The sequence below is a fragment of the Camellia sinensis genome, chromosome 6 (assembly GCF_055761805.1).
Source record: "Camellia sinensis isolate YWXY chromosome 6, ASM5576180v1, whole genome shotgun sequence".
Taxonomy (NCBI): domain Eukaryota; kingdom Viridiplantae; phylum Streptophyta; class Magnoliopsida; order Ericales; family Theaceae; genus Camellia; species Camellia sinensis.
This window is the reverse complement of record NC_138966.1, coordinates 195,656,146-195,728,234: the sequence shown is the minus strand read 5'-3', so window position 1 is coordinate 195,728,234 and position 72,089 is coordinate 195,656,146. Positions and strand designations below refer to the sequence as shown.

General features: G+C 36.8%; 3 protein-coding genes, 2 long non-coding RNA genes and 1 pseudogene across 7 annotated transcripts in view; 5 read left to right on the top strand and 1 right to left on the bottom strand.

Annotated features, from left to right (window-relative positions):
- LOC114262442 (mitochondrial thiamine diphosphate carrier 2) overlaps nt 1-3,307 on the top strand; it is a 7,092-nt gene extending 3,785 nt beyond the window's left edge. For all 3 annotated transcript variants that reach the window (XM_028202793.2, XM_028202797.2, XM_028202796.2), the window contains exons 7-8: nt 991-1,134; nt 2,799-3,307. In XM_028202793.2, coding sequence (XP_028058594.2) covers nt 991-1,134; nt 2,799-3,017 — 363 coding nt within the window. In that variant the 3' untranslated portion in view covers nt 3,018-3,307. The remainder of the gene's footprint in view (nt 1-990; nt 1,135-2,798) is intronic.
- Nucleotides 3,308-4,250: 943 nt separating this feature from the next.
- Nucleotides 4,251-7,857, bottom strand: LOC114262443 (dynein beta chain, ciliary protein). Its single transcript, XM_028202798.2, has 3 exons — nt 7,484-7,857; nt 6,269-6,393; nt 4,251-4,661 (listed from the first exon to the last, which is right to left on the bottom strand). The coding sequence occupies exons 1-3, from the start codon at nt 7,632-7,634 to the stop codon at nt 4,377-4,379; spliced, it is 561 nt and encodes a 186-aa protein (XP_028058599.2). The 5' UTR covers nt 7,635-7,857; the 3' UTR covers nt 4,251-4,376.
- An 8,319-nt stretch (nt 7,858-16,176) lies between these two features.
- LOC114262454 (acyltransferase GLAUCE-like) lies at nt 16,177-56,371 on the top strand (annotated as a pseudogene).
- On the top strand, nt 18,782-21,872 carry LOC145793150 (uncharacterized). Its single transcript, XR_014333769.1, has 3 exons — nt 18,782-18,848; nt 21,182-21,266; nt 21,402-21,872. It is a non-coding gene; the product is annotated as an uncharacterized LOC145793150 (long non-coding RNA).
- Nucleotides 52,466-53,160, top strand: LOC114256305 (uncharacterized). The gene is made up of 3 exons (XR_014333770.1): nt 52,466-52,538; nt 52,724-52,755; nt 52,887-53,160. It is a non-coding gene; the product is annotated as an uncharacterized LOC114256305 (long non-coding RNA).
- Nucleotides 56,372-60,855: 4,484 nt separating the features above from the next.
- Nucleotides 60,856-61,320, top strand: LOC145788739 (acyltransferase GLAUCE-like). The gene has a single exon (XM_082876885.1). The coding sequence runs from the start codon at nt 60,856-60,858 to the stop codon at nt 61,318-61,320; it is 465 nt and encodes a 154-aa protein (XP_082733011.1).
- Nucleotides 61,321-72,089: the final 10,769 nt, after the last annotated feature.

Below are 72,089 nucleotides of genomic sequence, written 5' to 3'. Positions count from 1 at the left end.
AACTGATAAGGTGACATAGCAGTGTATTCAGAGCGAATGTAGATGTAGAATCTTCAATCTGATAGTGTAATTTAAAATGAAGATAAAACTGGGAAAGTTCATAAAACTTGAAAAATTTACAGTGGCCTGAAATTGCATCTGGCTCTTTGTAATTCGATGAGTTTCTCAAATTTCTTCATTGCATATCCATCTATTTCCATGGCCATGGTGCTGATGTTTTTGTGCTAATCTATTGCAGCCCACAGTCATTTTTTTTTTCCTTTATAAATCATAACAGCCTTGGTGTGTTTCAAGGTTTTAAATACCAGGGCTGATCCCAGCATCCTCCATATTTAGATTTGAATTGGATAAAGTTAGGTAAACGAATCTTGGTAGTAAGTGGAATCTCATGAAATGTATGGGAGGAGAGGTGATTATCTCTCTCTTCTCTCTCTCTCTCTCAATATGGGTAAAACATTAAAACACTTTCACTTATCCAAAAAAACAGTGCTAAAACCCTAAAACTTTGGCAAAGAATTTGAGGACTGTGGGCTAGATTATAGAATTCTGCACTCTTGAAGGCTGCTTTTAACTTCAGCGATTGAGACAAATTTGGTTTTGGACTAAAAAGTGTGTACTATGAATTCATGGTATAACCTTGGTTTGACTCTATCCCATTATAAAACTTCATTAGTGTGAAGGAATTGGAATCAAGTTTTATCTTTTGTAAAAAGTGTGTGTGCATGCACATCTAAGAACTTCCAAGGTTGCATGTACTTAAGCTTGGTGGGGCTTGACACCAACAGCAGCCCCCTTTCTCTTTTCTTTCTCCCAAAACACCCCAACCCACCCTAAACAACCAATCTTGGGTTTACTTAAGGTTGATATATTTTTTTTTTCCTTCCACTTTCACATCCTTTCTTCTAGTGGAAATGTAGATGGACACTTGTTTATGCATCTACTCAAACGATGATAATGGTGGTCTTTGTTATTTTACTGTGTTTCTTGTAGGACTGGAACCGGTGGTTAATACCTAATGTAGGTGTTGCTGATGAATCCCTTTCAAGTTTCCAGCTTTTCATCTGTGGGTTGGCAGCTGGCACATGTGCTAAAGTTGTCTGTCATCCACTTGATGTGGTCAAGAAGAGGTTTCAGGTATGATCCCAACCTTGTGGCAGGCTATTATGTTCCCACCGTCAGTATTTCGTTAAAGATGTTGAGTTTGGCAGGTTTCCATATATCTTTTTGATTTAGTCATTAGAAGGATTAACATTTATGATGTATGTTTGACAGTAGAAATGTTCGGTGAGAATGTAAACTTGGTGCATTCTTTTTTTTTTTTCCTACTTTAGGTGTTCTTGTTAGAAAGGGTCAGGGTTGACACATCCATATTAGGATTTCTGGGCTCAATTTTCGTTGACTGTCTAAGAATCACTTTTTGTGCTGTTCTAGAACTATTATTTGACCTTTAGTTTAGACATGCATTTGATCTTTTTGGTGACACCCAGGTTGACAACTATTTGCTCATTCAACCTAAATTTTAAGCATTTACAAGTGTGCTGACCCCTTGTTTCCCCTACTTTTTTCTCACATTGCGGCTTTCATATTGCTGCTGTCCACCTCACTAAATAATGACTGAAATCATCTATGGCGGCAGGCAGCAAGTGATCTTTGCTGCATGCTAACTTTGCACCTCCCTTTACGGCCATGATTCCCCATATAGTTTATCACCTTCTCAAAAAGGCTTTAGGTCCTGGGGAGGGTGGCATGTACATGATCATAGGCATACATAGAACAGATGGTTTTTTTTAGCACTATTAGCAACTATGTCTGAGGCTCTGTTGCTATAAGAACTTGAAGTCACTAATGGTCTAAATTAAAAAAAAGGAAAAAAAAAAGAAAAAAATGCTCAATAGTACACATTAATGTGTGTTTGGGAGGGAAAGATTGGGTACACACTTAACCTTTGACATACTGTACAAAGTGGTCATTAGCAATTTGTCAAGGTTATTAGGCGAAGGTTTTACCATTGAACCAATGGTCACCCTTGACTGATGGTCTAAACTAGTTACAATAAAAAGAATGGTCAAGACCATTTGTGTTGCCTAAAGCTAAGCCTTAGGAAGCTTGACAAATTGCTAATGGCTTGACGATAACTTCTTCCTTGATTAGTCATAACTATGTTGTTCAAATATATTCTAGCTTTTGTGTAATTACATAAAAAAACTAGCAAGTTCTACAAATGATATTTTTGAGGATGGTTTTAATTTGGTAATCTTATTTATTGTGTTCAAATGCCTTGGTAAACTTCTCCTCAATTGTAGGACTGCCCCATCATTGGGCCTAATTCACCCTATTCAACATTTTTTTGATCAGACAACATTCCCGATGCACTTCTCAATTTCATTTATCTGATTCTAATTTTATGACTCGCATCCTTTTCAATTTCTCCACCTTTATGAATGAAACCCAAAATATCAAAAATGCTCCCTTTAGATATCTCCTACCCATTGTTTTGTACTCCATCTTCGTACCTATTCATAGTTTTGCTAAAATGGAGCTCCATGTATTCCATGTATTCTGTCTTAGTCCTAATGTGTATTAAAACCAAAATTTAATCGATCTTGAGATGCTCATGCATTCTTCTTGTACTTGTTCTTTAAGCATTGTTCAGATTCTGTAATCATTTAATATTACTTTGGTTTATAATCTCACATTTGTATTGTAAATTTGGAGAAGAAAAACAAAGAAGCCATTTTTGTGCCCCTTTTTGGTGGTTTCTTTGTACCCACTTAGACACGTAATTGTTTCTGTTGCAGATTGAAGGACTACAGAGACACCCGAGGTATGGAGCTCGAGTTGAACAACACTGTTACAGGAATATGTATGATGCACTTTGCCGGATTTTACAAATGGAGGGTTGGGCTGGCCTCTACAAGGGTATCGTCCCATCGGTCGTCAAAGCCGCGCCTGCCGGTGCTGTAACTTTTGTTGCTTATGAATTTACATCAGATTGGTTGGAGTCCATCCTCACATGAAAAGCTGATTTGATGAAATCTTTCACTTTTTTTTATTCCCTCATACATTCTTTTTTCTCGTGTAATTTAGAAGGCCCCCCATAGAAGAAGGGAAAGAAAGGGCCATTTAGTTGGTTTAGCCATTAATTATACACCATAGTCTTATCATTGTGGCAATAACAGAGTTGAAGATGAATTCTAGGGTTTTGAGGACAGTGGCTAAATGCCCCACTCTTTTTGATTGTGTGAATGATATTTCCCATTTTCAGAAATATAGGGCTGGCTATGTGAGGCCCTCAATTTTTTGTTTTTGTTTTTATTGTCTCCTAATAGTCTGTTTTGCATGTTGGGATTAGTAATACTCTAGTATTAGTATACATTTGACATGTTTGATTGGGTGGATTAGAGCATGGGATTGAGATTATTCATTCGTGGGTCCAATTATTCCATGTTTGTTTTAACATTTTGATTTAGGATTATTAATCCAATGGATAATTAATCCAACAAATTTGTAGGATTATTAGTAATGGGGTAAGGGTGGGATTATTAATCCAATGGATATTAATTCAATTAGATAATGAATACTACACTAATTTAATAAGATTATTAATATTTCACTATTAATTTTGTAAACATGACCATTTATTCACAACATTCACATAAAAATTTTGTATGAATTTTTTATTTGTATGTTATTACCCATAAATAATACCTAGAGATTATGATTCATGAGATATTGAGTACAAGTAATGCCTAGGAATTATGAATTTCATAATTTGTAATTAGATATGGGTCAATCACGTGTTATGTTTTAAAGATGCCTTTATTTATAAAAATGATATCATCACAAAAAATATCACTTGAATCCAAGGTTGCGAATGAGTTTGAATTGAAAATATTACAAAAACTTTAAAATGAATTCAAATTTGATTTATTTACATAATAAATTTTGAGATTTGGAGGAGCTTAAAATTTTAATATATACATTTTGAATCAAATAGTAAATTGTTTTCATTGAAAAATTTAACCAATTTTAAAATATGTTTAAGTTGAATTTATTTAAACAACGAGCTAAATTCAAATAACGAGCTGATATCAAATGTAAAATTCTGCCTTATAATTGATTCATCATTTATTGTAAAAAGAACTGAAGAACCAAATTTCACTGCCCTCCATAGCAGATACTCTCAATTAGTGATTACAATAAGAATTTGCCAGAGGTTTACTCGTGTATTCAACCACCAAGCCCACAAATCATCCAAAATTTCCTATGATTTTCATAAATGTGAATGTACCGATAATGTTTCCAATCAATAAATTTCAACACCAGAAAATTGTGATAGTAAAGTAAAAACAACAAAGGCTGAGAGCCAGTATCCATCACCGATCATTTCTCTGTTGACTGCTGTCCTCTGGAGGCAGTGAAACCGATTGGAGGATCTTCTGGATCTGCACAACATCAACTCGGAACTTCTCAGCAATCTGATGGATATCCATGGGCCCATCATGATCATCGACCTTGCCTTGATGCAGGAGGATGACGTGGCGTAGCTGTGCCACATTCAGGGTCCCTGGAGGAACGGGTCTTTCCTCATATCTGCTGGAATCCATATTTGTATTTCTCAATTTTGGTAAAGGCCTTCTATAATTCTCTACCACGGATGCCTGCAACAGAACGCTAGAAATTAACAATTGAAAACATATAAAGCATAAACTGTGTAAAATTGAGTAGGCCACTTGAACTGGAAAGCTGTCGGTCCATACAAACATGTGTACTTGTAGCATATCCTTGGCAAAGCAAATATATGAAATTTAGGAATTCTTTGTTCTCCTATGGTTTTTAGTATCTGTTTGCACACATTTCTCTTCTACAGTACCAGAAAGCACAAAGCATATATTGTCAGAACAGTCCAATGAAATCATAATCAACCTTAAAAAGGTAAAAAGAAATTGAAGTTTCATGAAATGAAATGTGCAGTCATCAACTCCGGTGCGAAAATATATATCCAAAATTAAGAGAACAGTTGGCGCAATAATTTATCCTCACAACCACCACAACCCGCATAAATCATTTCAAATTAATTGATGCACATGGCAACCCGTGTTTATGCCACCTAGGTTGCTTAAAGATGGCGAGGAATTTCAGATGATGTAGTACTTAGACACAGAACAATAATTATTTTTTTTTTAAACACTGTCAGGGTTGTGAAACTCACTCATTCAAAACATGATTGACATTCCCATTCAGTATGTTCCATTGACCCAACAAATAGATGAGGCTGCAAGTAGGAGAATGAAAAGAGGATAAGCCTGCAATTAAGATTTTATAAATAGCTCATTTATCGCTTCATCAAGCAGAGGCTGAGTATTACCAGTATGATAAGAAGTGACAAAACACTTGGACAAAGAACAAACTAAGAGTTCAAGATCGTATCTTAAGGTGCCTGTGAAGGAATAATGAGAAAAAAGATGTGTGGTTTGGAAAGGTGATGCCAACTTTTCAACCTGACAGACCTTCATGCCCTTAAAATCAGATATCAGAACCATTCTAGAAAGCATTGAATTGAATGAGTTAATCTCCTATACAGATAGAGACTGCTGCAACATTGAACGCAGTGATCCATAAGTGGTGTCTAAAAGCTAACCATCTCCCATTTACCCTCCCTGTCACATGCACAGCATTGCATATGCACACAATGTATTATTATTATCTATATTCATAATTAAAATAAAGAAAATGAGCACAGTAGAATAATGGGTAAGATACGCAGATGGCAGAACCAGTACAGCAGAATGTGGGTCGTTTAGAAGATGATATATTGTCCATATCCCAAACCTGTTTCTATTGCTTCCATCTTGCCCACAAGCTACATGGGTTTACCATGTAGACAAACCAAACAACTCTGCAATAACATTGATTAAATTATCAACCGAGCTTAGAACTACTGATGGTAGAAAGTAAATGAGATAATGATAATTACTTGTCACAGAAATTTGGACTAAAACAGTAATAGATCCACAAAGCCCATGTATTGATGCTCTACTCAGAGCCTTAATGATACCATGTATAAACAGTTCTAGCACCAACTTTCTACTATACATGCTCATAAATCATAAGCAAGGTAAGGTCATTGTATTCTTCCTAAACATTTTTTCCCCAAACACTTATAATAAGAATAAATCTTGAGTTCTGAGAAATAACATCACAAATTTCAATAGTATCTGTTAAAAGGAATTTAAAGAAGATAGAACAACAGCTTCCACAAACTCACCTCACCCATCTCAAGTTTCCCTCCAGGTTTGGATTTAATTCTACCCACCATTTGATTAAGCATAACATCATACTGTGGATCCCGCTCTTCAAGGATGTTTTCTGCATTAATTCTTGGTTCAACCTCTGCAACGAAGGGAGAAATGAGAACCTACCAATTTATGATAATAACACAGATTTTCTCAATAGTAAGTATAGATAATGTAGAGTAGCATCGTGTGCTTTAACTTACATTCCTCTTCTTATGTAAAGGTCCTGCATAGGAATGTTAATAACAGCGTTTAAGAAGGCCAAAAGTGTTTTCTTCCATCAGTGTGGTGAGGAGTTAGCCTGGATGTGACAAGGTGTAAGCTTTTAGTGTTTTGGAGTTTTATTAACAATACTTTCCCTCTACTGTGTTTTTCATACTTTCAACCAATGAAGTATGTTATCCTCCTCCATAAACAAATTAGCAATTAAACCAAATTTCAGCTTTATAGAGATGAACGGAACATGGAGCTCTATAATTTTGTTTCGTATTCTTTTTTTCATATGACAGATGTGAAATATTAGGTTACAGGGTACACTTGCAGAAACCTGAATCTATATAGTCCTGTAGATCAAACAACATTACCTTGGTTTTTACATAATTTAAAGAATAAAAACTCATGATCTCTAATTTGAATGTTTTTTTTTTGGGATAAATAATCTCTAATTTGTATGTTTAATAGTACTTTCACAATGATTTCAATATGGGTTTTCACTCGCTAAAAATGTTTCCTAATTTAATCTCAATTCAGTGTGTGAGCATTCAAATATGGGTATGCATAATATATATGGCCATAAAATGAATCAATCTACTCGAGCTTGACTCTAATCGTCTAGTTAAAAACTTGTTGGTGATTAACTTTTATGTAAGTAAGCTAAGATTGAACACGTTTTGATGATCATTAATTTTCTAAGCTCAACTCAAACTATGGTTCAATAAATTCATACTCACAATATGACTATATATACAATGTATAAACATGGTTTTCAAGAACAATTCACTAATCAGATACAAAGACAAGCTTGTGTGCGTGCGTGTGTGATTTATGAACAAGTATGATAATTTCTGAATCTGAACTACATTGCTTGAACTATAAGCAATTACAGTAGATTGAATCTCAATCCGAAACAAAAGACTTAGCATTTGTATCAAATCAAATCGCTCGTGTCTCGCCCTAAGGACACTCACCGGAAACTGGACCGAAACTATCTCCGGCGACCTTGTCGGGCGGTGCCACCGGTGGCCGGCTATCAACCGCCTTCTTCGGCGCCGTGGACGACGGTGGTTCGAGATTCGTACTTCGGATTCTTCCAGATGCTCGACGAAATGCCTGCCCCATTTCTACTCTCTCTCTCTCTCTAGAATTTGTTCCTCTCTCTCTCTATATATATATGTTTGTATGTATCTGTTTCTCTCTCTAAACTCACACAGTTTACAGAAACCCTAGAACGATCAACCTGAGTTTGAATACGGAGTGTCCACGTGGCAGTGTCTTGTGTGAACCACGTATGAGGGAAGTATTTCGTACAAGGTCGGTGATTTAGGATAAGGAAAATGAGTGGAACTTTAATTAGGGCTTATTAGTGCGGCAGTGGGTCTCACTTACGTGTTGTGTCTGTTTGTTTTTTAATTTTTTTTTGTTTTTTTATCTTATTAATGGTGGGTTTAGAGTTATTGGATTAGTAATTTTTAACACGATTGTTAGGTCAAGTTTGGCATGACCTAAATAATACAAAAAGTCAAAAAGTCATTATCCTATTTAAGTCATATCATCTTATTTAAATCACATCACCTCTCCAACACATCACATCAAACCCAACCCAAACCCAACCCATATAAGCCAATAAGTCAAAAAGTACACTTTTTTAGAACATCCCAAACCAACCCTTAGAATAATGCTATATGCATTCCCTAACGAAACTAATGTACTAGACTAATAGACTAATGTACTAATTAATGATTTGATATAATTTAAGAGATTGTTGGTATGAGTAATGTTATATATATATATATATATATCAATTTGTGTATTAATTAATCTATCAATTGATGATGTGGTATTGTGGGAATATATTTTTCGAGTACTAACACGTGGCAAGGTGACGCCGACGTGTCAGCCGATGTGCCACGTGTCTTGGTCATGACGCCGAGGTAATCTCGGCAAGGCCAAGGTTATCTCCGAAAATATCAGAATTCGAGATAAGTGGATAAGGGACAAGAGTCCTAAAATGAAAAGGGAACTCAACCTGAATGAGGGACGAAAAGTCCTAGAATGAGAGAAGACTTCAGTTTGCATTAAGATAAGACTCTTAGAGAGTTTATCCTAATCTTACTGGGAGTCCAAGATTAGCAGTAATCTTGAGTCCATAGAAGTTAGGCTTCTATTGGGACTAGGTTTATGTTGGCTATAAAAGATAGGCATCCCATGGGTCTAAGGTATGCTTTTTATGCTTAAGCTTGTGAGTTTAGCACTTGATTATCTTTGAGAGATATACTGACTTGATCGTCGGAGTGCCCCCGGGTGGTTAAACCACCGTCGGAGACTTCTCTTTTTGTTGCAGGTTAGCTAGAGGCCATCTATTCTGCCAGTGCTTTTCCAGCTGATTACTAGGCGGGCAGTGTGGTCAAAAAATCACTCACACAATTTGGCGCCATCTGTGGGAAAGAAAGAAGAATAGATGGCCAATGACGTACAGAAGGATCAGACTAGAGACAACGCTCCTGCTGGGAATGGGAGATCTATCAACCTCGACGTTGAAGGGAACAATAGCAACACAGAAACTCGTGACTAGAGTCACGGAGTGAAAGACGCCGGCCAGGAAGGTGACGCACCGAAGACAACAGATCGAAGCGGATACTACAACGAAAATGACCTCCAGGTATGGAAGGATAGATACTTGCGGAGGAACGAAGACCCTTCCAGAAAGGATGCAAAGACATGGGGCATGAGCGCTCCCAAGGAGATAACATTCAAGTATAGAAGAACTCATCTTGAGTGAACAGATCCCGAATTCCAGATCCTAGATCCCGGATCCGAGAAGACATGATCTCAACCTAGACAAGTAGGCCCAAGAAGACGAGAGCTCGACCTAAGTGAGCAGATCCCGGATCCTAGAAGACATGATCTCGGCCTAGATGAGTAGGTCCGAGAAGAGAAGAGCTCAACCTGAGTAAGCAGATCCAAGATTCTAGCAGACAAGATCTCGGCACTTAAGTCCGAAAAGAGAAGAGCTCAGTGAGCAAATCTCAGATCCCAGAAGATAAAAAAGAAACACACAAGGTTGGACTGCAGTTAGCTAGGTTAAAGACCTTTTATAAGGTTCGCAAAGGAGTATGTGGAAGCCATGCAGGGGGCAGAGAGAAGAAGAATATGTTTAACGCTTGTTGAAATTTGTAGCAATTTACAAGTTGAAGTTAAACCGAAGTAATGTTTGACGCTTGTTGAAATTTGTAGCAATTTACAAGTTGAAGTTAAGCTGAGATTATTGTTTATCTTCACTTATTGAAATTTGTAGCAATTTACAAGTTGAAGCTAAATTGAGATTATTGTTTATCTTCGCTTGTTGAAATTTGTAGCAATTTACAAGTTGGTTAAACTGAGATGATGTTTACCGCTTGTTGAAATTTGTAGCAATTTACAAGTTGGTTAAGTCGAGATAATTGTTTATCTTCACTTGTTGAAATTTGTAGCAATTTACAAGTTGAAATTAAACCGAAGTGATGCTTAACACTTGTTGAAATTTGTAGCAATTTACAAGTTGAAGTTAAGCCGAGATAATTGTTTATCTTCATTTGTTGAAATTTGTAGCAATTTACAAGTTGAAGTTAAGCCGAGATAATTGTTTATCTTCACTTGTTGAAATTTGTAGCAATTTACAAGTTGAAATTAAGCCGAGATAATTGTTTATCTTCACTTGTTAAAATTTGTAGCAATTTACAAGTTGAAGTTAAGCTGAGATAATTATTTATCTTCACTTGTTGAAATTTGTAGCAATTTACAAGCTGAAGTTAAGCCGAGATCATTATTTACATTCACTTGTTGAAATTTGTAGCAATTTACAAGTTGAAGTTAAGCCGATATATATTGTTTAACACTTGTGGGAATTTGTATCAATTTACAAGTAGATCATTGTTTAGCACTTGTTATAACTTAAGAAAAGTTTACAAAGTTAAGATTAAACTAGTATATGTTTATCCTTATTGAAATTTGTAAGCAATTTACAGGACAAAGTACTTGCCGAAGTAAAACGTCCGGTGGCATAACCGAGGTGTGTCACCCCGTGAAGATTGCACAAAGAAGGAAAAGTACATAAGATATGCAAAATATTCTAAGTATAGAATCATGCGAGAGCAGTTAGAAGAAGATCAAGACAAAATTCATGATGATTGACACGCTCTTACCATACAATATCGTCTTGGGAAAGCCATGGTTGCATGCAATGGGGGCAGTTCCCTCAACATTGCATCAACTACTACAGTTCCCAACAGAACATGGGATTGAAGAAGTCAGAGGAGATCAACTGCAGGAGGAGAATTGCTCCATGGCAGCAATGAAATCCACCCGCAGCATTCAAGAACCAGAGAAGGCAGAGATTGAAAACGAGGACATAGAGGTCCTAGATGATGTCGGCAAGGAGCCAGCTGAGAAGAGTGAAGAGGCACTGAAGAAAATCCTCGTCCAGGAGGGGGATGAAGAAACGCTTCTTTCTTCTCAGCTCAGGCTTAGCCGAAGAAGAAGAAAGGGAATTGAAAGCTTTTTTGAGAGAAAACATTGAGGTATTTGCTTGGACACTTTACGAAATGCCTGTCATTGACCTCGAGGTCACTTGCCACCAACTGAACGTCGACAGGTCGGCCAAACCTGTAATCCGACGAGCAAGAGGACCGACGTTGATGCACGTCGAAGCAGTAGAGGAAGAAGTAGACAGACTTTTGGAGCCCAGGGCCATCCAAGAAGTCAATTACCTAATATGGCTATCAAATACAATGAAAGAATGAATGATAATCAAGGAGCAAGGAATGTTAACATCGGCCAACAACAGACATTTTTCAAAAGCAAAAAAGGTTACATATGCAAAAAAAACAAAAGTACAAAGATGAAGACCCTAAGAACTAGGGACTAGGGTAAGAACGTCGGACTAATCTACTTCAACGGTTGACGGTGGTTCAGCATTGGCAGTCAGCTGGGAGAGCTTCTCTACCATTATCTCGGCAACAATTTTAAGAAGGGACGTGGTTCTAAGACTATGCAGAAAACAGAAACGAAGGCAAGAATCAGGAAAAAGACACAGAAAACAGAAACAAGAATGTCGTAATCAAGAATGGTGATGAAGCTATCAGGAAATCAAGACAAAAAGATTGCACAAGTGTGTCAAACCAAGAATAGTGGTAGAAATCAACAGATATGTGAACAGTGTGTATTCAAGAAGATGATTTGGAAACAACGGGTAAAACAGCAATGGTGATTAACAATGAAGCAGAGCTTCTTGGAAAGCAACAAGAAATAAAACTAGGAGGAACAGTGGCTTACCAGAAAGAGGGAAGCTGGAATGAGAATTGTTGAAACCTGACGACAATGACAGAATGACGTAAGCTTCACCGGAGGATAAGAACGAAGACAGTTACAGAAGCTTGAAAGCTTGGAACAATGATGGATTTAAGCAAAAGAGCTAGAAAGAGAAAAAGCCAGAGGATTGAATGAAAAAAGAGAAAAATAGTCAAGAAGACGGCAAAGTTCAAGAATAAAGCCAAGTGCACAGGCACTAAGTAAGTATGTGAAGAACAAGAAAGTAATGAACCAGACATAATATGATAAGAACAGTTCCAGGCATTTTAGCAATAAGAAATCAAAAACTTGAAAACAGACGAGAACAGAAGGCCACGGATAGCAAATAAACAGATTCAAAGTAAATCAGAAGAGTTATGAAAGATTGAGCTTAATAGCAAGTAAAGAGTTTATGAACCTACCAAGTAAAATGAACGCCAATATTGAGTGGAGCAGTTGCAAACCTCTTGGAGTTTACGAATTAATGGAACCAGAACCTCGGCTAGGAGGTGCGATTTCAAGCAGCTTGGAAAGCATGAAACTTGATTCTTGACACCAGTGGACAGTAAAGTCTAGGGAACTTTGAGGTCGGCGAGTTTGATCTTGGACAGAGGGGTACAGATGAACGAACAGTGTAGGTTCCATCATCTCAGAATGCCGAGGTAATAGAACTTAGGAGGCAGTTGTGGGGATATATTTTCTGAGTACCAACACGTGGCAAGGTGACGTCGACGTGTCAGCCGAGGTGCCATGTGTCTTGGTCATGACGCCGAGGTGATCTCGGCAAGGCCGAGGTTATCTCCAAAGATATCGGAATCCGAGATAAGTGTATAAGGGACAAGAGTCCTAGAATGAAAAGGGAACTCAACCTGGATGAGGGACAAGAGTCCTAGAATGAGAGAAGACTTCAGTTTGTATTAAGATAAGACTCTTAGAGAGTTTATCCTAATCTTACTGGGAGTCCAAGATTAGCAGTAATCTTGAGTTCATAGAAGTTATGCTTCTATTGGGACTAGGTTTATGTTGGCTATAAAAGAGAGGCACCCCAATGGGTTTAAGGTATGCTTTTTTTGCTTAAGCTTGTGAGTTTAGCACTTGATTATCTTTGAGAGATATACTGACTTGATCGTCAGAGTGCCCCCGGGTGGTTGAACCACCGCCGGAGACTTCTCTTTCTGTTGCAGGTTAGCTAGAGGCTATCTATTCTGCCAGTTTTTTTCCAGTTGATTACTAGGCGGGCAATGTGGTCAGAAAATCACTCACACAGGTATAATTTAAGATGTTCTTGATATTTGTAATATGATTAATGAGTGAGATTAATAATAATATCATAACTAATAACATAATTTAAGATATTTTTGGTATTTGTAATGGGATTAATGAGTGACCTCAATAATAATGTCATAACTGATGTTGACATACAATTAACACGTATAGCATTACTAGTGATTTTATCATGGTAGTTTGTCAGCCATTTTTCTTAAACAATTCCGATTTAAAGCACTTAATCAGTAGCTCTAAAAGCATTACTAATTAGGGATGCAACTTGGGCGGGCTCAACCCGAGCAACCCGAGCCCAGCCCGAATTTTTTTAGGGCTTGGACAAAATATTTTCAATTTCGGTACGGGCTTGGGCAAAAATTTAGAAGCCCGAATTAAATTTGGACGGGCTTGGGCAAAGATGTCAAACAACCCGAGCAACCCGAAACTCGAATTATACATATATAGATATATAAAAATATTAAATATAAATATAAATTATTAGTCATTACATGATGTTAAAGTAATTTATGTTATTAAATCATATTGAATATATATTATATATACAAATAACATAAAATCTTACTTTTTTTCCTTTTTATTTTCACTCATAAATTATTAGGACTACTATAGTGGCATCTCTCTTATATTATATAAATGATTTGTTTTGATGGTATTAATGATTTTCTATAATAAAAAAATAATAAAAATAAAAAAATTAAAAAAAAACTGAAATTCATTTACAATTCGGGCAATTCGGACAACTCGGGCAATTCGGGTTTAGCTCGGGTCGGGCTTGGACAGACAACCTCGGGTTACAATTCGGGCTTGGGCAAGTCTCAGCACAACTTGGGCTGGGCTTGGACAACCTCCCAACCCGCCCGAACCCGCCCGAGTTGCACCCCTATTACTAATGAACTGACAAGTGCAAAAAAGAAAAAAAGAAAAAAAAAATAAAAATAAAGGCTAAACTATCATATCAATAGTGGGGTCCATATAATGTCATGTTATTAGTAGTGTTGAATTAGTGATATGAAGTATTTTTCTTGAAGGTATAAGTTTTTTTTATGAAATTGCAAAAAAGGAGCTAGAAGTATTGACAAATATCATTGCAGTCCTTATTAAATTTTGTTCTTTCACAATTGGGTTTTAAAAATTGGGCCATCCTTTAGATGGATTGTAATTGGGCCAATCCAAGCCAGTATAGCATTCATGGTCCCGCCCTCTGTTCGCGAGTCCAAATCCTCTAGACCAATAATTGGACTGTCTCAAACTACTTGAATTTTATGGCCCTTCAACAAGGACCATCCACTTGAGGATTCATTCAATGCACTATAATTTTACACAAATATTATATATATACCTAGAAAAATTATTCAATGATAAAAATTTGAATATATGGCATTATTTAAATTTGGAGTAATGTAGAATTTCAATAAATTGTGACAATTTTCCCTCACCCCACATCATCTTTGCCTTGATAAGGAAGCAGGGCATTAGAGACGAGGGGCTTGTTTGGTTTATTTTTGAGAGAGTTGTTTTTGAAAAAAAAATTCAAAATTTTATTTGGTTTGTGATTTTTCTCAAAAAAATTTCAAAATTACTTTCTCTCTCTTATATATCAATCAAACACTTTTTCTTTGTCATTTTTCATTCTTAATCACTTTTTTTTCTCACGCACACAAAAAAAAAAAAAAATTCTAAACTTTCTCCTTGATATATATATATATATATTTTAAAATCACTCTCTCAAAAGCAAACCAAACACACTCAATTTTTTTTCTTTTGTTCCATTTTACACTGCCTTAGCTCTTCTGCTCCCGCTTCCGCTCTCTCTCTAACTACATTTAAACATCAAAACATTATAATTAACTCATTTTTATTTTTTTATTTTGCACTTTATATCTTCTAATTTTTATCACATAGTTGGCACTATTCTTATACATAACATAACTTTTTACTTTTATTAGTACCGTTTACATTAATACTCCCTATAGTTTGAGATTCGTGTGACTTTAATTCATAATTTTTTAATTGTGACACATTTGATCTTGAATTTTGAATTTTTTTTTTTCAAATAAGGACAATCGAAGATACCATTACTTAATTTCAAAGGCAAAGTCACTAATTTGATAAAATATAAATTAATTTAACAAAAATAAATGTCAAAAAGATATTTTTAAATTTTTAAAAATTATTTTTATCCACCAAAGATAAAATTATGTAAAATTGATAAATCTTTTACGCATTTTTTTATTTTATTAAATTAATTTTTATTATGTGGTTGTTAGGCTTTTAATGTGTAATTAATATATTTAATATATGAAATGTTTTTAGTTTTGAATTTTTTGATTTAATGGATTTGTTTAATAATGATACCAAAGTTGTCACCATATTTGAGTTTTGAAAAGAGTAATGCTAGAGACCCCAAATATTCTACCAAAAATTTTACCAAATGTCGGACCCACACAATGTGGGTCCAAAAACAATCATCCATTACATGATCATCATCCAAACACATAATAAAAATTAATTTGGTAAAAAAAAAAAATAAATGTGTAAAAGATTTATTAATATTACATAATTTTATCTTTGATGAGTAGAAATAATTTTTAAAAATTCATAAATATTTTTTTAACATTTATTTTTATCAAATTAGTTTATATTTTATCACATTGATAATTTTGTCCTTAAAATTGAATAATGATATTTTCAATTATCTTTATTTAAAATAAGATTTAAAATTCATAATCAAATATGTTATACTAAAAAGTCAAAAATTAAAATAAAATAAATCCCAAACTATAGGTAGTGATAACGTAATTTATCTTAAAGTTTAATCCATTAATGTTCACCGAGGATGAAAGAAATGCAAATGCTATGCCTCCAATTTAGGATCCATCAATAGTGAGGGTGTACTAGCTTTACCATTAAACAAATCTTCTTTGACCAATCAACATCAACCCACACCACACCATATAAGCCTATATTCATGCTTTCTCCACCACCATCACCAGGGACATCTTAGATATCCATCCATCATAAAATATTCACACACACATACATACATATATATATGTACAATGCTCACACTATAGTAGGCACTCTCTCACCATGGAAACCACATATTTATATAACAAGTCAAGATGTAATAAAGGAAGAACCAACCAAACTCTTCCCCCCAAAGAATCCCACACCATTGGAAACCATTTTCCTATCAAACATTGACCAAGCTGTGATTTTCCCAGTTGAGACTGTCTTCTTCTTTGAAGCTCCTCCAATTAAGAAGTCTTCTTCAACCAACCCTTCATATTTCTGAGGTACACTACAAGAATTTACACAATTGCCGACCACTTTTACCGATCAAAAAAATTTTGGTCACAAAAAAATGACATTTGGCGACCAAATATTAATTAGTCGTGAATGATCATTATTTTCGGCGACCAAATATTATTGGTCGCAGAAAGTGGTATGCTTTTGCCGACCAACTACAAATTTGGTCGCGGAAGGTCACATATTTTTTGGCGACCAAAAATTTGGTTGCCAAAAACTTATTTTCAGCAACCAAAAAAAATTAGTCGCCAAATTAGTACTTTTAGCGACTAATATTTTAGTCGCCGTTGATTGAGATTTGGCAACTAAAAAAAATTGTCGGCGAAGGGTACCTTTTCTGCGACTAATTTGATATTTTGGTCGCCAAAAATTTCTGAGGGAACTTTGAAACGTGGGGCGGGAAATCAGAAACACATTTTCATTTTCTCCTCTCTCATCTGTTTCTCTCAAACAAACAAACAAATATATCAAAATATGCCCACAATGTATCCCTGTTTCTCTTACTCTCTCCATCTGTTTCTGTTTCTCTCTATTATTCACACAAGCACAAACCCTAGACCACCATTCAAAACCACCACCACCAAAAATGTCTCACGCCGTGGTGGCGTCGCCCTATTTCCCCACCGTGAGGTCGGCGGCGAACTCACCAAGGCAGAGAGCAAACACGAAGAAGGTGACTAACACGAAATGAAACAGGAGCAGCGTTGGAGCAGCAGTGGGGTTCGGTGGAGAGATGAAGGAAGTTCGGTAGCAGTGCGTGTAGCCGCCTACACTCTACCATTGCTAATCCTCTCGATTTCAGACCTCTTTCATCAGGTAAACACGCTCTCTCTTTCTCTCTCTCTCTCTCTCTTGCTCTCGTTTCCCCAATTTCAAACCCTAACTATAATTTTTAACTTTTCAGATCTTTACCTCTCAAGAGTTTCCTCACCTTGAATTTGCTAAACCTGTAGTTTTTGTGATATGGGTTTGTTTGAATTTCACTTTTTCTTTTGTGAGTTTAGTTTGGTTTTATCATTGTGATTCTCTGTTCATGTTGTAATTTTGCTGTGTTCACAAATTCATTTGTGGGTTTTTATATATTTAGTTTTGCTTGTTTGATTGTTATCTGAGATTGGTCTGTTGAATTGTTATCAATTTAAAAATTCTAGTTTTTGAGATCGATAGGTTTATCAATGTCCTGTATAGAAAGATGTAATATGAACCCATAATGGGAATTGTAGTTGTTGAGTTACAAAATGAGTTGTTTTATACTCTTGAATTACTGCATTACAGTCTTGACATGTACTTCGCAACATGGGTTAATGGACCAAGCTAAGTGAATTAGGTATCATTTCTGGATATATTTTAATGTGATTGAGGAACTTTTTACCATAATGATAATGAAGTATAAAGTAATGATGAGGTACCCTGGCTTTTTGCCCAATGATTTTTGTGTGATACCTTGCTTGCTGTGCATGTTTTCAGTTTGTTTGCGTTTCCCATTTTTTTTCCATCAATTTTTTTGATTGTGCTTTATTAATTTTTTTACTGAAACAATTTAGGGTTAAGTATACTTTACCCGTATGATTTAGGCCCAAAAACCTATAACTCTCTTCAGGTCTAGAAATCTACACATAGCTCCCATATGTTGCTCAATTGTGGGTGAGATGTGTGGTGGTGACTGCATTAGGATGAATTTTGAGAGACAAATTAATTGTAATGCGCTTCTTTTCCTTTCATCTTCTTCCTCAACTATTCACAATCTCCCTCTCTTAGCCCCTCTTCGATAACAGATCATCTATCATACTACTCATACCCATCTTCATCCTTTTTGTCAGAACTCCAAACTTCTAAAGGATTCCTCAACCCTCCATAAGGCAAGCAATTATAGGACTTAATAGAAAATCTATTTCCCATACTTCTATCTCATCCTATCCATCCTATTTGAAGGTACTGGAATCCCATTAAGGAGTTCAAGGACTAATTTTCTTGTTAAAAAATTGATAGATCAAGCACCTTGTCTCCTTTTCTGAAAATGATCCTACACTAAATTCTAAATGTTCTCCCCATAGATGAGTATGTTTTTCTTTTCGTTTTTCTTTGGTATTTTTTTGGATGTTGGGCGGGGTTGCAGCAAGGTGTTGTCACCGATGCTTCTTTTCTGTTTTTGAGACTGAACTCTTGGAGTGCAGCCACTCTGTGCTGGTCAACTGTCTGCTTCACAGGAATCAGTATTATCTTTTACGAAATAGCTGTAATGTGCTTGATATCTGCTTTTTAGAAGTTTGAAGTTTTGAGATTTGTAATCTTGATCAACACCCTACTTATCTTGGAGCCTAATTATAATTAGTTGTCTGAAACCTCTGCCTAAGGATATGATCTGAATATTTTCAGGGGGGTAAAAGCACATTGGAAAACTGCCAAGTTTTACAGGTTTGGCTTTTATTTCCTTGTATTATTATTGCATTTGTGTGGTATCAGGTTTTGTTGTGTTTCTTCATAGCATGTTTTCTGTTATACAAGGCTGACGCATTTTTTTCCCCTTCCTGGAAGTAATGCTATCAATATATTAATGCAGTTCACTTCACTGAAGTGGTACAGTACCCAAAGTCACTCTCTTGTAACGGTTCAATGCATTGTGCATTTAGAATTTTGGGAAGGTTAGCTATATGACAAGTAATAGAGAAAAAGAAAAAGAAAAAGAAAAGATAATAATTTAAGATTGTCCATGTTTGCTTGAGGCAATTGCAACTGAAATGAAGTTTGCCTTGAATTTCCTGGTGGCTGTAAGGGATCTGTTTGGATGGTACAAGATATAATGTAGAAATTTATTGAATAGATTAAATAAAAAAAACTATGAGAAAACATAAGAAAGAAGTGGGAATTGGTTTTTTATGGCCATACTTGGCTTTTGATGTGATGACAATCCATATGCTAGATGATGACATCACTTAGTGAAACAATGAATTCTAACTTCATTCTTGTCAACTGGGGTTATTTTATTGTCAAAAAGAAGCCAACTATCTCAATGCAACTTTCAAAAAGTACAAAAAGGAATTGAAGAGAATGATTGGTGACTAAGTTAAGCTCTTCATCCACTTGTTGATTGAAGCATGTCAATAGAAGTGTATTATATCCTGCATTTCCATAACATGCTTGTTATTTGTAGATGTATGTTTATCATTTTTTATAAAATTTCAAACTTTAATCAAACCTTACAATTCACAATCCAGAAAATAGAATTTAAAATTACAATTTAAATCTTGATTTGACAACTGCATTCTTGAAAAAAAACTGGCACCTATGAATTAGTGATAGATTTTTTTGAGCTCAGTTATCAGGGAAGGGGCAGATGCTGTCAAATTGGCGTGATGTATCAATCTATCATGATTTTATGACTCCTACAGTCATGACCTTACAGATTACGATCATTCCGTCTACTGGGTTAATCTTCAATGATATTATCATTCCCCTTTAGATCTGTGATGGTTCACTTGGGGCATTGCCTTGCAATCTTTGAGTTATTATTATATATTCTTTTCTTCTTTTGGAGTTAAATGCTTTATGGTGAGTATTTTTTCAAGTTTTGGAGATTTGGAGAGAGGGATTGGTAAGAGTTACGTTGGTTTCAGGAGCAGTGGCCCTTCATTCTGTTAGTCCATTCGGGATGAGGGACTTGGTGAACTTTTGAGCAGATGGCTATCTATAGTGACAGCATGTCATGCTCAGTCCTTTCTCTTTATGGTTTTCAGAAAATGTTTCTTTTGCTTCATAGTCTTTTGAGATTTTTGGGAAGACTGTTAAAAACATTTTCAGAGAATGTAACAAACTCTTCCCTTTAGACACTCCTTATATTACTTGCTTTGGATATTATCAATTTGCTTGTGTTCGACACTCCTCTTTTAAGTAGGGTTGTAACAAACCGATCTGCTAGTGTTCGGTTCGCTAAAAAGTAGTTCGAGACCTGCTTGTTTTGTAAACAGACCAAGTTTGAGTACATCTTAAAGCTGGTAATTTTCTAAACTTGGCTCAAACTAGACTTGATGAGCTTGTATGCAATCTATGGGCCAATTTTGAACCCATTTTGTAACTTGTTAGTCAAACTTGAACAAGTCACTACTCTCTCCGATTTGCCTCGTTTACTTTTACAGAAAGGGAATGAAATTTATGAGCTATGATATTTTAGGCAAGTTTGTGCTTGAAATGCACTTTAATCTACCAACTGCATAAAACATTAGATACTGTATTACCTTGGTAAGTACATTTTCTATGACATACTGAGAGCCTAAACAAAAGAGATCCATCCAAAACTTGATTAGGAGTTCGAAATATATATTTTTATGCCTAATGACACTTTCTTATATCAGGATCTGTTGCAGTTGCATTTTATTTTATTTTATTTTCTTCCAGAGTTGCATTTAGTTTGGAAATGACTTACTTAAAAATATATAAATAAATAAAAACATTAGGAAAAAAAGGACAAGAAGTTGGTCTGAAATAAATATAAGATTTTTTAAGACTTGCTTTATTATTTCTGCTCAAATTATGTGAACACATTGAAATTTATTGTTGAAAGCAACGAAGACCATAATAACATTGTTTTCTGTGCTAATCGCTTTAATCCAACTGTTTATTATCTAATGAGCTTTTTAATTTTTAATTTGGAGGATGGATTTTTTCTTTTTTCTTTTTTTTTTGGGATTGGATGTGCATATTCTCTCTGTAAAAAGGATGGATTGTGTTCCATTGAACTACTCTTGCTGCAGGCGACAGTTAATCGATCAAAGGGAAATCGAACCGAGATATCCAAAGAGGATCTTATCCAGAAAAGTTCATATTGCAGGGTTTCAGGTATTTGCATGTCCTGTAAAGTGTTCTTCCAGCTCTATTATTTGGAAGATATATCACAAATGAGTCGAGCTCAGCTCGGCTTGTTTGTAGCTTTAATCATAATGGCTGTGAATTTGATTTTCGATGTGAGTGCAGGCCGTGACATGGATCTTCTGGAACTGTCAGCATATGGCAATGTCCGATGAGGACAAGACTCTGGAGGATGCAACATTCAGTGATATGCTGCTCTTCATGGCTGGCAATTTAAATGTTGTCAAACTTTAGATGGAGAATTTCAAAAGTTGTACTCAAATCTTTCGGCTAGTTTAAAATAGCTGTCTTTATTGTATTTGCTTCATGACAGGTTTTGACGTAGGTCCTTGAGGGAACAGGTTTTGACGTAGCTGTCTTTAAAATAGCTGTACTCAAATTTAGATTCTGATGCTGCATTCTAACTTCTCTCTTTTGACGTAGGTCCTTGAGGGAACAAGTTTTGATGTTTCAAAATTCCTAAACAAAGATGATGATATTGAGATGATATTTGGACAGCAGAGGGTGCGGCTCTACATAATTGCTGGTGTGAAAGACGATACCGCCTTTGCCCCACTTACCAAAAAAGAGATCAGTGTATGTTGCCCCTCCTCATCTAAAACTGTCCAGATTGTGAAAAAGATCACTTCTGTTGTATGTCTAGGGTCATTGAACTGAGTCCTTATCTTGTTTGTTTCTTGTTTGTAGTTCTACTATTAATAATTTGCTTCTAAAGTAAAAGAATTAAAAAGTCCCCTGTATATTTTCTATACATAGAGAGATCTAAATATATACACATAAACATTTGATATGTGTAACTAACAGTTTGGGTTTCTTTCTCCTTAATGGATGACAATGAAGCAGAAGAATAAGCTGACTGTAATAGCTGAATGGTTGGTTGAATGTTTTGTCCAGTCAAAAGATGATGAATCAGGTTTAAATAGAGAAACTTTATAACAATGTCTTTGTGATGTTGGAAATGTGCCTTCTTGTATGCTGTTTGCAGGAAATTGCGTGGCAGCGGCATGATGAGATTCAACCTGCAAATGAGGATGTGATATCTCGTGGGACCACTGGCCTCAAGCTCTATATGGTTGCTCCTTTCTTGGTGTAAGTGTCGTGGCACTTGCGTCTATAAAGTATCCGCACAGGTTTTTCTTTCTTTCAAGGTCAAGAAAGCTCCAATTACAGATTCAACAATACCTCAAGTAGCTTATGTATTGTCCTTGAAGTAGTTAAAGTCGATAGCAAACAATTAGACGACACTTGTGCTGAACTGAAATTTTGGAGATTTTGCTGTTGGTCCTGAATTTAATATGCCTTTAAAGGTTACTAGTTTGCTATTGAAGTTCTCTCACGTAGAGCTACAACTTAGAAGAGTTTCCTAATGAGATTCTCTCCCTTGCATAGGGTCTCACACACAATAGATCTAATCTAGGTGGCCACGAGAAGTTAGTCGTAACCAGTTCTTGATATTAGAGAGGAGGCAAAGGGGCCAAGGTCGAATTACGTGAAGATCTTATAATAAAAGAAGAGGTTAAGTGAGTAACTAGATTTCTGTTACAAGTGAGAGCATCTCAAACAGACTTCAAATTCAATGAAGAGATGTGTCTTCTACTCCAATTGATTTTGCCAACCTGGAAAATTCAACTTCATAGTTAAGAAGGTTGCATTGTTCTGCTTTTCAATTTCTATTGAAGAAGAAAAAGCAGTTTCAACTCGAGAATTTTCATAGCAAACAATAGATGCACTTTTAAAGCTTGTGGATTTTTATATTTCAACATTTTAAAACTGGAGGTTGAGTTTTGTCCAATTGGGAGGGGAAGGTGCCGCCTATATGAACTCAAGGAAGTGTTACATCAAAGAGGGAACCGACTACAAAGTTTGGCATGCTCTTAGAGTTAAGGGTTCATAGAAATCTTTATAAACCATACAAAGGTTCTAATATAATGGAGAGCATGTTTAAGAGGTTTCATTGAAACTTTCGAAGCTTTCTTGGAACTGTGTAATGCAATTCTAACTCCATGTATGATGCTGATCAAAAAATTCTCTCTATGTATGATGCCTGTACTTGTTTTTTTTTCCCCCTTGTCAACCTTCTGCAATTTTAAAGCCTTTAAAGCTCATAGCTAGGTCTGAGAAGCCCTTATTGCACTCTTAAATCGTATTTACATATGCCAACTCTTCACTCACTGATCAAGTGTAATGCAGAAATAACATCAAGCCAACTCTATTCTTGGTTACTGATCACATCACCCAAACTGCCCCACTACTTTCTTTATGCCTAAAATACTAGCCCTTAAACCTCATAGCCAGTTCTGATTAGCCCTTATTGTACTCTTAAAATCGTGTGTAAATGCTCCAATTCTTCATGCAATTTTTTGACGAGCACTCCAACTCTTCGCTCATTGATCAAGTGTAATACGCAAAAAACACCAAACCAACTCTTTTCTTGTTATTGTTCCCATCACCTTAACTGCCCCACTACTTTTTTTTCCACCTAACTACTAGCAGATCCCTGCCCCTTCTATTTCCCCATTTGGCTGCTAAAACCAACTAGAAACAGCCTAAATAAGGCTCTTAGCTGCTGACCTACATTGTTTTTGGGGTCACTGTTTGTACTTTGTATTTTGTAGAGTTTTCTTCACAATCATCCTATATCAATCAATTACCTGTAATGTACATTATCACAAATCTGTAGCAATGATTCGGCTGTATGACTATAAATGTTTGGTTATCTTATGTAAATTTACTGACTTTGTCAGTGATTGTAACTTTACATTATCATTATCAAACCGCTTTACATCTATTTATGTTGTGTTCTCCCTTCTTTGCACAGTTGGTTTGCTTATATTATTCTTAGTTTTTATTTGGGTTGCGGATGCCTAATTTTGAATTTGATATTTTCCTCTTTTCCCAGCTAGAAACGACCAAGTTCTTGTATGGCTGCGCAGTAAATTCCTACATACTTAATGTTAATTGGCTTATTGATTCAGTAGCAGCTGGTTATGCCTTACCGCGTGACAAGTATGTCCTGCATATATTTAACTTCCATTCATATCACTGGTGCTTTTTAGCCTGCTGATTTGTGTTTAACTTTCTTTCATCTTGTTGCTGGAATTCTTTAATTCTACTGTCATGCTAACGTATAAATTGGTTATTAACTTCATTTTAATTTCTCAATGCAATATGGTCGAAGGAGTCACGCTAAGCTTTATAACAGTGATCTTTGAAGGCTATAAAATTAGCCTAGATAAAAATAAATTAAAATTTGAGCATGAACTATGGTTGAATTGATTTCAGTCTGAATTAAAATTTCAACCTGTAAACATAATCTGTAATAGCCTTACCTCCACACTCTTCAGCAAAAGTCAGGCATTCTTCTACCAGGAAGAATTCTCCTCAAAAGAACAGTCCAAGTATATGCTGAAAAATATTAACAAAAAAATAAATGATCGTGATCAAACCCATTGCACAATACACACTTGTTTTCAGAAACAATCCCCCACTTAAACATTCTATCCATTGTAGCCAGTCCTCACTGAACAGCAACCCATTACACAAAGCTCCACTTAGGAACATTTTGAGGCAACCATGCCAATTTATGTCGAGGGACGATAGGGTATAGTGTTTGAATTGCTTGCCAAGCTATTCACCATTACTAGAGGGTAGCCAAAACACGGAGTCAGGCCTATTAGGATTCAATACAAAGCTAGCAGGGTATTAGCTTCAATCTCAGAATAGCAACCAATTGCACAAAGCTCCACTTAGCAACATTTTGAGGAAACCATGCCAATTTATGTCAAGGGACGATAGGGAATACCATTTGAATTGCTTGCCAAGCTGAAGCCACAGTATATTCACCATTACTAGAGGGTAGCCAAAACACTGAGTCAGGCCTATTAGGAGTCGATACGAAGCTAGCAGGGGTATTAGCTTTAATCTCAGTAATAACCACTCTTCTACCTCTAGGCCACTTCCAATTCCCAAAATTAATGATAAGAGGAAACTCTGCTATTCACAGCCATGCCCATATGAAAAGCAACCCTTTCCCCATATTTCTTATTCAAAGGACCCAAGGGATGCCAATTATCAAATCGCGGAAATGTAACAGTCCCAGCACCAATGATATATTGATCAAAGGCTGCCCCACAGCTCTTAGTTCAAAAAACTTCCTGACAGTCCAAGATGCCTCAGTAGGAAGACACTTACCCTTAATTACACAAGTATGGACCCACTTAACCCACAAAGAATCAGCTTTCTTACTTAAAGCCCACAAAGGTTGTCTTAGCACAGTGGCCTTATTCCACTCTCTCAAATTTCTGAATCCCAAGCCCTCTTCAGCCTTTGGTGCACAAATATGCATCCACTTCACTTTTGCACTGTAGTACCTAAACTCACTCCCTGTCCACAAATATGCATCCACTAGAGAGAAGTTTGTTTTATCTCTATTATTATTTTTAAGGAAAACTCATCAGATGTATTCATTCATATCATATCTGGTAGGTAGGTTAGCATAATGGATGAATATGCTTTCCCTTGATGTCTTGGGAAAGAGAACGGAAAGGAGGCACAAATGTTATGCCACTTTATTTATGTGAACTGCAAATTTATATTTTTTTTTGGTACACGTTAATCTTTTGTGTGTGGTTACTTAGATTAGGGTGTCACGACCCAAACCCGGCCCTATGGGTTTAGCACCGTAACCGGCCAGTAATCCGAGATTACCGAAGGCCTGCTTAACAGTAGTACAGTAAAACAGAGTACAGGGCCTGGCGGAAGCCAATACAGTAAATGAATAATGTCCATTGAGCTGTGACAGTCTGCATGCCAAAAAGATTTTTCATGCATTCACATATACAAGCAGTACAGTCTATACAAAATTTACAGTCACACAGTACAGGGACCTAATCCCTCGATAGTGTAACATGCCCGGGGGGTACCCGCGCGCGTTAAACAGTTCGGACCCCCAAGATCTCTTTGATCTATTCTCACGAGTGCAATGTGAAACATAGATGAGAGTCCAGATTTGGCAACTTTTATTGAAAATCCATTTTATTACAATTTTGTCAAAAATGGACTGCGTCATCAGATCTCAGAGTCGCCACCTAATATTTATTTTGGGAAAATTAGGAAACCCATGACTCGTGCCAAGGCCACTGTTCGTCGTTACCAAGGATGCTTGGCTCGGAACCTTAGGTATGAGAGGGGAAGGTCAATAATGAGCACCCCCGCCCACCCGATCAAAGATCGGCCTTTACTAACCATGATATGAATTTTATTTTATTTATATGTTCATGTTCTGATTAGTTAATAAATCCTAAAATTTACTATGTGAAGCATACAAGTATAGACTATGTCACCCATTTTGGAACAACTTGATTTCATGTAGTTTTGAAAGAGTTTTGAAAATGTATAACTCAAATAAATTGAGTTTACAAACATGAAAATCAATATCATTCCAAATTAAGTGACACAACCTCCATCCACTGGCATTCATACAATTATATCATATAAGCAAATAGCCACATGGTAGGATGCTTAAACATAGTAAGAAAAACATACACAAACGGGATGCTAAAGCATAAAAACTTACATGTTTGACGACCCGCGAACAAGCTACAAAACAAAGTTAGTAAAACATGCATGATCTTATATACAAAATCCTAATGCAATTCACTCATGAGATGCAACTAAAGATTCAGCCTCTAAAATATGATATGTGAATCATCTCAAGAACATGAGGTAGCGCACATAGTCACATAGGAATTGATTAAATCCACAAATGCAAACTTAGCCGAATCAAGATGCATGAAACATGGATGCGAAGCATAACTATGATGAAAAATAAATATGATGTTTATGTACAAATAAAGAAAGCAAGTAAAAGAACGGGATAGAAAGAAGCGGGGCGGGGAATTATTACAACGCTCTGAATAAATTATTACAAACCAGATAAGAGAGAGAGAAAGGAATATTACAACAAAATAAAAAACCTCACAAACTCTCAAAAATAAAATAAAATAAAATAAAGAAACTTTATGTGCGCCGGAAAATATTTTGCTTGACGTAGGAAGACTGCTCCGTTCTGTTCGGGAAAACTTATTTTTGCGGGAGCACTATTCATCCCGAGATACTATTCACTGCCGGAAGTTACTATTCATCACGACAATTACTATTCACCTTTCTTGATCGTTATTCATCTTACCAGGCATTTTTTCATCCGCTGTTACTATTCATCGTCGGAGGTACTATTCATCGCCGGAGGTACTATTCATCGTCGGGGTTACTATTCACCGCCGGAAGTTACTATTTACCGTCGGAGGTTACTATTCACCACCGATCACTATTCATTTGGCGGGGTCACATCTTTTAACAAATTAGGTGGTTCGACCAACCATTTAAAGTGATAAAATTACAACAATTTATAAATAGTAAACTACAACATTTTATGTAAATTACAACAGTTTATATACAACCGTAAATTACAGCAGATAAAGTAATAAAATTAGGTGGTTCAACCGACCATTTAAAGCGATAAAATTACAACAATTTATAAATAGTAAACTACAACATTTTATGTAAATTACAGCAGTTTATATACAACCGTAAATTACAGCAGATAAAGTAGTAAAATTAGGTGGTTCAACCGACCATTTAAAGCGAAAAAAAAATATTATGAAAAACAATAAATAAAGTACTTAAACAAATTATATCACATTTTGAAATTAAATGAAAGTTTGCAAAAACTCACCTTTCGGGGACATGATGAATTTTCTGATTCACAAACTTTCTTTTGATTACCCTCAAGTCTGTGGAATGTGTTCTCAATTCTCAGTTAAAATTTGGAATTACAACTTTAACAGTTCCTTCTTTCTGATTCTTTTTCTCTCAATATTCCCTCGCACCAATCCCCATTTTTTTTATTCTCTCTCCCAATTTTTTTGACTCTCCTGATTTCTCCCCTGCCAAAAAATTCTTTTTTCTTTCTCTGATCTTCCCCCTTTTATAGAAAATAATTGTCAGAAAAGGACAAAAGAAGAAACGGTGGTAGGAGTTGATTTCAAAAGATGCACAGTGATTTTACTGTGAAATGCACAGTAAAATTACTATGCACTTTACAATATAATAATATATAAAAGAGATTATTAGCATAAATACATGTACAAATACCCAGAAAAATATATAAAAACACACAAATACGTAAAATTAAAATACGTGGACTAATAAAATATATTTTAGTAGGCCAAATATGCAACATAATTTGACCAAAGCGGGTCTAAAGGCACAGAAAACAAAAAGACGCACGATGGGAGTGTAGTGAATTTTTTTTTTTCAAAGAAGGAATAATACCCTTATATAATATAATATTATATATATACAAAAGTATGGTGCGTGGGTGAAACCAGGGTACTGAATAAATTTAATAAAATATTATATAATAATATAACATAATATATATATATATATATATATAATACATAATAAAGGGAAAGAAAATGGAAAAGGAGTCTAAAATAATTTGGCAAAAACAGGTGTAAGACTAGGATTAAAGTTTATATTCCATCTTTTTACTGAGAATTTTGTGAGATAGCATATTCCTGTTTTCATCATTGAGTAATCAAAAGAAAGCGCCCAAGTCTTAGGGCTGGTCAAAATGGGGTGTCTACAGTTGCCCCTCTTTGACAGAGCTCAAAGTCATTTCATGACGTGAGTGAATGTCAAAGCCCAAAGACGACCCTTTTGACAAGGCCGTAAGACTTGGGCAAGCAAACAAGATGCAATGCAAGTGGTTGAACCCGAAGGTTGCCTACGTATCCTTTTGCAAGGAATCAAACCAGCGTAGTTCAGGGGCAGAATGCAAGTGACATGCTCAAAATGCAGTTTGAAGGTTGGACTTACACGCTTCGCGAAGCCAGTTGTTTGAAAATTCATGATTATGCAATGCAATACAATGCCATGGAGTGATGATAAAGATATGAAGATGACAACAATGAAAAGGCAAGCTTCGTGCAAATGATATGAAACATAACAGGGGGTGCATTGCATTAAATGTGCCACAAGATCACATACAAATGTGTCACAACATAATTTTAACTGAGTGAACCAACAGCCTAACGCGTCTCACGCGAAAGGAGGAAAGATGGTGTAAACACCAGACGCACTTGATGTTTTTAACCGAGTAAACTTGTAATCCCAACGCGTTTCACGCGATAGGAGGAATGGCAGTATAACCAACAATCTCATACGGAGAGGAAGAAGGTATTAACCAAGTAGAAAATGACAATGGTGTAACCAACAGGCGTATCTCAACGTATTTTATACGAAGAGAGGGAAGGTTTTAACCAGAGAAAATGACAATGGTGTAACCAACAGGCGTATCTCAACGTATTTTATACGAAGAGAGGGAAGGTTTTAACCAGAGAAAATGACAATGGTGTAACCAGCTGGCGTATCTCACCGTATTTTATACGGAGAGAGGGAAGGTTTTAACCAGAGAAAATGACAATGGTGTAACCAACAGGCGTACCTAACCGTATTTTATACGGAGAGGGGGAAGGTTTTAACCAAGTAGAAAATGGCAACGGTGTAACCAACAGGCGTACCTAACCGTATTTTATACGGAGAGGGGGAAGGTTTTAACCAAGTAGAACAACAATGGTGTAACCAACAGGCGTATCTCAACGTATTTTATACGGAGAGAGGGAAGGTTTTAACCAAAGAAAATGATAATGGTGTAACCAACAGGCGTATCTCAACGTATTTTATACGAAGAGAGGGAAGGTTTTAACCAACGAGAATGACAATGGTGTAACCAACAGGCATACCTAACCGTATTTTATACGGAGAGGGGGAAGGTTTTAACCAAGTAGAATGACAATGGTGTAACCAACAGGCGTATCTCAACGTATTTTATACGAAGAGAGGGAAGGTTTTAACCAGAGAAAATGACAATGGTGTAACCAACAGGCGTATCTCAACGTATTTTATACGGAGAGAGGGAAGGTTTTAACCAGAGAAAATGACAATGGTGTAACCAACAAGCATACCTAACCGTATTTTATACGGAGAGGGGGAAGGTTTTAACCAAGTAGAAAATGACAATGGTGTAACCAACAGGCGTATCTCAACGTATTTTATACGGAGAGATGGAAGGTTTTAACCAGAGAAAATGACAATGGTGTAACCAACAAGCATACCTAACCGTATTTTATACGGAGAGGGGGAAGGTTTTAACCAAGTAGAATGACAATGGTGTAACCAACAGGCGTACCTAACCGTATTTTATACGGAGAGGGGGAAGGTTTTAACCAAGAAGAACAACAATGGTGTAACCAACAGGCGTACCTAACCGTATTTTATACGGAGAGGGGGAAGGTTTTAACCAATGAGAATGACAATGGTGTAACCAACAGGCGTACCTAACCGTATTTTATACGGAGAGGGGGAAGGTTTTAACCAATGAGAATGACAATGGTGTAACCAACAGGCGTACCTAACCGTATTTTATACGGAGAGGGGGAAGGTTTTAACCAGTGAAAATGACAATGGTGTAACCAACAGGCGTATCTCAACGTATTTTATACGAAGAGAGGGAAGGTTACGAGAATGATAATGGTGTAACCAACAGGCGTACCTAACCGTATTTTATACGGAGAGGGGGAAGGTTTTAACCAAGTGAAAAATGACAATGGTGTAACCAACAGGCGTATCTCAACGTATTTTATACAGAGAGAGGGAAGGTTTTAACCATGTAAACATCACATTTCACGTGAAAGGAGTAAAGGTGGATTCGAAATCCAAACGCGTCTCACGCAAGTGGAAGAAGGTATGGTAGAATGACAAGGGGTAACCTCTACATGTAGAAGCCACCGATACTGCTTTTCTTCGTGATCATATTCACAACTTTCCCTATTCTCCAACGGGGTGACAGACTAGTTTGGTTCAATATCCAGAATTGAGGCGCATACACGCTACCTCAACCTATGGGGCTGCCATACAGATTTCAAGCCGGGGATACACCCCTGGGTATTTAAACCAGACTTTAGTCTCGGAAATTCCAAACCTTTTGCGTTCTAGGCATCGCCATTCGAACTCTAGTTTCCACCGTCGCAGTTGGTCTCCTAGGAACTCATTGCAATCACAGGCAGGTGGCTATACCAGACCATCTGAAGTCGTTCGGGCACGACAAACACCAAAGGAATTGCACCTTTAGAGGATTTAAGGTCTCCTAGACCATTCTTAGACCATTGAAGTCGTTCGGGCACGACAAACACCAAAGGAATTGCACCTTCAGAGGATTTAAGGTCTCCTAGACCTAGGGAGTGCACAAGATGGTGTGATGCGCAAGATAGCGCGATTAAAAATTGCACAAGACAGTGCGATGGAATCGAAATTTTGCGATAGGTGCTTTATTATGCGTTAGATGCACAGAATGAAAGAAGGATTTGTATGCTCGAACCAAATACCGTACACATATACTATGTACAGACAAAATACATACAAATACAGCAATATACACAGACATGCATGTACGGTATACATACATAGATTCGGGGAATATTCTGTTTGTAGCCATCAACGGAAAGATACCGTTACTGAGAAGGCATATTCCGTTTGCTGGCGTCAACGCACGTACGCAAAACACGCAAAAAAAAAAAGAAAGGAAAAATGCAAAATGCATAGGCACGGGGGTTCGACCCTCTGATCTCAAGTTTGGCCTTCGAGTCCTCGACCACTGAGCCATGTCACTCTTGTGACAAAATATTCAAACAAATATATATATATATAGGTATACGAGACATATATATACATAAGACCAAAACAAAACAAAAGAAACATTTGTATTGTAGGGTTCGAACCCCTGACCTCGGGCTCAACCTTCCAGCCTTCAATCACTGAGCCAAACCACTGAACCCAAGCCACTCTTGTAACCAAAACGTTCAAACAAATATATATAATACATAGATATACAATATATATACATATATGTATAAATATACAATTCTCCCGCCTCTCTCTCTGTTTTTGTCTCACTCTCTCTTCCGTCATCTTCTTCGAGCGTTGTGTCTGGCGCGCGATTTCAATAATCGCGGCGCCTGACCGACAGGCTATCCAATCGTGCCCCGATTGTCAATGATTATCTCAGCCTTCCTCCCTCTTTGTCTTCTTCTTTGGCTTCATCCTCTTCTTAAGTTGAGGCCTGCGAAAGAGAGAGGCAGAGCAAAAGCCTGCAAACTTTCTCTGTCACCACTCTGCAACCTCTTTCTTTTACATTACTCTTCTTTGCCATGGCTTCTTCACACGGTTCTCTCACTCTTTTTCCAGACCTGAACGAGTCCACGATAGAGATGACCGATTCTGACTCTCCTGAACCTCAACCACGAGCTCCTCCTCCTTCCCCTGTTTTCAACTTTCCAGCGATGTCAGTTGAACAAATCATGGCGGCACAGTCTAACATCGAAGCAAACTCATATACACTGAGGTCATGTGTGGAGACCGTGACAGCGGTCTCCAACTTGTCCCGTCGACTGCAGAACAGGACGTATGAAGTACATCGATTGAATGCACAACTTTCTTTACTTCAACATATGTACAAAGATTCTCGAGGGGAAGTTAGTGGCTTGAAGAAACAAATCAAGGAGTTGAAACGACAGGTGACCGTCGCAACTCGTCATGGGACTACCTTTGACGGCCAGCGAGGGATAATCTCCTTCGGAAGCTCTGCCAAGGCCGAGGCAGAGTCTTCAAGAGCTTCGAAGAAGTAAAGATGAAGCGAGGCAGCTGATGGTAAAGTCAGGCAACGAAACTGTGTGCAAATGAAGCTGGTTGTAATCTTCGCTTCCGAGCTACTGCCGAAAAACTGAGAAAATGCTACTCTCTCTTTTTTTTTTTTTTTTTTTTTTTTTTTTTTGTGTTTTGTTTTTGTTTTTTTTTTTGTTTTGTTTTGTGTCTCTGTGATCGGGGATGTCCTTCCCTGACTACAATAAAATCAGTTTAGTTTTTGCACATCGATGGCGTGACTAGCATATCTCTTTGAACTTGAAAACATTTTTGTTTGATTGAATTTGAGAGTAATCGAATTTTGAACTCTGAATTGAACATTGATTCTATACTGACCTGAATCAAAGAATGACTTAACGAAAGAAGAGCGAAGCAAAAAAAAAATTCAAACACACTTATATACACGGACTGGTATGAATACACCGACTGGTATAAATATACTGACTGGTATGAAAAGAACACACTTATATACACTGACTGGTATGAATACCCTGATTGGTATGAATACACTAACTGGTATGAATACACACTTATATACACTGATTGGTATGAATACACACTCACATACACCGAGGAGTTGACTCGAGTGGTGGAGAAGACAGAATTTCTAACTCGACTATGCCCCTAATTCATTACCTTGAATTTTTTTTTTTTTTTTTTCATAAAAATGTTTTGATCAACATGACAGTTAGATTAGCATACTTATTCCATTTTCTGTTTGAAATCATGTAAGCTAAACTGTGAGCACTGAAAATTTTCCCTTTTCAAATCCAAAGAACGGTCTAAGTTTTGCAAAAATGGAACAATTTTTGAGAAAAATTAGTCAGCTTCATTCAAATTAATCAAAATCTATTTTTGCAAATGGCCACTACTCAACTAACATGGAATCAACCATTAGGGTGCATAGTCCCAAACCAGATAATCAAAGGTGATATCTGAACCAAGCCAACCGAACCATGCCAATCCGAACCGAATGAAGTCGAGCAAAACTGGACCAGACTGAACCGAACCGCCAAATCGAATCGAACCGAACTGAACCAAGTTAAATCAAACCAATTGAACTGAGCAGAATGAAGATACACCAATCAAACACGGATAGGACAACCAAGTCGACTAAAGACACACCAAGCAAACATGGACGAGATGAATGAGTTGAAAAATTATTAGGGCCGAACTTCAAGATGAAGCTACCTACGTATCCTCAAGATAGGAATCAGGCCATCGTAGTTCCGGCTAAGGGTCACTCGGGTATTGACACTCTCCTTTTGTGCTCTAACTTTTGCCAAAGCCGCCCTTTCGGGTTTTCAACCTTGCGAGCTTTTCATTTTTTCATTTTTCTATTTTTTTTCATTTTGTTCATTTCTTTTTTTTGTTTTTCATTATTTTTGTTTTTTTTTTGATTTTTTTTTCTGCTCTAAATTTTGCCTGGGTCGTCCTTCCAGGTTTTCAACCCAACGAGCCTCTCAAGGATGGTACTTTTATTTTAGCTTGTCCATGTTGATTGGGTGTGAAATCTCTAGGCCAATGACTGCTACACTTGACCAGTAGATATGATGATGTAGGGACTAGGCTAATTGGGTCTGAATTTGCCCCTAGTGTAATGGATAGGAACTCGACTGTCCTTCAACAATAAAATTCATTCTCTCAAATTCTGGGTTTTGCCTTTATGGGTGGTCTTCATTGGGAAACGATTCAGTTTTAACTCTTTGATCACATCCAACCTTTTGTCCCTAGTTCAAGGACTGCTTCAAATCTTAAATCACATCCGACCTTCTTGCCCCTGGTTCAAGGGCTGTTTCCAATCTGAATCACAGGCCCTACATAGTTTTGGCTAAGGTTCACTCGGGTATTGACACTCTCATTTTACGCTCTAACTTTTGCCAAAGCCGCCCTTTCGGGTTTTCAACCTTGCGAGGTTTTCATTTTTCTTTTTATTTTTCCTTCTTTTTTTATTTATTTATTATTATTATTATTATTATTTTTTTTTTTTTTTGTGCTCTAACTTTTGCCTAGGTCGCCCTTTCGGGTTTTCGGCCCAGCGAGCCTCTCAAGGATGGTATCTTATTGCCCCTAGTTCAAGGGCTACCTCCATTTCGGCTATGCAAGCCTCATACTTTTGCCCCTAGATCAAGGGCTGTTTCAAATCTGAATCACATTCGACCTTCTTGCCCCTAGTTGAAGGGCTGCCTCCATTTGAATCACATCATGGCCCCTAATTCAAGGGATATTTCCAATTCGGCTACGCAAGCCTTACACTTTGAATGATCATTGAATACTTCGAATTCAGGTTTGAAAGCTAAGGAGCTAAGGAGGTCGGACCTCGAGTCAAGAGGGATTGTATAATCAATTCCAGGCATGTCTTTGTAGGACCACGCAAAAACAGTTTTTTGAAATCTTTTCACAAAGTGACTAATCACTCGTACTCTTACGAAGACAAGATAGAACCAATTTGGACCAAGCTAGGATCATTCTCAGTACCCACATTAACAAAAATGATTTTATTCATCAAAGGCTTAGCACACCTCTCTTCTTCTCAGTTGATCAAAATTTGCAAATCCCGAGGAAATTCTTCCTCTTTGTTTTCATCAGAGTTTTGGAAAAAGTTTTGAAAAACTTTGGTCAATGCAATGAATTAAGGCACAGAGAAGTAGGCAGACTCTATGGCATTTTGTTTTTTTGTTTTTCTGTTTATTGAAAAGAGACTATGACTCAACAATGGCAACAGACTTTTGACAACATACTCAAAAGAAAATGACAAAGAGAACCTAGACATGACAGAAATGTCTAGGTTAGCACTATCGAAATCAACAGACTCTGACTCATTAGGCTGACTCGAGCCTGACTCTAACTCTACAAACTTGGTGGAGTCAAACTTAGACTCAATACTCAATTCAGAACTCAGAATAAAACCATTCTCAATTTTGCTTAGTCAAAGTGTGGGCCAGCCACAACATTCAAAATAAATTGCTAGTCAAAGTGTGGGCCAGCCACAGCATTCAAAATAAAGCTCATGCAATCAACAGGTGGTCACTCCCCAATCACAGAGATGGTCGGATACCCCACAAGTTCTATTTATTTACAATGGTCGACTTTGTGGGATATTGGAGTTTTTTTATTTTTTTATTTTTATTTTGTTTTTTTGATTTTATGTTTTTGTTTTTGTTTTTTTTTTTTTTTCTTTTTTTGTTTTGGAAGTAATGATGCTAAACTGAACATCTTGAACCACTCATTTGAATTTGAGAACCCATGTATAGATCCAATACATTGCACATAAAGGAAGAAAGAGAACAAACACCCCTAAAGAGGGTAGGGTTATCCTGTCCTAGCTTGGAATGATCTAGGGTTTCACTATTCACACAAGCGGTATCATACATCCTAGAAACGGGAAAGCATCCTGTCCTAATTTGAAAGGTACTATAGCTCACCATATGTACAAGGTTGGCTCTACTTTACGGGTTGAAGCCAAGGTGACGTTACCAAAGAGTCCTTCAGGTCATAACCAATAAAGATCCCAGGAAATCAGAAGAGTCAAATAGCCTCTCTTCGGAGTCTGAGAACCTTAGATAGCAAAGCTAGATAGCAGGGCTACATAGCAAAGCTACCCTTTTGACAAATCTCAAAAGGTTACAACACAAGGCCTCTAAAGTATCGTAAAAATAGGTGTAGTGTCACAAAAAGCTTACATGTGCTCCCACTAGTATCTGGGCAACACAAGGACTTGAAGTGCACCAATGAATGCAATGCAATGAACATATAATTGAAAATAAAGGTCATATCATGGAGTTCGAGTCAAGGTTTCATAAAATCCCCAGCAGAGTCGCCAGAAACTGTAACATGCCCGGGGGGTACCCGCGCGCGTTAAACAGTTCGGACCCCCGAGATCTCTTTGATCTATTCTCACGAGTGCAATGTGAAACATAGATGAGAGTCCAGATTTGGCAACTTTTATTGAAAATCCATTTTATTACAATTTTGTCAAAAATGGACTGCGTCATCAGATCTCAGAGTCGCCACCTAATATTTATTTTGGGAAAATTAGGAAACCCATGACTCGTGCCAAGGCCACTGTTCGTCGTTACCAAGGATGCTTGGCTCGGAACCTTAGGTATGAGAGGGGAAGGTCAATAATGAGCACCCCCGCCCACCCGATCAAAGATCGGCCTTTACTAACCATGATATGAATTTTATTTTATTTATATGTTCATGTTCTGATTAGTTAATAAATCCTAAAATTTACTATGTGAAGCATACAAGTATAGACTATGTCACCCATTTTGGAACAACTTGATTTCATGTAGTTTTGAAAGAGTTTTGAAAATGTATAACTCAAATAAATTGAGTTTACAAACATGAAAATCAATATCATTCCAAATTAAGTGACACAACCTCCATCCACTGGCATTCATACAATTATATCATATAAGCAAATAGCCACATGGTAGGATGCTTAAACATAGTAAGAAAAACATACACAAACGGGATGCTAAAGCATAAAAACTTACATGTTTGACGACCCGCGAACAAGCTACAAAACAAAGTTAGTAAAACATGCATGATCTTATATACAAAATCCTAATGCAATTCACTCATGAGATGCAACTAAAGATTCAGCCTCTAAAATATGATATGTGAATCATCTCAAGAACATGAGGTAGCGCACATAGTCACATAGGAATTGATTAAATCCACAAATGCAAACTTAGCCGAATCAAGATGCATGAAACATGGATGCGAAGCATAACTATGATGAAAAATAAATATGATGTTTATGTACAAATAAAGAAAGCAAGTAAAAGAACGGGATAGAAAGAAGCGGGGCGGGGAATTATTACAACGCTCTGAATAAATTATTACAAACCAGATAAGAGAGAGAGAAAGGAATATTACAACAAAATAAAAAACCTCACAAACTCTCAAAAATAAAATAAAATAAAATAAAGAAACTTTATGTGCGCCGGAAAATATTTTGCTTGACGTAGGAAGACTGCTCCGTTCTGTTCGGGAAAACTTATTTTTGCGGGAGCACTATTCATCCCGAGATACTATTCACTGCCGGAAGTTACTATTCATCACGACAATTACTATTCACCTTTCTTGATCGTTATTCATCTTACCAGGCATTTTTTCATCCGCTGTTACTATTCATCGTCGGAGGTACTATTCATCGCCGGAGGTACTATTCATCGTCGGGGTTACTATTCACCGCCGGAAGTTACTATTTACCGTCGGAGGTTACTATTCACCACCGATCACTATTCATTTGGCGGGGTCACATCTTTTAACAAATTAGGTGGTTCGACCAACCATTTAAAGTGATAAAATTACAACAATTTATAAATAGTAAACTACAACATTTTATGTAAATTACAACAGTTTATATACAACCGTAAATTACAGCAGATAAAGTAATAAAATTAGGTGGTTCAACCGACCATTTAAAGCGATAAAATTACAACAATTTATAAATAGTAAACTACAACATTTTATGTAAATTACAGCAGTTTATATACAACCGTAAATTACAGCAGATAAAGTAGTAAAATTAGGTGGTTCAACCGACCATTTAAAGCGAAAAAAAATATTATGAAAAACAATAAATAAAGTACTTAAACAAATTATATCACATTTTGAAATTAAATGAAAGTTTGCAAAAACTCACCTTTCGGGGACATGATGAATTTTCTGATTCACAAACTTTCTTTTGATTACCCTCAAGTCTGTGGAATGTGTTCTCAATTCTCAGTTAAAATTTGGAATTACAACTTTAACAGTTCCTTCTTTCTGATTCTTTTTCTCTCAATATTCCCTCGCACCAATCCCCATTTTTTTTATTCTCTCTCCCAATTTTTTTGACTCTCCTGATTTCTCCCCTGCCAAAAAATTCTTTTTTCTTTCTCTGATCTTCCCCCTTTTATAGAAAATAATTGTCAGAAAAGGACAAAAGAAGAAACGGTGGTAGGAGTTGATTTCAAAAGATGCACAGTGATTTTACTGTGAAATGCACAGTAAAATTACTATGCACTTTACAATATAATAATATATAAAAGAGATTATTAGCATAAATACATGTACAAATACCCAGAAAAATATATAAAAACACACAAATACGTAAAATTAAAATACGTGGACTAATAAAATATATTTTAGTAGGCCAAATATGCAACATAATTTGACCAAAGCGGGTCTAAAGGCACAGAAAACAAAAAGACGCACGATGGGAGTGTAGTGAATTTTTTTTTTTCAAAGAAGGAATAATACCCTTATATAATATAATATTATATATATACAAAAGTATGGTGCGTGGGTGAAACCAGGGTACTGAATAAATTTAATAAAATATTATATAATAATATAACATAATATATATATATATATATATATAATACATAATAAAGGGAAAGAAAATGGAAAAGGAGTCTAAAATAATTTGGCAAAAACAGGTGTAAGACTAGGATTAAAGTTTATATTCCATCTTTTTACTGAGAATTTTGTGAGATAGCATATTCCTGTTTTCATCATTGAGTAATCAAAAGAAAGCGCCCAAGTCTTAGGGCTGGTCAAAATGGGGTGTCTACAGTTGCCCCTCTTTGACAGAGCTCAAAGTCATTTCATGACGTGAGTGAATGTCAAAGCCCAAAGACGACCCTTTTGACAAGGCCGTAAGACTTGGGCAAGCAAACAAGATGCAATGCAAGTGGTTGAACCCGAAGGTTGCCTACGTATCCTTTTGCAAGGAATCAAACCAGCGTAGTTCAGGGGCAGAATGCAAGTGACATGCTCAAAATGCAGTTTGAAGGTTGGACTTACACGCTTCGCGAAGCCAGTTGTTTGAAAATTCATGATTATGCAATGCAATACAATGCCATGGAGTGATGATAAAGATATGAAGATGACAACAATGAAAAGGCAAGCTTCGTGCAAATGATATGAAACATAACAGGGGGTGCATTGCATTAAATGTGCCACAAGATCACATACAAATGTGTCACAACATAATTTTAACTGAGTGAACCAACAGCCTAACGCGTCTCACGCGAAAGGAGGAAAGATGGTGTAAACACCAGACGCACTTGATGTTTTTAACCGAGTAAACTTGTAATCCCAACGCGTTTCACGCGATAGGAGGAATGGCAGTATAACCAACAATCTCATACGGAGAGGAAGAAGGTATTAACCAAGTAGAAAATGACAATGGTGTAACCAACAGGCGTATCTCAACGTATTTTATACGAAGAGAGGGAAGGTTTTAACCAGAGAAAATGACAATGGTGTAACCAACAGGCGTATCTCAACGTATTTTATACGAAGAGAGGGAAGGTTTTAACCAGAGAAAATGACAATGGTGTAACCAGCTGGCGTATCTCACCGTATTTTATACGGAGAGAGGGAAGGTTTTAACCAGAGAAAATGACAATGGTGTAACCAACAGGCGTACCTAACCGTATTTTATACGGAGAGGGGGAAGGTTTTAACCAAGTAGAAAATGGCAACGGTGTAACCAACAGGCGTACCTAACCGTATTTTATACGGAGAGGGGGAAGGTTTTAACCAAGTAGAACAACAATGGTGTAACCAACAGGCGTATCTCAACGTATTTTATACGGAGAGAGGGAAGGTTTTAACCAAAGAAAATGATAATGGTGTAACCAACAGGCGTATCTCAACGTATTTTATACGAAGAGAGGGAAGGTTTTAACCAACGAGAATGACAATGGTGTAACCAACAGGCATACCTAACCGTATTTTATACGGAGAGGGGGAAGGTTTTAACCAAGTAGAATGACAATGGTGTAACCAACAGGCGTATCTCAACGTATTTTATACGAAGAGAGGGAAGGTTTTAACCAGAGAAAATGACAATGGTGTAACCAACAGGCGTATCTCAACGTATTTTATACGGAGAGAGGGAAGGTTTTAACCAGAGAAAATGACAATGGTGTAACCAACAAGCATACCTAACCGTATTTTATACGGAGAGGGGGAAGGTTTTAACCAAGTAGAAAATGACAATGGTGTAACCAACAGGCGTATCTCAACGTATTTTATACGGAGAGATGGAAGGTTTTAACCAGAGAAAATGACAATGGTGTAACCAACAAGCATACCTAACCGTATTTTATACGGAGAGGGGGAAGGTTTTAACCAAGTAGAATGACAATGGTGTAACCAACAGGCGTACCTAACCGTATTTTATACGGAGAGGGGGAAGGTTTTAACCAAGAAGAACAACAATGGTGTAACCAACAGGCGTACCTAACCGTATTTTATACGGAGAGGGGGAAGGTTTTAACCAATGAGAATGACAATGGTGTAACCAACAGGCGTACCTAACCGTATTTTATACGGAGAGGGGGAAGGTTTTAACCAATGAGAATGACAATGGTGTAACCAACAGGCGTACCTAACCGTATTTTATACGGAGAGGGGGAAGGTTTTAACCAGTGAAAATGACAATGGTGTAACCAACAGGCGTATCTCAACGTATTTTATACGAAGAGAGGGAAGGTTACGAGAATGATAATGGTGTAACCAACAGGCGTACCTAACCGTATTTTATACGGAGAGGGGGAAGGTTTTAACCAAGTGAAAAATGACAATGGTGTAACCAACAGGCGTATCTCAACGTATTTTATACAGAGAGAGGGAAGGTTTTAACCATGTAAACATCACATTTCACGTGAAAGGAGTAAAGGTGGATTCGAAATCCAAACGCGTCTCACGCAAGTGGAAGAAGGTATGGTAGAATGACAAGGGGTAACCTCTACATGTAGAAGCCACCGATACTGCTTTTCTTCGTGATCATATTCACAACTTTCCCTATTCTCCAACGGGGTGACAGACTAGTTTGGTTCAATATCCAGAATTGAGGCGCATACACGCTACCTCAACCTATGGGGCTGCCATACAGATTTCAAGCCGGGGATACACCCCTGGGTATTTAAACCAGACTTTAGTCTCGGAAATTCCAAACCTTTTGCGTTCTAGGCATCGCCATTCGAACTCTAGTTTCCACCGTCGCAGTTGGTCTCCTAGGAACTCATTGCAATCACAGGCAGGTGGCTATACCAGACCATCTGAAGTCGTTCGGGCACGACAAACACCAAAGGAATTGCACCTTTAGAGGATTTAAGGTCTCCTAGACCATTCTTAGACCATTGAAGTCGTTCGGGCACGACAAACACCAAAGGAATTGCACCTTCAGAGGATTTAAGGTCTCCTAGACCTAGGGAGTGCACAAGATGGTGTGATGCGCAAGATAGCGCGATTAAAAATTGCACAAGACAGTGCGATGGAATCGAAATTTTGCGATAGGTGCTTTATTATGCGTTAGATGCACAGAATGAAAGAAGGATTTGTATGCTCGAACCAAATACCGTACACATATACTATGTACAGACAAAATACATACAAATACAGCAATATACACAGACATGCATGTACGGTATACATACATAGATTCGGGGAATATTCTGTTTGTAGCCATCAACGGAAAGATACCGTTACTGAGAAGGCATATTCCGTTTGCTGGCGTCAACGCACGTACGCAAAACACGCAAAAAAAAAAAGAAAGGAAAAATGCAAAATGCATAGGCACGGGGGTTCGACCCTCTGATCTCAAGTTTGGCCTTCGAGTCCTCGACCACTGAGCCATGTCACTCTTGTGACAAAATATTCAAACAAATATATATATATATAGGTATACGAGACATATATATACATAAGACCAAAACAAAACAAAAGAAACATTTGTATTGTAGGGTTCGAACCCCTGACCTCGGGCTCAACCTTCCAGCCTTCAATCACTGAGCCAAACCACTGAACCCAAGCCACTCTTGTAACCAAAACGTTCAAACAAATATATATAATACATAGATATACAATATATATACATATATGTATAAATATACAATTCTCCCGCCTCTCTCTCTGTTTTTGTCTCACTCTCTCTTCCGTCATCTTCTTCGAGCGTTGTGTCTGGCGCGCGATTTCAATAATCGCGGCGCCTGACCGACAGGCTATCCAATCGTGCCCCGATTGTCAATGATTATCTCAGCCTTCCTCCCTCTTTGTCTTCTTCTTTGGCTTCATCCTCTTCTTAAGTTGAGGCCTGCGAAAGAGAGAGGCAGAGCAAAAGCCTGCAAACTTTCTCTGTCACCACTCTGCAACCTCTTTCTTTTACATTACTCTTCTTTGCCATGGCTTCTTCACACGGTTCTCTCACTCTTTTTCCAGACCTGAACGAGTCCACGATAGAGATGACCGATTCTGACTCTCCTGAACCTCAACCACGAGCTCCTCCTCCTTCCCCTGTTTTCAACTTTCCAGCGATGTCAGTTGAACAAATCATGGCGGCACAGTCTAACATCGAAGCAAACTCATATACACTGAGGTCATGTGTGGAGACCGTGACAGCGGTCTCCAACTTGTCCCGTCGACTGCAGAACAGGACGTATGAAGTACATCGATTGAATGCACAACTTTCTTTACTTCAACATATGTACAAAGATTCTCGAGGGGAAGTTAGTGGCTTGAAGAAACAAATCAAGGAGTTGAAACGACAGGTGACCGTCGCAACTCGTCATGGGACTACCTTTGACGGCCAGCGAGGGATAATCTCCTTCGGAAGCTCTGCCAAGGCCGAGGCAGAGTCTTCAAGAGCTTCGAAGAAGTAAAGATGAAGCGAGGCAGCTGATGGTAAAGTCAGGCAACGAAACTGTGTGCAAATGAAGCTGGTTGTAATCTTCGCTTCCGAGCTACTGCCGAAAAACTGAGAAAATGCTACTCTCTCTTTTTTTTTTTTTTTTTTTTTTTTTTTTTTTGTGTTTTGTTTTTGTTTTTTTTTTTGTTTTGTTTTGTGTCTCTGTGATCGGGGATGTCCTTCCCTGACTACAATAAAATCAGTTTAGTTTTTGCACATCGATGGCGTGACTAGCATATCTCTTTGAACTTGAAAACATTTTTGTTTGATTGAATTTGAGAGTAATCGAATTTTGAACTCTGAATTGAACATTGATTCTATACTGACCTGAATCAAAGAATGACTTAACGAAAGAAGAGCGAAGCAAAAAAAAAATTCAAACACACTTATATACACGGACTGGTATGAATACACCGACTGGTATAAATATACTGACTGGTATGAAAAGAACACACTTATATACACTGACTGGTATGAATACCCTGATTGGTATGAATACACTAACTGGTATGAATACACACTTATATACACTGATTGGTATGAATACACACTCACATACACCGAGGAGTTGACTCGAGTGGTGGAGAAGACAGAATTTCTAACTCGACTATGCCCCTAATTCATTACCTTGAATTTTTTTTTTTTTTTTTTCATAAAAATGTTTTGATCAACATGACAGTTAGATTAGCATACTTATTCCATTTTCTGTTTGAAATCATGTAAGCTAAACTGTGAGCACTGAAAATTTTCCCTTTTCAAATCCAAAGAACGGTCTAAGTTTTGCAAAAATGGAACAATTTTTGAGAAAAATTAGTCAGCTTCATTCAAATTAATCAAAATCTATTTTTGCAAATGGCCACTACTCAACTAACATGGAATCAACCATTAGGGTGCATAGTCCCAAACCAGATAATCAAAGGTGATATCTGAACCAAGCCAACCGAACCATGCCAATCCGAACCGAATGAAGTCGAGCAAAACTGGACCAGACTGAACCGAACCGCCAAATCGAATCGAACCGAACTGAACCAAGTTAAATCAAACCAATTGAACTGAGCAGAATGAAGATACACCAATCAAACACGGATAGGACAACCAAGTCGACTAAAGACACACCAAGCAAACATGGACGAGATGAATGAGTTGAAAAATTATTAGGGCCGAACTTCAAGATGAAGCTACCTACGTATCCTCAAGATAGGAATCAGGCCATCGTAGTTCCGGCTAAGGGTCACTCGGGTATTGACACTCTCCTTTTGTGCTCTAACTTTTGCCAAAGCCGCCCTTTCGGGTTTTCAACCTTGCGAGCTTTTCATTTTTTCATTTTTCTATTTTTTTTCATTTTGTTCATTTCTTTTTTTTGTTTTTCATTATTTTTGTTTTTTTTTTGATTTTTTTTTCTGCTCTAAATTTTGCCTGGGTCGTCCTTCCAGGTTTTCAACCCAACGAGCCTCTCAAGGATGGTACTTTTATTTTAGCTTGTCCATGTTGATTGGGTGTGAAATCTCTAGGCCAATGACTGCTACACTTGACCAGTAGATATGATGATGTAGGGACTAGGCTAATTGGGTCTGAATTTGCCCCTAGTGTAATGGATAGGAACTCGACTGTCCTTCAACAATAAAATTCATTCTCTCAAATTCTGGGTTTTGCCTTTATGGGTGGTCTTCATTGGGAAACGATTCAGTTTTAACTCTTTGATCACATCCAACCTTTTGTCCCTAGTTCAAGGACTGCTTCAAATCTTAAATCACATCCGACCTTCTTGCCCCTGGTTCAAGGGCTGTTTCCAATCTGAATCACAGGCCCTACATAGTTTTGGCTAAGGTTCACTCGGGTATTGACACTCTCATTTTACGCTCTAACTTTTGCCAAAGCCGCCCTTTCGGGTTTTCAACCTTGCGAGGTTTTCATTTTTCTTTTTATTTTTCCTTCTTTTTTTATTTATTTATTATTATTATTATTATTATTTTTTTTTTTTTTTGTGCTCTAACTTTTGCCTAGGTCGCCCTTTCGGGTTTTCGGCCCAGCGAGCCTCTCAAGGATGGTATCTTATTGCCCCTAGTTCAAGGGCTACCTCCATTTCGGCTATGCAAGCCTCATACTTTTGCCCCTAGATCAAGGGCTGTTTCAAATCTGAATCACATTCGACCTTCTTGCCCCTAGTTGAAGGGCTGCCTCCATTTGAATCACATCATGGCCCCTAATTCAAGGGATATTTCCAATTCGGCTACGCAAGCCTTACACTTTGAATGATCATTGAATACTTCGAATTCAGGTTTGAAAGCTAAGGAGCTAAGGAGGTCGGACCTCGAGTCAAGAGGGATTGTATAATCAATTCCAGGCATGTCTTTGTAGGACCACGCAAAAACAGTTTTTTGAAATCTTTTCACAAAGTGACTAATCACTCGTACTCTTACGAAGACAAGATAGAACCAATTTGGACCAAGCTAGGATCATTCTCAGTACCCACATTAACAAAAATGATTTTATTCATCAAAGGCTTAGCACACCTCTCTTCTTCTCAGTTGATCAAAATTTGCAAATCCCGAGGAAATTCTTCCTCTTTGTTTTCATCAGAGTTTTGGAAAAAGTTTTGAAAAACTTTGGTCAATGCAATGAATTAAGGCACAGAGAAGTAGGCAGACTCTATGGCATTTTGTTTTTTTGTTTTTCTGTTTATTGAAAAGAGACTATGACTCAACAATGGCAACAGACTTTTGACAACATACTCAAAAGAAAATGACAAAGAGAACCTAGACATGACAGAAATGTCTAGGTTAGCACTATCGAAATCAACAGACTCTGACTCATTAGGCTGACTCGAGCCTGACTCTAACTCTACAAACTTGGTGGAGTCAAACTTAGACTCAATACTCAATTCAGAACTCAGAATAAAACCATTCTCAATTTTGCTTAGTCAAAGTGTGGGCCAGCCACAACATTCAAAATAAATTGCTAGTCAAAGTGTGGGCCAGCCACAGCATTCAAAATAAAGCTCATGCAATCAACAGGTGGTCACTCCCCAATCACAGAGATGGTCGGATACCCCACAAGTTCTATTTATTTACAATGGTCGACTTTGTGGGATATTGGAGTTTTTTTATTTTTTTATTTTTATTTTGTTTTTTTGATTTTATGTTTTTGTTTTTGTTTTTTTTTTTTTTTCTTTTTTTGTTTTGGAAGTAATGATGCTAAACTGAACATCTTGAACCACTCATTTGAATTTGAGAACCCATGTATAGATCCAATACATTGCACATAAAGGAAGAAAGAGAACAAACACCCCTAAAGAGGGTAGGGTTATCCTGTCCTAGCTTGGAATGATCTAGGGTTTCACTATTCACACAAGCGGTATCATACATCCTAGAAACGGGAAAGCATCCTGTCCTAATTTGAAAGGTACTATAGCTCACCATATGTACAAGGTTGGCTCTACTTTACGGGTTGAAGCCAAGGTGACGTTACCAAAGAGTCCTTCAGGTCATAACCAATAAAGATCCCAGGAAATCAGAAGAGTCAAATAGCCTCTCTTCGGAGTCTGAGAACCTTAGATAGCAAAGCTAGATAGCAGGGCTACATAGCAAAGCTACCCTTTTGACAAATCTCAAAAGGTTACAACACAAGGCCTCTAAAGTATCGTAAAAATAGGTGTAGTGTCACAAAAAGCTTACATGTGCTCCCACTAGTATCTGGGCAACACAAGGACTTGAAGTGCACCAATGAATGCAATGCAATGAACATATAATTGAAAATAAAGGTCATATCATGGAGTTCGAGTCAAGGTTTCATAAAATCCCCAGCAGAGTCGCCAGAAACTGTAACATGCCCGGGGGGTACCCGCGCGCGTTAAACAGTTCGGACCCCCGAGATCTCTTTGATCTATTCTCACGAGTGCAATGTGAAACATAGATGAGAGTCCAGATTTGGCAACTTTTATTGAAAATCCATTTTATTACAATTTTGTCAAAAATGGACTGCGTCATCAGATCTCAGAGTCGCCACCTAATATTTATTTTGGGAAAATTAGGAAACCCATGACTCGTGCCAAGGCCACTGTTCGTCGTTACCAAGGATGCTTGGCTCGGAACCTTAGGTATGAGAGGGGAAGGTCAATAATGAGCACCCCCGCCCACCCGATCAAAGATCGGCCTTTACTAACCATGATATGAATTTTATTTTATTTATATGTTCATGTTCTGATTAGTTAATAAATCCTAAAATTTACTATGTGAAGCATACAAGTATAGACTATGTCACCCATTTTGGAACAACTTGATTTCATGTAGTTTTGAAAGAGTTTTGAAAATGTATAACTCAAATAAATTGAGTTTACAAACATGAAAATCAATATCATTCCAAATTAAGTGACACAACCTCCATCCACTGGCATTCATACAATTATATCATATAAGCAAATAGCCACATGGTAGGATGCTTAAACATAGTAAGAAAAACATACACAAACGGGATGCTAAAGCATAAAAACTTACATGTTTGACGACCCGCGAACAAGCTACAAAACAAAGTTAGTAAAACATGCATGATCTTATATACAAAATCCTAATGCAATTCACTCATGAGATGCAACTAAAGATTCAGCCTCTAAAATATGATATGTGAATCATCTCAAGAACATGAGGTAGCGCACATAGTCACATAGGAATTGATTAAATCCACAAATGCAAACTTAGCCGAATCAAGATGCATGAAACATGGATGCGAAGCATAACTATGATGAAAAATAAATATGATGTTTATGTACAAATAAAGAAAGCAAGTAAAAGAACGGGATAGAAAGAAGCGGGGCGGGGAATTATTACAACGCTCTGAATAAATTATTACAAACCAGATAAGAGAGAGAGAAAGGAATATTACAACAAAATAAAAAACCTCACAAACTCTCAAAAATAAAATAAAATAAAATAAAGAAACTTTATGTGCGCCGGAAAATATTTTGCTTGACGTAGGAAGACTGCTCCGTTCTGTTCGGGAAAACTTATTTTTGCGGGAGCACTATTCATCCCGAGATACTATTCACTGCCGGAAGTTACTATTCATCACGACAATTACTATTCACCTTTCTTGATCGTTATTCATCTTACCAGGCATTTTTTCATCCGTTGTTACTATTCATCGTCGGAGGTACTATTCATCGCCGGAGGTACTATTCATCGTCGGGGTTACTATTCACCGCCGGAAGTTACTATTTACCGTCGGAGGTTACTATTCACCACCGATCACTATTCATTTGGCGGGGTCACATCTTTTAACAAATTAGGTGGTTCGACCAACCATTTAAAGTGATAAAATTACAACAATTTATAAATAGTAAACTACAACATTTTATGTAAATTACAACAGTTTATATACAACCGTAAATTACAGCAGATAAAGTAATAAAATTAGGTGGTTCAACCGACCATTTAAAGCGATAAAATTACAACAATTTATAAATAGTAAACTACAACATTTTATGTAAATTACAGCAGTTTATATACAACCGTAAATTACAGCAGATAAAGTAGTAAAATTAGGTGGTTCAACCGACCATTTAAAGCGAAAAAAAAATATTATGAAAAACAATAAATAAAGTACTTAAACAAATTATATCACATTTTGAAATTAAATGAAAGTTTGCAAAAACTCACCTTTCGGGGACATGATGAATTTTCTGATTCACAAACTTTCTTTTGATTACCCTCAAGTCTGTGGAATGTGTTCTCAATTCTCAGTTAAAATTTGGAATTACAACTTTAACAGTTCCTTCTTTCTGATTCTTTTTCTCTCAATATTCCCTCGCACCAATCCCCATTTTTTTTATTCTCTCTCCCAATTTTTTTGACTCTCCTGATTTCTCCCCTGCCAAAAAATTCTTTTTTCTTTCTCTGATCTTCCCCCTTTTATAGAAAATAATTGTCAGAAAAGGACAAAAGAAGAAACGGTGGTAGGAGTTGATTTCAAAAGATGCACAGTGATTTTACTGTGAAATGCACAGTAAAATTACTATGCACTTTACAATATAATAATATATAAAAGAGATTATTAGCATAAATACATGTACAAATACCCAGAAAAATATATAAAAACACACAAATACGTAAAATTAAAATACGTGGACTAATAAAATATATTTTAGTAGGCCAAATATGCAACATAATTTGACCAAAGCGGGTCTAAAGGCACAGAAAACAAAAAGACGCACGATGGGAGTGTAGTGAATTTTTTTTTTTCAAAGAAGGAATAATACCCTTATATAATATAATATTATATATATACAAAAGTATGGTGCGTGGGTGAAACCAGGGTACTGAATAAATTTAATAAAATATTATATAATAATATAACATAATATATATATATATATATATAATACATAATAAAGGGAAAGAAAATGGAAAAGGAGTCTAAAATAATTTGGCAAAAACAGGTGTAAGACTAGGATTAAAGTTTATATTCCATCTTTTTACTGAGAATTTTGTGAGATAGCATATTCCTGTTTTCATCATTGAGTAATCAAAAGAAAGCGCCCAAGTCTTAGGGCTGGTCAAAATGGGGTGTCTACAGATAGCAGTACGGTAAACATTCAGTCTATACAGAACAGTAGACGGTACAGAAGGGGGAATTGTAAAACACCCCTAAGCCTTAACACGATAGGCTCGGAACCTCGCAGTGAGGCACATAGGCTGGCTTGACAAAACTGGAGTCTAACCCACGCTCCTAGCTCCGGTCTGGTGGCTGAGCACCTACATATATATATAAACAGTGAGCTAAAACCTAGTGAATAACATAATGCGTAAAGAGGTTATGAATGAAATGTCCTTACAGTAATGAAATCAGTTCATTAAACAATACTTCAGTCTTTCAGTCAGAACAGTTATTCAGTCATATGTGGTACATCCATTAGCATAGTAGTAAACAGTAAGTCTTAAAGACCGAACAGTAATGATGGCCATCAGTCAGTAAACAGTAGTGGTTCCACGAGGGAACCGACAGAGATCTCTGTAACAGTAACAGTAAACAGTAGGTGCTAAGGATGCCACAATACAGTTCAGAATATAGGACATACATTCATTCAGTAAACAGTATCAGTTCAGTAAACAGTTCAGTTCAGTATTCAGAAGATAATCATTTTGAACATATCTTTACACAATTGTTACTCACAGAGTTCGGGCTACAGTAAGCTAGAGCGTGTCTCCCTAGTCGCCAACCCTACACAGTTAACAGATTGAACACACTAAGCTACGCAGTTGGGAAATATAACAACTTAATCCCTAATGCCTCGGTGTGTTCTACCTCTATATCCTCAATAAGATGTCTTAAACTAGGCCTAAGAATGCCTAGGATGGGATGAGGATGCAAGGAGGCACACTAAAAAGCATTTTCAGAAAAACAGATTCCCGCTCGAGCGCAGGTTTCCCCGCTCGAGCGGTCATGCAATAAAGGTACACGCTCGAGCGTAAACTTTCCCGCTCGAGCGTACTGTAAAAGTACTAGATGGGTGAAATCTTCGCTCGACACCCGCTCGAGCTTGAGACATGACTCCGCTCGAGCGCCCGATCCTCCGCTCGAGCGGACTGTAAAACAGTGCAGAGAGATGCTGGATGCTCGAATTCCACGCTCGAGCGGAACTTCCCCCCGCTCGAGCGGAAGTGCGAAATCTGGAAAACCCAGATTGCACCTCCAAGCTCAAACTCAAGTTTAGATGCATCAAAACCGATCCTCTTGGGCTCATTTTCTGGAAAACTCTTATAAACACATGGAATAACATGATTCAAAGCTCAATTTTGAGAAATCAAGGCCCAAGGGTGGTTAATTCAAACCCAATTTCAAGAACAATATGAACATGCAAACATGCATGAATTCAAATCATTTTGAAGCTTCAATTTGATGCTCTCAGGAGCCAATTCTTTTCAAAACATGGTGAAATCATGGACTTAAACATGATTATGAACATGCATGTAACCTTTTGCCATGAAAACAACTCAAACATCTACAATACAAACATGCATGCATGAAATGAGCTTCAAATCAACAACAATGAACCAAAATATGACTTAGTTCTACAATGAAGCATGACTCATGCAAGAACTAGCTCAATGGCAACAATAAGAAGGTGAGTTTCCTACCTTGTATTCAAGGTTTAGGGGCTCAAATGTGAAATCTACACTTCAATCCAAGCAATTCTTCAAGATGAATTCCAAGTTCTCTTACTCTTTCCTCTCTTGGTCGGCTTAGAGCAAGAAAATGGCTGAGCAAAATGTTGCCTAAGTGTATATTGAGGCTCAAATATGTTATATTGAGTGGGCCACTAAGGGTGGCAAAATGGTAATTAAGTCCAACTCTTTAATTAGCTTAATTTAATCTAATTTAATCATACCTAATCAGTTTTCAGGTAAATACACCATAAAATCACATTAATTGTGACGGTCATAAAACATTAATCAATTCCGGATTCGGCCGCCGATAGGGCCTTCAATTAGCAGTCTAAACATATAAGCATGAACAGATAATCATACAGTCAAACAGATAGAATGCAATTTAACTAACATATACTCAATCAATTCGGTTTCCAATTTCAGTCAGTCAGTTCAGTACTTTTAATCAGTCCAATTATCAGTCATAATCAATTCAGTTTAACGGTAATCAATGGTTATCGGCAATCAATCAGTCATTAATCGGTAAACAGTATGAGGGTTGTTACATAGGGGCCTTGATCATCAGTGCTGATTGAATGTCTGCTCAAGCTGCTCATCTATAACCCAAAGTTTAATCTAAAGGTAAGACCATCAGAATCATTCATGTTTTAATTAATCTGTGGTATTATTCGTTAAAATAAACTTTACCAACTTTATTAAAAAATCATATATAAAAGTGAACTGAATCAATGGAGCTTTGATAGTTAACTATGCCTGTATTTGTTATGGTTGTTAGCTTATTAATCATCGTGTACTGAAACTTGCAGGTACAGCAATAGGTACAGTTTTATTATGCCAGGTAGTTGTCTCAATACGATGTACATGTTTATAGGATTTAATTGATTTTTGCAAAGATACGGGTTTGCAATCCAGTGTTGCTGCCACTATCATGCTTCTCTGATAAATTTTCCAATTCTGTTTCTTTATTAGGTGCCTTACATCACTACTGCTTTGATGGATGCGAAGCGTGGCACGGAAGGGCGCAAGGATTTTTTGATTGGCTATCAAGGCAACTTAGTGGATTAAGCAATTTTCCTGATGCTGTAAATCTGAATTATGTATTGTTTCAATTTGTTATGCTAGATGGATGTGACTTGTGAATGAAAACTTAAAATAGTTGTATTGTGTCGAATGTTAATGAATTATGTATTGTGTCGAATGTTAATGATTCAGTTAATTTGAAGGATGCTTTAAAATTATAGGTTTATTATGGATTGAATGAATTATTAGGAATTACAGGTGTATTGTTTTCCTGCTTTGGCGAGCAATTTATTAGTCGCGACAAATAAATTATTTTTTTTCGCAAAAAATGACAATTGCCGACCAAGAGTTTTGGTCGCAAAAAATACATCTATTGCCGACCAAAACAGTTCTTGGTCGTGGAAACTCACTTTTGCCGACCAAAAGTTTTGGTCGCGAAAAGTAACAAATGGCGACCAAAACCTTTTTTGGTCGTGGAATGTCACAATTGACGACCGAACTTTTTGGTCGCGGAATGTCACGATTGGCGACCAAAACTTTTTGGTCGCGGAATGTCACGATTGGCGACCAAATTTTTTGGTCGCGGAATGTCACGATTGGCGACCAAAATTTTTGGTCGTTGAATGTGATAATTGGTGACCAAACTTTTTGGTCGGGAAAATATCACTTTTCGCGACCAAAGTGTTTTGGCGACAAAATAAATTAGTCGCGGTAATTAAATATTTAGCGACCAAAAATTTAGTCGCGAAATCCAACTTTTGCCGACCAACCACAATTTTGGTCGCGAATTACTTTTGCCGACCCTCAATTGGCGACCAAAGTAGCGACCAAAAATATTGGTCGCGGATAACTTTTGCCGACCAAAAATTGACTTTTAGCGACCAATTTTTTTGTTGCCAAAAGTGTTAATTCTTGTAGTGGTAGTATTAAATTATTATCACCAACTTGTTTAATCTAATTTAATTTTTTTTAATAAGAGTGATTTGTGAGTCACCAATGGTACCTATTTGTTTTTGGACACGACTAAAGCGCCTCGACTTCATGGGAACCTGGAACTTATTATTTAAATAAATTTATAGGATAAATTATACCTATAATCTTTATAGTTCTTTTTTTTTTTCTTTTTTTTCTTTCAATTTGATCCGTATAATTTTAATTACAAAAATGATTGGTGGCCCTAAAAAATTTGCCCCTAATGCCCCTAATTTCTAATTTTGGAAACTGTTTTTTTTTTCTTTCTTTTTTCCTTTTTTTTTTTTTTTTTTTTTACCTTAAACGGAATTTCGGGGCATTCGAGCCCCGAAAACGTCGGGCCCTCAATCACTGCGCTTTTAATTATATCAAACTTACTCTTAAAATTTTCATATTGGACCAATTTAAATAGATAATATTCCTTAAGAAATTAGACTAAAATTAAGGGACAAAATAATCAATTCATTTTTATTAAAGCAAATGAGAGTGCCTCGTTTGGGAACTAGCTTTTTTAGTAACTTTTTTACTTTTTAGTTAAAATATGATGTAAAAAAATTAGTATATTTGAGATGACTTTTTAGTTTTTTACGAAAAGATGTGCAAAAAGTAGAGAGAAAATGAAATTTTTGACTTTTTGATATATGTTGTTGACTTTTAATTTTTTTAATGACTTTTTAATTTTTTTGACTAAAATCACCACTTGCCAAACAAGAACTTAGTATTCAATTTGAAATGGACTACATCACCAACACGCCACAGGCGTGTGTCTAAACTCTCATTCATAAATAGACCTGTTACTTGCTTTGATATTATGCTAAATTGTTAACTTATTACTTATACAGTTATGTTAGGAAAATAGAAGGCTCCGTTTGATTTAGTTTTTGAAATGAGTTTTGAGCTATAGACGAGTGCTAAAAAGAGTACTAAAGTTGAATTTTTTTTTTAGTTAAGAGTTTTGAAAATAGTTTTTGGATGATTTATAGTTTTTTATTTTTTTTTAGTTAAATAGATGGGTGTGAGAGAAGATTTAATTAATTGATGTATAGAATGTAAAAGAATGAGAGAGGAGTGAAAAAAAATAATTAACTTATTAATAATAAAAAAAAAGAGACGAAAATTGAGTTTTGAGCTGTATTTTAAAAACTAATTAATCAAATAAATTTTTCTAATTTTTCATTCAAATCATGTTTTAAAAATCAAAACAAACAATGCCGAAGTTTTTCACAAAATGGGAAATAAATGTAAGACCAAAGGTGTGGGACCTACAAAGATGGGGCCGACGTATGTGAGTTCCGCATTGTTTACAATTAAGGGGTTGTTTGAGATGTTCTAAATAAATATATTTTTTGATTTTTTATAAAAAGATGTGTAGAAAAATAGAGAGCAGATGTTGATTGATGTGATCTAAAAAAAATAAAAAGATAAAAAGTGTGGACTTATTTAATCTTTCCAAACTTGACCTAAGTTTCATTCCGTGAAAATTTTCTGTGTAGTTTAAAACTTTTCACTACAGGTAGTGAAGAAAGCAGTGGGTGAAGTGCTTTTGGTTCCTTACTAATTCATGGCTGGTAGGCTGAGGTTTAACCATGTAACCAGTAGATTCGTGCAACAATGGTGGAGCCCTCTTTGTTAATGCAACATCAAGGCTTGGTTAGAAGGATCTTGGAAATCTTTCTGACCCGAATCCGACTTTCCTTGATCTCATTCATAGGCCTGGTATATACAAAAGCTTGGATGAAACTGCACTATTCATAATTCAGGCAACTCTAATAACTTGTTCTCTCACATCAAATTTCAATATCAATATATATATATACCAAGATGATGATCATAAACTTTTAGTAACAAGAAGACAGTAATAACAACTATTACAATTTACAAACTACTTTGTATTTTCATTTTTTTTTTTTTTGTATTTTTAAAAGTAAAACAATGAAAAGTTTTAAAAATAAGCATTATTTTTGTCATTTTTATATTTCGTGTAAATTTTTTTTAAAAAGTGAATTGGTTTTAGAAATTTCTTTCAAAAAGTATTTTCAAGCCATGGTTGACTTTTTCAAAATCTATTTTCTGTTTTTTTTTTTTTTAAAATATATACATTTTGGTAAAAAAATAAAATAAAACACTCATCCTTTTCATATGATTTTCTTTTTAATTTTTGGGAAAAAAATTAATTTTTTTAAAATTTGAAAACAATTTTTCATATGGTATCTTGATTTCAAACTTCTCATTATTTTGTTTCCGAAAACATGAAAAACTCAACCTAACATAAGCACACATATCTTAATTTTGGCACTATTTTGACAATTTTGGCCTTGTGATTTTTTTTTTTAATTTAAAATTTTATTTATTTATAGGTGACAAGGTTCAAGTGTGGTGGTTTTGCTCTTGGGTTGACAATAAACCATGGTATTCTTTTTTTTGATCGGCAAAACAAAGAAGCATTATTGATGAAAGTATAGTACAAAGTACAAGATAAAATACATCAATAAAGAAAGGCGAGCGCAAAAGCATCACAATGGGCTCAATCATCCAAACCAGGTTGGTACAAAGAAACTCATCCTATCATTTGCTAGCGCCCCTAAGGTTAGTGAGTAACCAACCGAACAAACAGAAAAGAAAGACAGAAAGCAGCAGAGCTGCAGCTGCCAAACACCCACAGCAACACAACAGATGCTGCTGCAAAACCAACAGATACTGCGGCAATTCAAAAGCCCCCCAGACCAAACTAACACCCACTGTAGCACTACAGATGCTGTTGCAAGACCAACAGATAGAACATCAATAGATAGACCATCAGCATAGCATAGTGCAGAATCACCCCCCCAAACATAAGTGCAACAAAGCAGACTCAAAACAGACATCAACCAGAACCAAAATACCAGACCAGATCAGCAGCAACCAACAGATAGAACAACAACAATCAAGAAGAACAAAATACAACAGCAGAAGCAGACTAGATTAACCACTGAAGCAAACCAATGTAAAATACCAGACTAAATCAGCCACTGCAGCAGTACATACCAACACAAAACCCAATACAGCAAAACAAAGCTCAGCCAAGCACAACAGAGCAGCCCAGAGTAAAGCAGTCCAGCCACACCAGCTTAACAGACCAGATCAGCCACCATGTCTGAGGCAGAATAAGACCTGTTGCAGGTTTGAAGCAATGTCGCTGACAGAAAACACCAGAGAGGGTGCTGAGGCCTTAACCCACAATGTTATTCTCACCTTAACAAGATCACACAACACCTCCTGGTTAGGTTAAGCACCATTAAAGACACATTTATTTCGGAGTTTCCAAATGGACCAGAGGATAGCAAGAGGGATAGCCAACCAGATTTTCTTTTCCAGATTTTTCATCCTCCAGCCAGACCACCAGTTCAGTAAGTCAGGCACAGAGCCAGGTAAAACCCATTGGAGACCACACCACCGAACAATGTTTGACCAAATCAGCTAAACAAATGGGCAGAACAGGAGGATATAATTCACAGATTCAGTTTCATTATGACAGAAAATACAATCTTGATTAACATTTATATCCAGGACCCCAATTCTGCAGAGAAAGCTGGCAGTCTTGACCTTGCCATGCCAAGCTAACCAACCAAAAAATTGGGCTTTGGGAGGGGCACAATTATTCCATATTATATTAGTATAGCTCAGAGCATGCCCAAGAGAAGATTTCCACCAATTGTAAGCTGAGGACACAGTGAAGAAGCTTGAAGGACCAGCAGACCAAGATAGTGTGTCTGGTTGGGAACTATATGAAACAGGCACAATTCTAAGAAAATCATTTAACCTATACACCTTCTCTTCCTCCCAAGCCAATAAAGCTCTTCTAAAACCAACATTCCAATCAACAGGGCCAACTCTTCTCTGATAGTAGGCATCAACCACACCCATCTTATCAATGGATAAGGTGAATAACCTGGGGAAGGCCTCCTTACGACAAACATTTCCTGCTCAAGTATCCCACCAGAATAAAGATCTCCTACCATCCCCCAACACAATGGTGGAGTTATTAGTATAAAAGTTATGCAGCACTGAGTTTGATAAGACAGAAGTTAAAATATCAAACCAGATTCTGGGTCCACTGCCACCCAAACTAGGAGCCCAGCTGCCACTCCTTAAGTTGTACTTATTGCAAATTACTGCTTTCCAAAGAGAGTGATCCTCAGTCCCAAAGCGCTACCACCATTTTAGTAGAAGGCAAACATTCATAATATTAATTTTTCTCACCCCCAAGCCACCAAACCTTTTATTTAATGTGACCACATCCCACTTGACCAAATGCATATTTCTTCTTAAATCAGATCCACCCTAGAGGAAGGAGGATTGCAATTTCTCTATCTCCTTAGCCACTCCAGCAGGTATTTGAAACAGAGAGAGATAGTAAGTGGGTAAACTGGACATAACAAATTTTATTAAGGTCAACCTTCTGGCAAATGAGAGAAGTCTCTTCTTCCATGAGGCTAGTTTCAACTTGAGTTTCTCAAGGACAGGTTTCCAGGTGTTTTTCCGGCCTGGATTTGCACCCAGGGGCAACCCTAAGTACTTAAGGGGTAACTTATGGTGCAGGCAATTGAGTCTATTAGCAAAGCTATGCAACATATCCTCGTCCACCCTAATACCACTGATAACACTCTTACGATAATAATTTTTAAACCCGAGAGTATCTCAAAGCATCTTAAATTTTTTTTGATATTCATCACTTCCTCCTAAGTAGCTTCACAAAACAGGATAGTGTCGTCCGCAAATTGTAAATGGGATATAGAAAATCCAGATGGTCCTACTTGAGCTCCTTTTAAAAAACCCAACACTTTTGCTTTAGACAACAAAATGTTAAGGGCCTCAGCTACAATATTGAAAAGGAAAGGTGACAAGGGATCACCCTGCCTTAAACCCCTTTGTGGGTGGAATTCAGAGGTTGGTGAACCATTGAACAGAACTGAAATCCTCGTAGAAGACACATAAGCTTTGATCCATTTGATCCATTTATCACCAAACCCAAAATTATAGAGCATGGAAAACAAGAAATCCTAATTAATGGAATCAAACGCTTTCTTGAAGTCCAGTTTGAGAATAAGGCCTTTTTTTTTTCGATTTTCTCCACTTATCAACAATCTCATTCGTAATTAGAACCCCATCAAGTATATTCCGGCCACCCACAAATGCTGACTGAACCTCACCAATGATCTTAGGCATAACCAGTTTCAATCTTTTAGATAACACCTTGACAAGGATTTTGTAGAGGGATCCAATCAAACTAATTGGCCTAAAATCATTTAGAGAAGCGGGACTATCCGATTTGGGAATCAAAACAATGAATGAGTTGTTTATTCCTCCAACAAAACATGCATTACGGTGAAACTCACTCATGAAATTAACTACATCGGACTTCACAATGCTCCAACATTTCTTAAAGAATGCCATGTTAAAACCGTCAGGCCCAGGGGCTTTATTGCCCTTACAAGTCATGATGACACGCCTGATTTCCTCTTCAGTGAACTCACCCTCTAACAAGGCTATAGCTTGTGCACCACCAATGTTCTTAAAAGGGCCAGATAGTTTAGGTCTGGATCCCCAAGATTCAGAAAAGAGCCTGGAGAAGTGATTAAAAACTGCAGCCTGAACCTCCCTAGGCTCCTCAATCCGAGAGCCATTCACAAACAGTGAGCCAAAGATGTTTCTACTATTTCTGCTACATGTCATAATGTGAAAAAACCTTGTATTTCTGTCCCCTTTCAGAGCTCAGTTTTGTCTAGATTTCTGCAGCCAAATCCATTCTAACATTTTGTTCAATCTCCAAGTTTCACCCTTAATTTCCTTACTTCTACAAGATTCTGTAGGGAGCAATTGTCTTTCCTCAGCTAGCAAATCCAAGGCATGAGCTTCCTCCTCAAGGCTTTTTAACTTAGGTTCAACCCTCCCAAACACCTCCAAATTCCATTGTTTTAATACCTGTTTCAGAGCTTTGAATTTCATAATACATTTATAACTTGCCCATCTTTCTACATCCATTTCGGACCAGCTTTATTTCACAAAAGGTATGAACTTAGGATGTAAGAGCCAAGCATTGAGGAATCTAAATGGTCAGGGACCCCAATCTCTATCATCCTCCATCAAAATAATTGGGCAGTGATCTGACATTTATCTAGGAAGACCCCAGAGTTTAAGAGAAAAGTTTTGGATCCATTCATGATGAACTAGGAATCTGTCAATTCTACGCCAATTAGCCCTATCCTGAGAGTTGCACCAAGTAAATTCCCTCCCAAGCATGGGCATGTCCATTAGACCCATTTGCTCTATCATGGTGTTGAAGTCCCACATTCCTCTATCTCTGCTGGAACATCCAACTCTCTCAGATAAATTCCTAATCTCATTAAAATCCCCTCCCATACACCAAAGCCCTGGGAAATTTGTTTTAAACTTCACTAGACTGAACCAGAGCTCTTGTCTTTTTGCCACATCATTAGGAGCATATACATTAACAATGACACAAGGAAAGCTGGAAACAAGCATACCTGACAGCAGTAAGAAACTGTGATTACAGCAGGAAGCATTAAGTTGGAAAACATCTGGATTCCAAATGCACAACAAACCATGGTATCCTTGATGAAAAATTTCACAACCTTGCCTCCATATGCAGATGTGAAACCCTAAAAACCCAAATCATCCACAATGACAGAGCATCAATTGGGGCAAGAAACCCACCACAAATCAAATTCACACACAAAAAATACATAAAACTACCAAAGAACATCTCTTCTCTTCCCACTTCATTCACTTCCCAAAATCAATCATCCCCATCTCCATCTCTTCTAGTTTTCTCAAACAATTATGCTTATGATCACAAACCCTTCCGATTCACTCCTTTAATAATCACATCACTCAAACAAAAAGCAATGGCCAAGTGCTCAAGCTTTGAAACCATTGTGGCCTACATATGGAATGCAAGAACAAAGACGGTATTCAAACAATTCTCTTTGCAGTGGACATTAGGGCTAGGGTTTCACCACCATTGCCAGATGGGTTTGTTGGGAATGCTGTGATCGCAGGCTTTGCCACTGCAAAAGTGAGTGATTTGGTGGAGAGGCCATTAGAGTTTGTGTTGAGAAGGGAGGGGATAGAGAGAGTGAGTAGAGATGAGTATGTTAGGTCAGTGATTGATTGGTTGGAGGTGTATAGGTGTATTCCTAATACCTGCAATGGGAATTTTTATGTGTCAGCTTGGTGGAAACTGCCCTTTGGTGAGCTTGATTTTGGGTTTGGGAAACCTGTTCATAGTGGGCCTATTGTGAGTGGGAATGATGAGTTTGTTTTGTTGCTCTCTAATGGTGGTGGAGGAATCAATGGGTGGTTGGGGCTTGAGAAAGAGAAGATAAAGAGATTCATGCTTCATGTGTTTTGAATTATGATATATTAAAAGTTAACATTTTAGTCAAAAATTAAAAAATTATTAAAAAGGTCAAAAAATCTATATAAGCTATACCAAAAAGTCAAAGATTTCATTTTCTCTCTATTTTTTGCACATCTTTTCGTAAAAAGTCAAAAAGTTATCCCAAACATACTAGTTTTTTTTACCTTACATTTTAGTCAAAAAATCAAAAAAGTTACTAAAATAGCGCGTTCCCAAACGAGGCCTAACTCTCTAATTAGTGTAGGAGACTTTTACTATGGGAGAACAGGATAAATGTAATATTTTAACTTGTTATTAGAGAGATTATTTTTGTTACTCATATAATCATGCAAATTGGGTTAATAGTCCTTGTATTTTGGTTATTGTGACATTTTGGTCATCGTAATTTCAATTGGCTCGATTTTGATCCTGAATTTATAGTTTTATTTCAATTTGGTCTAATTGTTTATAACTCTTAGTATTTTTTTTTTTTATGAAAAATATGTATATAAGTGACGTGTGTCATATTTTTTAGAATAAAATTATAAATTTACTGAACTCAATGAGTTAATCTCAATCCAATTTAGTGATTATTTTCTGTCAAAAATACTAAAAGTATTATCAATTGGACCAAATTGACACCAAATTTAAAATTAAGGGTTAAAATTAAGCCAATTGAAAGTAAAAGGACCACAATGACACAATGAATAAAATGTAGGGATCATCAGCGTAATTTGCTCATGCAAACTTATAGCTATATTCAAGCAAGTAATTGGCTAAAAGTGTAATAAATAACCATTAAGCAAATAATAATAATATGGCTGTAATTTTTGATGGTTTTGTATGAATTTTATGGCTGATTGTTAGTAGGAATGGCAACGGGGCGGGGCGGGGCCGGGGATCACCCTCCCCGTCCCCGATCCCCGATGGCCAAAACTTCCCCGTCCCCGGCCCCGATCCCCGACGGGTAATCTATCATAGTCCCCATCCCCCGTCCCCAACGGGGATCGGGTTTCCCCGACCCCGAAATTCCCCGATCCTCATCAACAGATCAAAAAACAACAGATTGACAGATCAAAAAACAACAGATCGGCATATCAAAAAAAAAAAAAAAAACAGATGAAGCTCATCATCAACGATAGAGATCAAAACAAAAAAATTACAGATCATCATCAACAGATCAAAAAAAAAAATACAGATCATCATCAACAGATCCAAAAATCAATAACAGATCAAAAAAATAGAAAAAAGTATAAGAGGTATAAAAGTAATTTCATCTGATGGCTGAAGATCGACGAGTCTGTTGATGGAAATCGACGAGTCTGTTTACAGATCTGAGTTGATGAGGCCGGCGGAGGAGGATATCGGCGGATGAGGGCGGCAGTGGACGAGTCTGTTTACAGATCTAAGCTGAGTCTGTTTACAGATCGACAAGTCTGTTTACAGATCTTCTCTCTCTTTCTCACGACACGAAGCTCTCTCTCATCGCCAAAAATGGTGATCAGATCAGAACACTGAGTGAGGGACTCTGAGAGTGAGAGAAGAACGAGAGTTGAGAGAGTGAGAGAGAAGAACGAGTGTGAGAGTGAGACCGAGTGACAGAGTTGAGAGAGAGTGAGAGAAGAACGAGTGTGAGAGTGAGACCGAGTGACAGAGTTGAGAGAGAGTGAGACCAGTGACACGGGTTAAAGGTCTGGTTTATAATATATATATATATATATATATATAAAAGGGGTATAAAAGTAATTTCATTTCGGGGAAATTCGGGGATGGGGCCGGGGCGGGGGCCGGGGACGGGGACGGGGCCGGGCCGGGGCTTGAACACTGATCACCGTCCCCGGCCCGAAACAGATCGGGGATTGATTTTCAAATACCGTCTTCTCCCCGTCGGGGGTATTTTTCGGGGAAAAACCGCTAAAATCGGGATCGGGGTCGGGGATCCCCGTCGGGTCGGTTTCAAATTGCCATCCCTAATTGTTAGTAAATACCAACTGCCCATGCTTAATCAATTTCGGTTTATAAATTATGCATGCATTAGTTGTAGAGTTTATTTAGTCAAAATTTTCAAAGCAAAAAGTAGAGTTATTTTCAAGGCTGAAAATTACATTTTGATTACACTTACATATTAGAATCAAGTCCTAGAAAGAAAGGTGTTCAAATCAATAACCTAGTTTGGTTTGTTATGCAAGAACCTATCTTTCCATAAATCATTTTAAAATAACTAATGGCACAACATTAGCCCACAAAAAAATAACTAAATAAAACAATAAAGAAGAGAGAGGTATCAATACAAAGAAATTTAAAAAAAAAACTATAGTAGAAATCTTAATCTGAAAGAAAGTAGATTTAGTTTGGGAATTTCAAAAAATAGTAAAAAAAATTAAAAGTACTAAGAAAGTTAAAAAATCAAAAAATTATATTAAAAAGTTAAAGATTTGGTTTCTTTAATACTTTTTGTAAAAAAAAATTTTGTAAAATTTTTAAAAATCATTTCAAACATATTATTTTTTTACCTTATATTTTAATAAAAAATTAAAAAATTATTAAAATAATTTATTTCCAAACAAACCCTACGTGAAGAAGTGGTCAAAAACCTAGTCGGCAAGTCCAAGATTCAGGATCCAGACCAGATCATATGAGAGGGGTAATGTGGACGAGTGGAATCTTTGCAAAAATTGGAGCGAAGGTGAGACCATAGAATATTCTTCAAGATTCTCACAATTTTTCAAACCCTAGGTGTTTTTTAATTGATCATTTCACCTTCAAAACTTGATTTTGTTGTCCCACTAATTTCTCTATTGTTGCTTAACAAAGAAGGAGGGAATATCAAACAAATGTGAAATAATTAAAAAAATATATAATTGGGGCATGCTATCCACTGGATTGTCAATAAAGAATAAGAAAGTGACAAAAAAGTTCAAATTTTAATGCACTTTTAGTACATATCTCAAAATATTTTTATAATTTTATACATTTTGATTCATTTTTTATACACCTGTTGAGATTATTGACATTCCTTTTATTAGCATTTTTTTTTCACAAAAAAATAATAATAATAATTACAAATTAACAAAATATGTTAAGAATATAAATGATAAAATCCTTTTCTTTAACGGTTAACAATCTGACAGAGTATAAGTGAAACATATAATCTCACTTGGATTGACTTGTTTGATTTGCAATTAGTTTCACCATTTTTTTTTTATTTATCTATTATTTTCTCAAAAATAGAAAATAAAAAGCAAATATAAAAGAAAAGAGTACTTCTATATATCACTATTTTTTATTTTTATTTTTTTTACAATTTTTTGTCACCAAATTACATGATATGATATTATTTGCTTAATAATTATTTCTAAATAAAAAATCAATGATAGATATATCTGATGATGTAGAACAATGACATAAAATAGGTGACATATAAAATTTTTCAAAAGGAAACCGTGCATGCATGTATCCACTTTTTTTTTTAGATCAGCAACAAAAAATTTTATTGATGAGAAGAGCAGGAGACCTGCAAACTTATATCAACAAAGTAAGAAAATACATGGAGCATCATAACGAACCTCAATAATCCCAATTAGATTGGCATGCATGTACCCACTTGCATCTCATTTTTCTTATAATAACTATATATATGGAATCTCCAAGATAGTCAAAAGCAAGAAGGCTCAAAGGAGAAGAACGGTTTGAGTGTAGATTATTATAAAGATGATCATTAATTGTTTAGCATTGATTGATGTACAACATTAAATTAAGGCAAAGTTTATTGAGAAACATAAGTAGGTCTTTTCTTTTGAACTGGCAAATAAATAACAACTTCAAGCCAATGAGATTAGTAAATTTGACAATCCTGGGAGCGTAGATCAAGATTTATAAAAACAAAACAAAATCATGTTTTTTTAAACTGCTCCCACTTACATGCGTACGATTAAATCATTGCCTAAATTAAGGGTTATGTAGAGTTATTATTATTATTTATTTATTTATTTATTTGGAGTCAATGCCTTTTAGAAATTGATCATATTGAGCGAGGGAGGCCCTTGCCGCAATGGTAAGGTTGTTCTATTATGCTGATAAAAAATAAAATAAAATAATTCTATTATAATTCAAGTATTATGGATTCAAATCATAGAAATAATGTCTCTGGATACTCAATAAGGCGCGTGCATATATCTGATCTTCCTCTAAACTCTGCAATGACTGGAATCTTTGGAATTGCCCCTTTACAGATCTTATAAATCAAAATGGGTCACTAACTAAAAATCTTAGGTCCTGTTTGTTTTCAGAGATAGAATGGAGGGGATTCATAGTGAGGGGATTGATAGTGAGGAATTGTTAAATTATTTTTATATAAAATAATAAAACAAATAAAAAAATATAAAAAATTAAACATTAATATTTAAAAAAAAATTCCCAATATATAAAAAATAAAAAAATTTCTAATCCCCTCACTATTTTTCTAATACCATCTCCATCTCCTCCTTACCAATCCCCCTTCCAAGGGGACTACTAATACCAAGGGGACTACTAATACCAAGGGATTAATAGTCCCCTCCCCATCTCTCAAAACAAACACCCCATTAGTAATACCAAGGGATTAGTAATCTCAATCCCCTCCCTATAACCCCAAACAAACGGGGCCTTATAGTTTTGTTATAAACACAAAAATTGATCATGAAATTGAATACAAATACATATATATGCATAAAATTTTATAGAGTTCGTTAGTATTTTGAAAAATCTTATCCATTTATATACATTTTATGTCCAGTTCTATAACCATTTTTGTGTTCTTAGACTAATTCCAAATCTTAAGTTATTGTTGCTGTGTGATTCAAAATTTCTTTTTGTTTCAAATTCAATAAACATTTTTGTATAGGACATTTATACATGTGTATGAATTCAAAAATGATCATATGAACAAAGCATATCCAACCTCAAAAAGAATGAGAAAAAAAAAGAGCAATGGGAACAAAGAATTAAGACAAGAAGTATAGTTATTTTTATGTTTTCAATTCATATATAACTGTAAAATGTTGTTAGTCAAACAGAAAAGTTCTAGAACTATTTTGTAGGTGTTAAAAACAACACAAAGTGCCTAAATTTGATCTGGTCTTCAAAGTTTCTTCTGTACTTTGATAGTTGGTACAAGGTTCAAGCACTTAGACAACAATTTGCCTGAGTTTATTTTTTAAGAAAAGAAATGTTTTGTTGTCGCATAGAGTGACTTAATCATATACAAAAGATACCATATTATAAAATTAATTAGGGTTTTTTTTAAATAAATAAAATTAAATAATGGTAGTGCTTGGATGGCTCCACTCGACGACTTGATGCATTTTAATAAATTAATATTATTATAAGGATGCTTAATCCAATGGGGAAGGCTATTACCCATCAAATTGACCAATATTTTGGAGGTGTTCAAATTTGCCACACCACCTTGTCAACATCCATTGTTGCATGCAATAAAAAAACAAAATTACACACATAGTATGAATTTTCTCTATGTTATTATTTGAGCTAGTGTACAGTTTACTATTTTTTTTTTCAAAAAAAAAAAAAAAAAAACTTTAGGGCAAATTAAAAAATATATATTGGGTTTTGCGTGTTTTTCAAATTAAACCCTAGAATTTCAATTTTATCAATTTAAACCTTGAACTTCTTATTCCATTTCAATGTTAACAATCTATTCATCTCTATGAATTTATTTAATGGGAAAAAAATTTAATACACACGTGGCTTATTGTCACGACCCAAACCTGGCCCTATGGGCTTAGCACCGTAACCGGCTAGTAATCCGAGATTACCGAAGGCCTGCAGAATAGTAATACAGTAAAACAGAGTACAGGGCCTGGCGGAAGCCAATACAGTAAATAAATAGTGTCCATTGAGCTGTGACAGTCTGTATGCAAAAGATTTTCCATGCATTCATACATAAACGGTACAGAACAGTATGAACAATATTCACATCCATTCAAACTAGGGACTCAACCCTACATAACAGTACAGAAAACATTCCGTTTGTACAAAACAGTACGGTCTATACAAAATTTACAGTCACACAGTACAGGGACCTAATCCCTGTATAACAGTACAGTAAACAGTCAGTCTATACAGAACAGTTAGACAGTATAGAAGGCAGGCGGGGGAAAACAACCAAAACACCCCCAAGCCATAGCATGGCAACTCGGAACCTCGCAGTGAGGCGCAAAGGCTGGCTTGACAAAACTGGGGTTACCCTGACGCTCCTAGCTCCAATCTGGTGCCTGTACACCTACATATATATATGAGCAGTGAGCTAAAGCCCAGTGAATAACATAAAGCGTAAAGAGGTTTAGAATGAATGTCCTTACAGTAATGAAAACAGTTCAATTCAATCAGTATTTCAGTCGTTCAGTACAGTAAACAGTCATATGTGGTACATCCATTAGCATAACAGTAACAGTAGGTCTTGAAAGACCGAACAGTAATGATGGCCATCAGTCAGTAAACAGTAGTGGTTCCACGAGGGAACCGACAGAGATCTCTGTAACAGTAACAGTAACAGTAAACCGTAGGTACTAAGGATGCCACAGTACAGTTCAGAAATAAAGGACATACATTCATTCAGTAAATAATACCAGTTCAGTAAACAGTTCAGTTCAGTATTCAAAAGATAATCAGTTGAACATATCTTTACACAATTGTTACTCACAGAGTTCTGGGCTACAGTATGCTAGAGCGTGTCTCCCCAGTTGCCAACCCTACACAGTTCACAGGTTGAACACACTAAGCTACACAGTTGGGAAATCTTATAACGTAATCCCTAATTTGCCTTGGTGTGTTCTACAACGATATCCTCATCTAAATGTCTTAAACTAGGCCTAAGAATGCCTAGGATGGGATGAGGATGCAAAAATACACTTAGAAAACATTTCGCAAACTTTGCTGAAAATAGGAGCCTCGCTCGAGCGAGACTTTCTACGCTCGAGCGTAAGTCCAAAATCAAAGGCTTCGCTCGAGCGAGGAATCCTTCGCTCGAGCGGTCTGCAAAACAGTAAAAGTACTGGATGCTGAAATTTTACGCGCGATCGTCGCTCGATGGTCGCTCAAGCGGAGCCCTGGACAAAGGTGCTCGCTCGAGCGGGGAATCCTTCGCTCGAGCGAGGAAGCCAAATCTGGAATTTCCAGATCTGCCTCCCAAGCTCAAACCAAGCATTCAACCACTCCAAACTCGACCTCTTGGGCCCAAATTCTGGAAAACATCATTAAATTCAATGTATAACAAGTTTCAAAGCTCAATTTATGAATTCAAGCCCCAAAGGTGAGTCAATTAAAACCACATTCAAACCCATTTTCAAGAACAACATTCAAACATGTCATGTATGAGTTTTAAACCAAATTAAAGCTCCAAAGCTTGATCAAATGAGCTCATTTCTTTTCAAACCAGTTGGAAACATGGTCTATAACAACAATATGAGCATGCATGCACTAATGTCCATGTAATCAACCTCAAAATGCAACAATACCAACATGCATGCAAGAAATGATCTTCAATCCATCATTAATGAACCAAATCATGACTTAGCTCTACAAATTAACATGAATCATGCAAGAATGAATTCAAGAACAGCAACAAGAAGATGGATGTCCTACCTTAGTCTTGTATTCAAGGTTTAGGAGCTCAAAGTAGCAATCACACTTCAATTCTCAAACAATTCCAAGCAATTCAAGATGAAAACCAACTCCTCAAGTCTCTCTCTCTCTAAGGTCGGTTGAGGCAAGAAGAGGAGAAGAAATGTTTGGTTTGATCACATACGTGGAGTGTAAAAGGCTCAAGTGTGTGTATATGAGATAGTGGCAAAATGGTAAATATGGCAAACTCTTTAATTGGCTTATTTTAATCTAATTTAATCATACCTACTCAGTTTTCAGATAAATATACCATAAAATCACATTAATTATGAGGGTCACGGAACATCAATCGGTTTCTAATTCGGCCGCCGATAAGGCCTTCAATTAGCAGTTTAAACATATAAACATGAACAGATAATCAGACAATCAAACAGATAGAATGCAATTAACTAACATATACTCAGTCAATTCAGTTTCAATTTCAGTCAGTCAGTTCAGTATTTCATTCAGTTCGATTATCAGTCAGTTATCAGTTCCGTTTAGCAGTAATCGGTGATTATCGGTAATCGATCAGTCCTTAATCAGTAAACAGTATGAGGGTTGTTACAGTCTCCCCTCCTTATAAAGAGTTTAGTCCTCTAAACTCGAGTTACCTTCATTCTGGAAGAAAACAGGATTCAGTGGAAACAGTTCAGGATATCTTTTGGCCATGTCATCTTCCCTTTCCCAAGTGGCATACACGCCACCGTGGTTCTGCCAGTCAACTTTTACTAGCGGGATCTCTTTGTTCCTCAGTTTCTTGATTCGTCTGTTTACAATCTGTATAGGCCGCTCCTCGTAAGTGTAGTCATCACTCAACACTATCCGAGCAGGCTCAATCACATGGAAGGGATCCCGGAGGTAGTCTCTCAACATGGAAATGTGGAAGACGTTATACATATGCTCCATTTTAGGAGGAAGCGCAACTTGATACGCCACCGGATTGATTTTCTCAATGATCTCATATGGTCCGACGTATCTCGGTGCTAACTTGCCTTTGACTCCAAAACGAGTCTGGCCTTTCATTGGTGTCACTTTCACAAAAACGTGATCACCCACTTCATACTCTCTGTCCCGTCTTCTGACATCTGCATAACTTTTCTGTCTACTCTGTGCAGTTTTCAGTCTTTGCTGTATCAGTTTCACTTTTTCAGTTATTTCATACACAATCTCGGGCCCAAGCAAAGGCCCATCTCCAACTTCTGCCCAGCAAATTGGAGATCTACATTTTCTGCCATACAATGCCTCAAAAGGCGCCATACCAATACTCGAATGGTAGCTGTTGTTGTAGGCGAATTCAGCTAAGGGCAAGTGACTTTCCCAGTTTCCCTGATAATCAAGGACACACATTCTCAATAAATCCTCCAGAGTTTGGATGGTCCTTTCTGATTGGCCATCTGTCTGAGGATGATAGGCACTACTCAGTCTCAGTTCAGTACCCAATGCAGTCGTAGGCTTTGCCAAAACCTCGATGTAAACTTCGAATCCCTGTCAGAAATAATAGACACAGGCACTCCATGCAGTCTTACAATTTCATCAATATAGATGACAACCAATTTGTCCGCATTATAGATTGTCTTGACAGGTAAGAAGTGAGCAGATTTGGTTAGTCTATCAACAATAACCCAAATTGAATCCATACCTTTTCTGGAGCGAGGTAATCCGATGATAAAATCCATCGTGATATGCTCCCATTTCCACTCTGGTATGGGTAGGGGTTGCAATAATCCGGCAGGTCGCTGATGTTCAGCTTTGACCTGTTGGCAATGAAGACATTTGGATACAAAATCAGCAATTTCTTTCTTCATTCCCGGCCACCAGAAATTCTGTTTCAGATCTTGGTACATTTTCGTGTTCCCCGGATGGATAGACAATCTTGAGTTGTGGCCCTCTTGCAGAACTCTTCTTTTCAGTTCAGTATCATTTGGTACACACAGTCTTTCATGAAATTTCAGTACATTGTTCTCGAATTTGAATCCCGGTCTCGGTTTAGATTCTCTTTCTTCGATGATCTTCTTCAAGAAGTCATCCAGTTGCTGTTTCTCTTTAATCTCTTCAACCAGTGCCGGTTGAGCAGAAATAGCAGCTAAGGTTCCACCTTGTTCTCTCAAAACAATTTCTATTTCAGATTTTTCAAGGTCACAAAGTAACTCTTTCTGTCCTGTAAGCAAACAGGCTAAGTTTCCAATCGATTTCCGGCTCAATGCATCGGCAACGGTATTGGCTTTTCCCGGATGGTACAATATCTGTAGGTCATAGTCTTTAATCAGTTCCAGCCATCTCCGCTGTCTCATATTCAGTTCTTTCTGTGTGAAGAAATACTTTAAACTCTTGTGGTCGGTGTATACTTCACATGTCACCCCGTACAGATAGTGACGCCAAATTTTCAGTGCAAATACTACTGCAGCAAGTTCCAGATCATGGGTCGGGTAGTTCTTTTCATGTGGTCTCAGTTGTCGGGAAGCATAAGCAATAACCTTCCCATTCTGCATTAAAACACATCCCAAACCCTTATGAGAAGCATCACTAAATACAGTATAACCATCCGTACCTGAGGGTAAGGTAAGCACCGGTGCAGTCACTAATCGAGTTTTCAACTCCTGGAAAGCAGATTCTCTTTGGTCAGTCCAGTCAAATGATGTCCCCTTCTGAGTTAACTGAGTCAATGGTAGAGCAATTTTGGAGAAATCTTTGACAAATCTTCTGTAATATCCAGCCAATCCCAAAAAGCTTCGGACTTCAGTCACATTTGTTGGTCTAGGCCAGTTCACTACAGCTTCAATTTTCTGCGGATCAACAGAAATTCCATTTTTGCTAACAACATGCCCCAAAAACATAACATGGTCAAGCCAAAATTCACATTTAGACAGTTTAGCATACAGTTTCTGTTCTCTTAAGGTTTGCAGGGCAAGTCTCAGATGATGTTCATGTTCTTCTATACTTTTGGAGTAAATCAACATGTCATCAATAAATACAACAATAAAGTCATCAAGGTACGGTTTAAAAATTCTGTTCATGAGGTCCATAAAGGCAGCAGGGGCATTCGTGACTCCGAAAGGCATAACCAAAAATTCGTAGTGTCCATACCTTGTTCTAAAAGCAGTTTTATCAATGTCTTCCGG

What these genes read in the sequence shown, in the direction of transcription:
- LOC114262443 (XM_028202798.2), bottom strand. Translation starts at nt 7,634, where the DNA reads ATGGGGCAGGCATTTCGTCGAGCATCTGGAAGAATCCGAAGTACGAAT. An exon ending in TAGTTTCGGTCCAGTTTCCG is followed by an intron (nt 6,394 to 7,483) that starts GTGAGTGTCCTT and finishes CCTTCGTTGCAG; the next exon opens with AGGTTGAACCAAGAATTAAT. An exon ending in GGAAACTTGAGATGGGTGAG is followed by an intron (nt 4,662 to 6,268) that starts GTGAGTTTGTGG and finishes GTTCTGTTGCAG; the next exon opens with GCATCCGTGGTAGAGAATTA.
- LOC145788739 (XM_082876885.1), top strand. Translation starts at nt 60,856, where the DNA reads ATGGAATGCAAGAACAAAGACGGTATTCAAACAATTCTCTTTGCAGTG.